Source organism: Pongo pygmaeus, chromosome 9, assembly GCF_028885625.2.
Source record: "Pongo pygmaeus isolate AG05252 chromosome 9, NHGRI_mPonPyg2-v2.0_pri, whole genome shotgun sequence".
In the NCBI taxonomy this organism is placed as follows: domain Eukaryota; kingdom Metazoa; phylum Chordata; class Mammalia; order Primates; family Hominidae; genus Pongo; species Pongo pygmaeus.
This window is the reverse complement of record NC_072382.2, coordinates 132693104-132765192: the sequence shown is the minus strand read 5'-3', so window position 1 is coordinate 132765192 and position 72089 is coordinate 132693104. Positions and strand designations below refer to the sequence as shown.

The 72089-nt window shown below is 42.9% G+C and overlaps 1 protein-coding gene across 2 annotated transcripts; it reads left to right on the top strand.

The window, feature by feature from the left end:
• Positions 1-14720: 14720 nt before the first annotated feature.
• On the top strand, positions 14721-56346 carry SNX19 (sorting nexin 19). Of its 2 annotated transcripts, XM_054438703.2 has the most exons (11): positions 14721-16986; positions 19475-19613; positions 20887-20987; positions 21124-21243; positions 23187-23317; positions 24603-24699; positions 25191-25371; positions 27901-28030; positions 51419-51603; positions 52516-52603; positions 53671-56346. In XM_054438703.2, the coding sequence occupies exons 1-11, from the start codon at positions 15313-15315 to the stop codon at positions 53801-53803; spliced, it is 2979 nt and encodes a 992-aa protein (XP_054294678.1). In that variant the 5' UTR covers positions 14721-15312; the 3' UTR covers positions 53804-56346. The 2 variants fall into 2 exon arrangements, with proteins under 2 accessions (XP_054294678.1, XP_054294680.1); XM_054438705.2 differs by lacking the exons at positions 14721-16986; positions 19475-19613 and adding an exon at positions 19668-19795.
• Positions 56347-72089: the final 15743 nt, after the last annotated feature.

Genomic DNA, 72089 nt, shown 5'->3' with positions numbered 1-72089 from the left:
GGTGATCAATGAAGTTTTAGCTAAGGTACATCTCATCATGGGTCCACACTGTAGTTATTTCTGCAGTTTGGGAATGCATACTTGGAATGCACATCTCAGCAACTGTCAGGATCCCTGGGAAAATAGTAAAACAAAAGCAATACCACATCCCTTGAAGGGTTTCAGAGATTGGTGCCACTTCAAGGACTTGAGTTTGGGGGCTGGGGGGTGATGTTCACCACATTCCCACTCTTCTATTTGGAAAGTTGAAACAGACAGACCCTGGAGAATGCAGTGGGTTATTATAAACTCAGCCAGGTGCTGATTCCAATTGCACCTGCTATTCCAGATGTTATGTCATTGCTTGAAAAAACTGACATAAACCCTGACACCTGGTATACAGTTATTAAGCTGGAAAATGTTTTTTTTCTCCATACTTGTTACTAAAGACCACTAGCAGCCATTTACTTTCAACTTGCGATACACCTTCACTGTCTCATTTCAGGAGTGTATCAGCTCTCCAGTCCTATGTCATAATTTAGTCCACAGAGATCTTGATCACTTTTCCTTTCACCAAGACATTGCACAGGTCCCTTACATTGATGGTGTGATTATATTATGTTGATTGGATCTAGTAAGTTAGAAGTGGCAGCTACTGTGGAGTAATTGCTAAGACACATTTGTATGTCAGAGGATGAGAAATAAATCTGATAAAAATTCAGATGTCTTCCCTATCCTTGAAATTTCTAGGAGTCTAGTTGTGTAACACATGTCAAAATATCCCTAAATGTCTTATGCACAATGCCTAGTGACCCTCCAGATTTAGAAGAAAAAATATTTATCATATAGGTGTGTAACTCCAATCCATTTATTGAATCACCCAAACAGCTGCTATTTCTTAGTGGGGCCTAGAACGAGAGAAGGCTCTGTGACAGGTCCAAGCTGACATGAAAGCTGCCCTGCAAGTTAGGCCCAGTGATCCATCAGATCCAATGGTGTTTGGGGAGTCAGTGTCAGATAAAGATGTTATTTGGAGTCTTTGGCTGGCATATCACAATGTTGACTCAGGATTTTAGATTAAAGGTGTATCACAGTGTAGACTTGGGATTTTAAAGCAAAGCCCTGCCATCATATGCACACGAGTCTCCTTTTGAGGAACAGTGTTTGGCTTGAAACTGGTTTTTAGTAGAGACTGAATGCTCAGCCACGTTCACCTGCAATCTGTGTTGCCCATTATGAGCTGAGTATTATCCAGATGAACATGCCATAAAGCTGGGTGTACACAGTGGTACTCCATTACCAAACTGAAGTGGTATAAACATAATTGGGCCTAAGTAGACCCTGAAGTTGAAGGTAAAAGTAAGTTACATGAAGAAGTGGCCCAAATGCCTATGGTTTCTCTCCTGCCACACTGCCTTCTCTCTCCCAGCCTGTACTTACGGCCTCATGGGGAGTTACCCATAATCACTTGATGGAGGAAGAGAAAACTCAGGCTTGGTTTACAGGTGATTCTGCCTGATACACAAGCACCATGCAGAATGGACAACTGCAGTACTAGAGCCCCTTTCTGAGACACCCCTGAAAATAGTGGTGAGGGGAAATCTTTTCATGGAGCAGAACTCAAGCTGTGCACCTAGTTGTTCATTTTGCTTGGAAGGTATATTAGTCAGAGTTTTCCAGAAAGACAGAACCAACAAGATATATATATATATAGTTGACACCCAAAATTAACCATCACAGAAGGAAAGTGTCCAGACGTGATTATATATGAATAGGATGAAATCCATATGTATACACACATATATATGTACGTATTACGTATATACCCATATATGTGAGGGGCTTTATTTGGGGAACTGGCTTATGTGATTATGGAAACTGAGAAGTTTCATGAGAATTCATCTGCAAGCTGGAGACCCTGGGACTCTGATAGCATGCCTCAATCCAAGTCCAAGAACCTCAGAACACAGGAAAGCCCATGGTATAGCTCTCAGTCCTAGGAGAATGAAGGCCTGAGAACCTGGGAGGTGAGGGGTGCTGGTGTAAGTCCTAGAGTTCAAAGTCCAGAGAGCCTGGAGTTCTGATGTCCAAGGACAGGAGAAGAAAAGTGCACCCCAGCTCTAGCAGAGAGAAGAAACCATCGATTTGTTCTATTGGAGCCCCCAGCTGATTGGATGGTACCAGCCCACATTGAGAGAGGACCTTCCCCACTCAGCTCACCGACTCACGTGCCAGTCTTCTCTGAGAACACCACCATGCACACACCCAGAAATCATGCATTACCAGTTCTCTACATAGTCCTTCATCCAGTCAAGTTGACAACCAAAATTAACCATCCCAGAAGGAAAGTGCCCAGTCGTGCGATTATATACCAACTCACGGGTTGTGGCCAATGGTGAGGCTAGATGGTCAGGGGCTTGGGTGGACCATGATTGGAAAGTTGGTGACAAAGAGGTGTGGGAAGAGGCATCAAAAATTGGGCTTCTTTAAAATTAAGAACTTTTGTTCTTCAAAAGATAATGTAAAGCAAGCCACAGGCTGGGAGAAGGTACTGGTAAAGCACTTGCGTCTGTAATATAAAAAGAACTTTTTCAACTCAATAGTAATTTTAAAAATTCAATAAAAACAGGTAAAAGATTGTAACACACATTTCATCAAAAATATATATACAGGTATCAATAATCACATTGTAAGATGTTCAGCATTGTTATTCATTAGGCTAATGCAAATAAAAACAAAATTGCATATTAGAATGTTTGAAATAAAAAAGACCATATAAAGAAAGTCCCATACCAAGTGTATGAAAGGCTGTAGAGTAACTGGGACCCTCATATACTCCTGGAGGGAATATAAAATGGTATAATTACTTTAGAAAACAGGTTATCAGCCTCTTAGATAGTTCAACATATGCCTATCACACAACCCTATCATATTACTGATAGGTACAGGTTAAGTATCCCTTATTCAAAATGCTGGATACCAGAAGTGTTTCAGATTTTGAATTTTTTTGAATGTTTGAATAATATTTGCATATACATAATAAGAAATCTTTGGAATAGGACTCAAATCTAAATATAAAATTCATTTATGTTTCATATACACCTTATACACATAGCCTAATTTTACGCAATATTTTCAATAATTATAAACAAAAACAAAATTTTGACTGTGTTCTGACTAAGACCTGTCACATGAGGTCACATATGGAATTTTCCACTTGTGGCATCATGTCAGTGCTTTGAAAGTTTTGGATTTGGGAGTATTTCAGATTTTGAATTTTTGAGTTAGGAATGCTTAACCTCTATTTTCCCAAGAGTAATGAAAGGACATCTCCACAGGCTTGCACAGAAATGCTCACACCAGCTTTATTTGTAATAAACAAGAACAAAAAAGTGAGACAATATTCATCAACAGGTAAAGAATAAACTCATTATCATACATCCATACTATGGAATACTACTCAGCTATAAAAAAATAAACTACTGATTCATACAACAATGTGGATGCACCTCAAAATAATTATGCATGCTGAGTGAGAGAAGTCAGACACAAAAAGTTACATTATATGTGATTTCATTTATGTAAAATTCTGAAAAAGACAAATTAGTCTAAAGTGACAGGAAGCAAATCAGTGGTTGCCTGGGAAAGGCGGCAGGGTGATGCTGGGAGAGCAGGAGGAAAGTTGAAGATGATGGATGTGTTAGTTACCTCTATTGTGGTGATAGTTTCGTTGGCATATATTTATGTCAAAACTTATCAAAGTGTGCACTTTAAGTATTTGCAATTTATCTTATGTCAATTATACTTCAATAGAGCTGTTAAAATATTTAAATATAAGAAAATAACTGAACCAGGGAAATGCTTCTGATGTTTCCCATTCAGAATAATATTTTGAGGTAGGGAAATGCCTTCCTATAATTGCTACTTGAAATCATGAACGAATATTGAATATTGTTAAACGTTTCTACCACATCTACTGAGACAACGTGTAGATTTTCTCATTTAACGTAGGGGCTGATGATTACAGAGTTTTCCGTTTTGTGGTTTTTGAGAGAGTCTCTGTCGCCCAGGCTGGAGCTCAGTGATGTGATCTCGGCTCACTGCAGCCTCTGCCTCCTGGGTTCAAGCCATTCTCCCACCTCAGCCTCCCAAGTAGTTGGGATTACAGGAGCCAGTCACCACACCTGGCTAATTTTTATATTTTTGGTTGAGACGGGGTTTCATCATGTTCCCCAGCCTGGTCTCAAACTCCTGAGCTAAAGCCATCTGCCTGCCTCGGCCTCCTAAAGTGCTGGGATTACCGGCATGAGCCACCGTGCCTGGCCAATTACAGAGTTTTTAATATTAAACCACCCTTGTGTTATTATTTTTTTTTTTTGACATGGAGTCTCGCTCTGTCTCCCAGGCTGGAGTGCAGTGGTGTGATCTCGGCTCACTGCAAGCTCCGCCTCCTGGGTTCACACCATTCTCCTGCCTCAGCCTCCCGAGTAGCTGGGACTACAGGCGCCCGCCACCACACCCAGATAATTTTTTCTATTTTTAGTAGAGACGGGTTTTCACCTAAGTACCCTGCTGGATTTAGTTGGCTAATACTTCGTCTAAGAAATGTTTGCATCTAGCTGGACGTGGTGGCTCACACATGTAATCCCAGCACTTCAGGAGGCTGAGGTGGGAGAATTGCTTGAGGCCAGGAGTTTGAGGCCAGCCTGGGCAACATGGCGAGATCCCCTTCATCTCTACAAAAAATTTAAAAATTAGTCCCTGGGCATGATGGTTTGTGCCTGTAGCCCCAGCTACTGAGGAGGTTGGGGTGGGAGGATCCCTTGAGCCTAGGAGGTTGAGGAGGCAGCAGCGAGCTGAGATCCCGCCACTGCAATACAGCCTAGGTGACAGAGCAAGATTCTGTCTCAAAAAAAAAAAAAAGAAAAGAAAAGAAAAAAGAAAGAAAGAAAAGTTTACATCTAAAAGTTGATGAGAGAGGTCAACCTATGCATTTTCTTTCTTTTTCTGTCTTGTCTAGTCTTGATTTCAAGGTTACACTATATCCGTGAGTTGCAAAATATGTACTTTTAAAAAATCTTAAGGAGTTTATATAAGATTATATAAATTTGGAATGACCTATTCTATTTGGAATAGGTTGGGAGAATTGGCCTACAAAATTATCTGGTATTTACTTTGAGAGAAACCTTAAAATGTTACTTAATTTCTCAATAGGTGTAGATTTATTCAAACATCCTATTTCTTCTTAGATTATTTTGTAATTTATATTTTTCTAAAACTTTTTCCATTTTGTTTTAGAGTTTAAATTTGCTGTCATTAAGTTATTCCTTTAACTCTACTACATACATAATTTGTCTTCTTTATCAGGCTCCATATTATTTACTATTTATCTCTTTTTCATTCCCAATCAATTTTACTTAAATTTTTTTCTTTTTTACTGGTCTTTTAAAACAATCAACTTTTGGCCTTTTGATCTACTTTATATTATTGATGCTTCCTGAATCTATGTTTTCATCCAGTTTTAGAACATTATCTGCCAAAATCTCTTTAAATTTTTATCCTTCTCCATTCTCTTTATTATCTTCCTGAAACTCTTGATCATATAAATATTAGAATTTTTATTTTAGCATTCATTTCTCTTCATTTTTCTTTCATATATTCAACTCCCTAGTTCTCTATGCCATAGTCTAAGTAATTTCTTTCAACAAATACTGTAGGTCATTAATTTTTTCTTTGGCTATATATAATCAACTATTTAACACATACATTAAGTATTTTATTTCAGTAGTCCTATTTTTCATTTATAAAAGTTTCATTTGGCTATGTTTTGAAACTGTATGGGCATCTTTGACAATCTTATTGTTAGAACATACTTGTATTTCATTCATTTTGAGCTCATATATGGATCTTCTATCTTAAGCAGCAGACAATATTCATATCCACAGTCCTTGTGTTCTCAATCTGTTGTTTATTTTTTCTGATTCTCACTCATGTTAGCCTTCCTTCTCGTATTGATGGTCTTGGATTTAGACTTCATAGTACGCTATATTAAATGTGTGCTTATTTCATGGTCTTACCATGAGAATATTTTCTTCCAGAATGGATTTGCTTCTGTGTCTTCCAGAAGCTTGGAAATGCCACTGACCTGGAACTTCTTCAAACCTCTTCAAGGATTGTGGCTCAAAGTGGAGTCAGGGGCTCAGTTTCACCTCCTCCTGCTGGAACAAGGCTCAGAACCTGAATTACAGATCTGATAAGGGCATCTGTCCCTGGGGCCACCCTGTTCCTTACATCTGCTCTCTACTGACAGTTCTACCCTCATCTCAGAGTTGTTTTCTGTTTCAATTTGCTCTTATTTAATAGTTTTGTTTTTAGAGTGGGATGGGATAGTGTACCTTGGACTTCTCACCTATTTTGTGTCCTCATTTGAGCCCATTAACTCATCAAAAACTGTTTCCTATTCAGTGTCTGGTTGTTCTGCAGAGGGAGGGGCTATTTGAGCATTTAATATTGTATACAGCCAGATGAGGAAGTTAAGCATGGATCTCCTTAACTTGTAGTTCAGTGCTGTTTCCACCTTTGAATGAAATGAAAAAAAAAATTGGGAACTATCAAAATTATTATCTTCCTTTTTAGTATCCTCATAATCAAAATATGACCATTCACATAACCCACAGATAGAAAAGAGGTAGTATGAACTGAACCCTGTCCCTTCAAAACTCTTACGTTGAAGCCATAACCCTCAGTATACCTCAGAATGTGGCTCTATTTGGAGATAGGATGTAAAGACGTAATTAGGATTAAATAAGGTCTTATGGGTAGGCCCTAATCGAATATGACTGTGTCCCTATAAGAAGAGGAAGAGTCACCAGGGATGCGTGTGCACAGAGGGAAGACACTGAAAAGGTGGCCTTCTGCTAGGCAAGAAGGGAGGCCTCAGGAGAAACCAAATCTGCCAACACCTTGATCTTAGACTTCCAGCCTCCAGATCTGTGAGGAATACATTTGTGTTTAGTTTAAACCACCCAGCCTGTAGTAGTTTGTTCTGAGCCCTAGCAAACAAGCATGGGAGCTTACTCAGTAGTTCTCATGTCTCCTTTATTCCTAGTAAGACCTGTTACTCTTGTCTTTTTTCTTTTTTTTTTTTTGACCTTTTTTTATTATTTATTTATTTATTTTTGAGACGGACTCTCACTCTGTCGCTATGCTGGAGTGCAGTGGCACCATCTCAGCTCACTGCAACTTCTACCACCTGGGTTCAAGCAATTATCCTGTCTCAGCTTCCCGAGTAGCTAGGACTGCAGGTGCGCCACCACACCCAGCTAATTTTTGTATTTTTAGTAGAGACCGGGTTTCACCATATTGGCCAGGATGGTCTCGATCTCTTGACCTCGTGATCCACCCACCTCGGTCTCCCAAAGTGCTGGGATTACAGGCATGACCCACCGTGCCCGGCCTGTTACTCTTGTCTTTATGGGAAATTCAACCCATCCTTTAAGGCCAGCTCAAAAGTCATCTCTTCTGTGCATCTGTTCCTAATTTTCTGCCTTCCCATATTTTGACATATTTTGATTATAGCACTTTTTACTTTGTGTCAATATCCATCTCTTGCATTAGATTGTGAATTCTTTAAGAAGATAAACTATATAAAGACCATGTTTGAATTCCCAATATCTGGCCTAATCCTCATGGGGTGAATGGATAGACACATGAGTGACGAATGAACAAGTGAGATGCAGTTTCTCCTTAAGATGCCATACTTTCTGCTGCCCTCTGGTGGCTATTTTTCTCCCTCACTGCGCCTAAGGCAGGATGTGGAGATGCTCCTGGCAATATTCTAGTTCTTCATGGATGCTTTTAGATGATTATTTCCCAAATTACGCACAATTTCCTTCTTTTATTTTGGTATCACCATACTTTCTTTACTCCTTGTATTAGTCTGTTCTCATATTGCTATAAAGAACTACCTGAGACTGGGTAATTTAAGAAGAAAAGAGATTTAATTGACTCACAGTTTGGCATGGCTGGAGAGGCCTCAGGGAACTTAAAATCATGGCAGAAGGCAAAGGGGAAGGAAGCATGTCTTCACAAGACAGCAAGAGAGAGAGAGAAAAGGGGGAGGCGCTACACACTTTTAAACAACCAGATCCCACAAGAACTCTATCACGAAACAGCGCTAGGGTGATGGTGCTAAACCATTAGAAACCACCCCCATGATCCAATCACCTCCCACCAGGCCCCACCTCCAACACTCAGGATCACAGTGCTACGTGAGATTTGGGTGGGGACACAGACCCAAACCATATCACTCCTCGTATTACATCACCTTCCAACTTCCTGGTCATTCTTCTCACTTACTGAGAACATTTGTACCAAGATCCTGGTCCTCTCTACCCTAACATTAGTGACTTCCTTGCCCATGTAGATCATCCTTCTCCAAAACATAGACTCAAAATGTCTCCTTCAACCCTAGCCCTAGGTTATCCAGACCCTACTTCAGAAACTCATCTGGCCACACCTAGATTTTATTATCACAAAAACATTTTCATCTTTAGGCACATAGGCTCTGTAGTAGGTCACATAATGCCCCCTTCCACCAAAATATGTTCACATCTGGACCCCCAGAACCTGTGGGTATGTTGTTTTACTTGGTAAAAGAAACAAAAGATAAGACTAAGTTAAGGGTCTTGAGATGGGAAGATTCTCTTAGATAACTGGGGAGGGCTCAAAGTAATCACAGGGCCCTTTTAAGAAGGCAGACCATCCTGACCAACATGGTGAAATCCCGTCTCTACTAAAAATACAAAAATTAGCTGGGTGTGGTGGCACCCGCCTGTAATCCCAGCTACTTGGGAGGCTGAGGCAGGAGAATCACTTGAACCCAGGAGGTGGAGGTTGCAGTGAGCCAAGATCGCCCCACTGCACTCCAGCCTGGGTGACAGAGAGAGACTCCATCAAAAAAAGAAAAAAAAAAAAAAGGCAAAGCAGGAGAGTCGAGGTGGGAGAAAGAGATGTGACCACAGATGCAGAGGTTGGAGCATGTGGTGCCATAAGCCAAAGATCACAGGCAGCCTGTAGAAGCTGCAAAGGACAAAAAAGAGATTTTCCCTTAGAGCCTCCAACAGGAACAAGCCCCCTCAATCCACTTTAGACTCCTGACTTTCAGAACTGTAAGAGAATAAACATGTTTGCTGCAAGCTGCTAAGTTGATGGTCATTTGGTAGAGCAGCCATAAGAACAAACACAGGCTCTGATGGACCAGTCTTGAGCCACAGGCCTTTTTCTTCTGGCTCTTACTCACTTGCTCCCAATATAGCTCATCCTCTCCTCACAGCTGTTTGTCTCTGTCTGGGCTTCGTTTTCCTTCCAGATACCTAGACACCATGATTGTCCACTGTAACCACTCTCTTCCCAGGATGTGAAGGTCCTAATCTTTTTTCCTTTCACTTCATCTACCTTGATACCTCCTGCTTGCTTCTCTTTTATACCGAGGATACTTGATATGGCTTGGCTGGGTCCCCACCCAAATCTCATCTTGAATTCCCCCATGTTGTGGGAGGGACCCAGTGGGAGGCAATTGAATCATGGAGGTAAGTTTTCTCCATGCTGTTCTCGCGATAGTGAATAGGTCTCACAAGATCTGATGGTTTTATAAAGAAGAGTTCCCCTCCACAAGTTCATTTCTCTTTTTGCCAGCTGCCATCCATGGAAGACATGCTCCTCCTTGCCTTCCGCCATGATTGTGAGGCTTTCCCAGCCACATGGAACTGTAAGTCCAATTAAACCTCTTTCTTCTGTAAATTGCCCAGTCTCGGGCATGTCTTTATTAGCAGCATGAAAAGGAACTAATACAGTAAATTGGTACCAGTAGAGTGGGGCTGCTGAAAAGATACCTGAAAATGTGGAAGCAGCTTTGGGACTGGGTAACAGGCAGAGGTTGGAACAGTTTGGAGGGCTCAGAAAAAGGCAGGGAAATGTGGGAAAGTTTGGAACTCCCTAGAGACTTGTAGAAAGGCTTTGACCAAAATGCTGACAATGATATGGACAATGAAATCCAGACTGAGGTGGTCTCAGATGGAGATGAGGAACTTATTGGGAACTGGAGCAAAGGTGACTCTTGTTATGTTTTAACAAAGAGACTGGTGACATTTTGTCCCTGTTCTAGAGATTTTGGAACTTTCAACTCGAGAGAGATGATTTAGGATATCCAGCAGAAAAAAATTTCTAAGTAGCAAAGCATTCAAGAAGTGACTTGGGTGCTGTTAAAAGCATTCAGTTTTATAAGGGAAGCATAGCATAAAAGTTTGGAAGATGTGCAGCCTGACAATGCAATAGAAAAGAAAATCTCATTTTCTGAGGAGAAATTCAAGCCCACTGCAGAAATTTGCATAAGTAACAAGGAGCTGAATGTTAATCCCCAAGACAATGGGGAAAATGTCTCCAGGGCATGTCAGAGACCTTTGCGGCAGCCCATCCCATCACAGGCCTAGAGGTCTAGAAGGAAAATATAGTTTCGTAGGCCAGGTCCAGGGTCCCAGTGCTGTGTGTAGTCCAGGGACTTGGTGCCCTTCATCCCGGCTGCTCCAGCCATGGCTGAAAGGGCCCAACGTAGAGTTTAGGCTGTGGCTTCAGAGGGTGCAAGCCTCAAGGCTTGGCAGCTTCCACATGATGTTGAGCCTGTGGGTGCACAAAAGTCAAGAACTATGGTTTGGAAAACTCCATCTAGCTTTCAAAGGATGTATGGAAATGCCTAGATGCCTGGGCAGAAGTTTGCTTCAGGGGCTTGGCCCTCATGAAGAACCTCTGCTAGGTCAGTGAGGAAGGGAAAGGTGGGGTGAAAGCCCCCACACAGAGTCCCTACTTGGGCACCACTTAGTGGATCTGTGAGAAGAGGGCCACTGTCCTCCAGACTGCAGAATGGTAGATTGACCAACAGCTTGCACTATTCACCTTGAAAAGCCAGACACTCAATGCCAGCTCGTGCAAGTAGCTGGGAGAGAGGCTCTATCCTGCAAAGCCACAGGAGTGGAGCTGCCCAAGACCATGGGAACCCACTTTTTGAGTCAATTTTGGAGTGTTAAGATTTGACTGCCCCGCTGGATTTCGGACTTTCATGGGGCCTGTGGCCCCTTTGTTTTGGCCATTTATCTCATTTGAAATGGCTGTATTTACCCAATGCCTGTACCCCCATAGTATCTAGGAAGTAACTAACTTGCTTTTGATTTTGGAAGCTCATTGGCAGAAGGGACTTGCCTTGTCTTGGATGAGACTTTGGACTGTGGAATTCTGAGATAATGCTGAAATGAGTTAAGACTGAGGGATTGTTGGGAAGGAATGATTGGTTTTGAAATGTGAGGATATGAAATTTGGGAGGGGCCGGGGTGGAATGCTATGGTTTGGCTCTGTGTCCCCACCCAAATCTCATGGTGAATTATAACTTCCACAATTCCCATGTGTCATGGGAGGAACCTGATAGGGGATAATTGAATCATGGGGGGCAAGTCTTTCCCATTGTTCTCATGATAGTGAAGAAGTCTCATGAGACCGATGGTTTTATAAAGAAGAGTTCTCCCACACAAGTTCCTTTCTCTTTTTGCCTGCTGCCATTCATGGAAGATGTGAATTGCTCCTCCTTGCCTTCTGCCATAATTGTGAGTCTTCTCCAGTCATGTGGAACTGCAAGTCCAATTAAGCCTCTTTCTTTTGTAAATTGCCCAGTCTCCAGTGTGTCTTTATCAGCAGCATGAAAATGGACTAACACAATACTAAACACCTCCAGAGAAAATAACTCAACCATATGTATTGGTGCCATTACAAATAGGTCCCTCAGCCCCGCTTTCTCTTTTTTTTTTTTCAGATGGAGTCTTGCACTGTTGCCCAGGCTGCTGGAGTGCAATGGCACAATCTCGGATCACTGCAACCTCCGCCTCCTGGATTCATGCGATTCTCCTGCCTCAGCCCTCCGAGTAGCTGGGATTACAGGTGCACACCAGCACACCTGGCTAATTTTTTTGTATTTTTAGTAAAGACAGGGTTTCACTATGTTAGCCATACTGGTCTTGAACTCCTGACCTCGTGATCTGCCTGCCTCAGCTTCCCAATGTGCTGGGATTACAGGCATGAGCCACTGCGCCCAGCCCCACTTTATCTTTTTACCTGACCTTCAATAGCTCCCTTTCTACATCCCACAGCAATAATTCCATACCATCGCCTCTTCTCACTCACTTGCCCCATCACTGAGCTTCTCTTTAGGAAGCCTCCTGGTCTTCCATTTTGAGAGAAAATTGAAGTGGGGTGCGGGCTGGCTCCGGCAGATCCTATGTCATGGGCCCCCTTGCTCTCATGATCTGTGCCTGTTTCTTATGAGCAGGCCTCTGCGTGAAAGACCTTCCCCGTTTGCCCCTTGCTCTCGCTACCCTACATTTCCTAAAATACACTCAATTCTTTTTCATTTCCCAACTTAAGGGGAAACTGTCTATGAGCCACTCCCTTCCACAGCTGACCACCCCCTTTGCATTTTGATTTTATTGTATGCACTTCTATTACATCAGAACACATCACATTACACACGTGATCATGTTTCATTACATTTATATATTTATATGTCTCTCCTTTAACTAGACTGAGAGTCCCCTGAGGAGAATTATTATATCTTATTTGTCTTGTTTTCTCCAACACTCTAGCACTAGGCCTTTAATGTTTTGAGAAATAGGGAAAAGGAAAGAAGGAAGGATGTCTCCAGATGGTGAGTGGTGTGGCCAAGTCTCCGCACCCCACATACACACACCAGGGCACATCAGTCCTGACTCTCACCTCCTCCCAGTGATTAATCTGTTTGGAGACCAAGGCCTGCCCAGACCCCCAGGCAGGAGCTCACACCCGTCCAAATGACAAGTGCATGGGCATGTCCGTCAAACCCGCTTCAGAATCAGGAAGGCACTCTTGGCTACCTTGATGCTCCAGACCATCTGGTCAGGTGGCATAGCGCCCACTTGCAAGGTCACTTCCTTACTGCCCTGAACACTCCAGATTATGCTGCCAAGTAAACTTTCTCTTTGAACTGCCACAGGAAGTCTTCAGCACCGTCGTTAGTCCCTTCATCATTCACATTTCTGTTTTAGCTCCCAACTAGGTGGCAGGGACATTTCTCCAGAGCATTGTTGCCATTTTCTAAGTGCTCCTGAGGGCATTAGAATGGTCTGGGAAGGTAGAGAGGGGCAGAGCCCACTTCTCGGGTTCCTTTTCTGTGGGAAGGCAGGCAGCAGTGAAAAGGTATGGACCATGAAACCATGGATTCACATTCTGCCATCTCAGGGGAGTGCCCAGTCTGCTTAGTGGACACTGATCCTAAATCAAACCATTTGCTTTAGAAGTGATTAATCATAAACTACGGATCACATCTAGATGATGGCTTCTTTTGTATTCAAAGGAAGTCTCTGCCCCAACAGCAGCAATGGACGAGATGGGAAGCTGCAACGCACTTCTTGTTGGCAGAGTTCTGGGTTGGGATTTGTTTGAAGATTCCTTTAAACATCTAGGTAGTAGTCCTTGATGATGAAAGACTGCTTACAGCACAGAGAAGGTGGACGAAGGGCAACCACGAGCAGCTCTGTGCAAATGATGCGCATCCTATGCCTAAATGGAAAGGAGACCCACACTGCGGGCACAGCTCCTAGGGCCCAAGGTGGATATGGAAGCTGGCTTCACGCAAAACTGACTCTAACATTTTTTACACCTGGTCTGTGCTTCCGATATTTTGTCTTCCTATAGGTTCCTGTGTAGACAAGTGAAGTCAAATTTGCTAAAACCAAAAACAATCCAACATAGAGCATATTCCAAAGCAAATATATTACAGGATTATCTGAAAGGACACCTCTATCTCTGCTTTCCTTTCCTATGTTTTTGGGGATGATAAGGCGAGAAGAGATAGAGGTGAATAGAAACCCTCATCCTTGAAGACTCAGCATAAAGGCACCTTTTCTGTGAGCTTCTCCTTAACCATTGCAACCCACAGTGATCTTTCCTTCCCCTGAATTCCTATAAGATTTTGTATTTTACTATATCGCACGCTGACTGGCTTATTAGATAGCCAATCGCGTTCAAAGCGCTGGCCTCCCAAGTTAGCAGGAGGTCCTGGAGGACAAGAGCTGCTTCTATTCGTCCACCCTGCGTCTCGCATTGAAGACAGCAGATGCACAAAATATTTGACTGTTTGTGTAATGCCACCAGCAGATAACCCGCAATCACAAATTTGATTTTGTGATACAGTATATGAAATGTAAAACATAAATCTATCTCTGTATTGTTTTATGCCTTATATTCTGCAATTCCTGACAACAAATGAGGTAGGCTGTGTACTGGGGACGCGGGGTACCGGCTCTAGGGGAAACCGGGTAAATGTGAAGACACATCAGGCCAATGAAACTATGTCTCCATGAAATTAAAATGAACCGGATTATTGACAGCGTGCCTAAGCAGTAACGGACAGGCTTCATTTAATAACCAGAACTAGGACGCGTTTTAAAGCGTCTGGAAGTCTGGGTCTTGGCGGTGATTGCTGCGGCAGCTCTGTTTTGCGGCACTTCGGGAATCTGCGCCAGCTCTTGGCGAGCACGCGCCCAGTGCGCGCTCAGGCGCAGGCTCAGAGACTACCGCGCGCAGGTGCCGTCGGGGCGGCTCCTCGCCAGCAGAGGGCGCCGGGCAGCGCCGCTCCTCGGGGCGCGCGCGACCGCTCTCCCAGCATGCCTCGCTCCCGTCGACGTCGACCCGGAAGCTGTCGCCGGCGGCCGGCCGGCGGTCAGCCTTAACACAGGCCGGGCTGCGGAGCGCAGTCGCCCAGGTTTACGGCGGCAGCGGGCCGAGGCCCCCGGAGAGGACCGCGATGAGTCCACTTCAGGTCGGGGCTGAGTGTGGGCGCGCGGTTCCCGGCGGCGTGTGACCCAGTCTCCGCTAGCCGCTGCCCTCTGCGTGTGTAAGTGTCCGTGGGCCCCAGGGTCCTGCACCGCCCGCCCCGAGGCCCTGCAGCGCCAGCTCCGAGGCCCCGAAGAGGCCTTCCGCCTGGGGCAATATGAAGGCCGCAGAGTGTTCCTCCAAAGCCACACCTCAGCTGGAAGGGGCGAGTTCGAGGGCTCTGTTAGTGGTAGCCATGGGGAGACGCGGAGCTGCAGCTGTCGCTCTGCAGTGCCTGTAGGACTTTGAGGGCCCGGAGCCCCGGTTCCCTGAACAGCACCCAGATCGCCCCATATCTGAGACACAGTTCATGCGCCCCTTCCCTAACTCTGAAGTAAAATCTTGAGGGCTGTCATCTGGGGAAGCCACCTTGTCCGTTCAGCCATGAACACAGAAACAGTGCCACCATTCCAGGAAACTCCAGCTGGATCCAGCTGTCACCTCAATAACCTGTTGAGTAGCCGGAAGCTGATGGCTCTGGGGGTCTTGCTTGGCTGGCTCCTGGTCATACACCTTCTGGTCAACGTGTGGCTGCTGTGCCTTCTGTCCGCATTGCTAGTGGTGCTGGGAGGATGGCTGGGCTCAAGCGTTGCTGGAGCGGCTTCAGGTCGACTGCACCTGGAACGCTTCATCCCATTGGCCACCTGTCCTCCATGCCCTGAAGCAGAAAGGCAGCTGGAACAGGAGATCAACCGCACCATCCAGATGATTATTCGAGATTTTGTGTTATCCTGGTACTGTTCCGTGAGCCAGGAGCCAGCCTTTGAGGAGGAAATGGAGGCAGCCATGAAAGGGTTGGTCCAGGAGCTTCGGAGAAGGATGAGCATGATGGACACTCATGCTCTTGCCCAGAGTGTTCTGACTCTCTGCGGTTGTCACCTGCAGAGCTACATTCAGGCAAAGGAGGCCACTGCAGGGAAGAATGGTCCAGTTGAGCCTTCCCACCTCTGGGAGGCTTACTGCCGGGCTACTGCCCCACATCCTGCTGTGCACAGCCCCAGTGCTGAAGTCACCTATACACGTGGCGTTGTGAATTTGTTGCTTCAAGGGCTGGTGCCCAAGCCCCACTTGGAGACTCGTACCGGACGCCATGTAGTGGTCGAACTCATCACATGCAATGTAATCTTACCACTGATCAGCAGGCTGTCAGATCCTGACTGGATCCACCTTGTACTCGTGGGTATCTTTTCCAAGGCCAGAGATCCAGCACCCTGCCCAACCAGTGCTCCCGAACAGCCCTCAGTGCCCACATCTCTGCCACTGATTGCTGAGGTAGAGCAGCTTCCAGAAGGGAGAGCTTCTCCAGTAGCAGCCCCAGTATTCCTAAGTTACAGTGAGCCAGAGGGTCCTGCAGGCCCCTATCCAGAGGTTGAAGAAGGCCACGAAGCTGTAGAGGGAGATTTGGGTGGGATGTATGAAGAAAGAAAAGTAGGAAACAACTCATCTCATTTCCTACAGCCAAATCTTCGAGGTCCCCTGTTCTTATGTGAAGACTCAGAGCTGGAGTCTCCACTGTCTGAACTGGGCAAAGAAACCATCATGCTCATGACTCCAGGCAACTTTCTCTCTGACGGGATTCAGGATGCCCTGTGTGCCCTAGAGGGTTCCCAGGTTCTGGAACCCAAAGATGGTGAGGCATCTGAAGGAGCAGAGGCTGAGGAGGGTCCAGGGACAGAAACAGAGACAGGCCTGCCAGTCTCCACACTGAATTCCTGCCCAGAGATCCACATCGACACAGCAGACGAGGAGATAGAACAAGGAGATGTTACCGCCTCTGTTACAGCTTTGCTGGAGGGGCCAGAAAAGACCTGCCCCTCACGGCCCTCATGCTTAGAGAAGGATCTCACTAATGATGTGAGCTCCCTTGATCCTACTCTGCCACCAGTTCTGCTTTCCTCCTCTCCACCTGGTCCTCTCAGCTCAGCCACCTTCAGCTTTGAGCCCCTAAGCAGTCCCGACGGTCCAGTTATCATCCAGAACCTTCGTATCACTGGCACCATTACAGCCCGAGAGCACAGTGGCGCTGGATTTCACCCATACACACTCTATACTGTGAAGGTAACAGGGTTAAAGCTGTGGGTGCTCACCCGGGCTAGGAGTGGGTTTGAAAAGCAGTCAGTGAAGCAGATGTTCTCGGGGGAGGGATGCTGTTAGTTTGAAGTGGTTCTTTCAGTAGGCATCCATCTCTGAATGGTCTGAAGCTAATGTGTAAGGCAGAGTAGCATTTATCCTGTACTCACACAAACAAATCCTGGAACCTCAGGGCTGCTAGAATGCTGAGGGTTATATTTTCAGTGGTTCCCAAACTTGGCTGCACCTCAAAATCACTTGAGCTGCCTTTCAAATATACAGATTCTGACAGACTCTGATGGATTCTGTATGAGAATTTCTAAGGAGGGGTCCCTGGATTCTCTATTTTATTTATTTTATATTTCAAATAGAACTCTCCAGATAACATGGAGTCAGCCTGTCCTAAGGCCATCTTGGGGGAATTGCCTCTCTAATCCAACCAACCCTCTTCATGTTATCTCTTGTCAAGTTGTTCCCAAGTCTGGTTACACACCTCCAAGAGTCAAAAACTTGCTATCTTCTGAGATAGACATAGGTAAATAACCTACCTTCCTAAAACAAAGTACAAAATGTACCAGTATTTTGAAAAATAAATTAGCAGGGAAGAAGTTTAGAAAGAAAGTTCTTGGACAAGATCCTACCCATTGGATTTTACTTGCCTTCCACTTGAATTTCTCTCATTTGAGTCCACTAGCTACCACCAGGGACAGCCTGCTTGCTACACTCCTCCAAACCCCCAATCCAACTAAGAGGGAAAAGGCCTTCCTTGATCTGCTCAATACAGCTGCATCATGACATAGCATTTTAGAAAGTAACATTATGACATTTTCAAGTAAGACAGAATGGAAGTAATTAGAAATGCATATGTGTGAACACACAGACACACACTCCTTATAGGCAAATTGTAGAAGTACAGATGTCTGGTCATAAAATAACTGAGGCTAGCCTCAAACGACTGGTATAATTTTATTAACATTTTCCTGCCTTTTTGTTCTAATTCTGGATGTCCCTGTGCCATGCACCTTTCTCACATTTAAGTTTTGGCTTCTGGTTATTTCATCTTTTTTTAATGACTGTTCGTATACTGACATTAAACAGCAGGTTTTTTCCCTCCTCAGCAGAAAAATTAAGTTGATGGATAGAATGTTTAAGTTCACAGTCTTTCTCCCATTATTTGTTCTTTTTTGTTGTTGGCTAGATTTTGACATCTGCTACTGCTTCAATTAAGCATTAGAAAAGAGTAAAGTAAAAAATTAGGACAAAGTAATACAGCCAATTATGAGTAGTTTGAAATTGGGTTTAGATTTTTATATGGACATATAACTGATTTTAAATTGTATATCAATATTATTATACTTTCTGATAGTAAATAGTTTTCAGTTTATGTGATAGAAGTAACCATAACGGTGTTGAAAATTGGCCCTCGAGGAGCAGCATATTCCACAGAAAGCCTCATAGTTTCAAATGCTCCAGGCTTGAGAGCCCTACCCTGAATGCCACCTGTCGATCTTACTTGGTCTTTCCTTCTCAGTGCTGTTCTGAGGGACTGCTTTGCTCACATCAGCTCATAATGAATACCTTGTCTCCAGAAAATTGTAAAGCACCAGCCACAAGTCCCACCAAAAAGGAGGTAGTTTTTTCCATCTCTTGCCCACAGTATACCTCAACCAAAAAATAATAGCCTATTCCTAATGAGAAGGCACACATATATACTTCTCCCACGTTTCATTGTGTCTTAACTACCCTGTGAAGAAGTGTGCCCACATGCTGAGTTGCAGATTCCATGCTATCCGTGGTATTCACTCTTTGGGGAACATGAGGTGTAAGTCGTCTTTTCCGCATACCAGCCCTCTAAGCTTAGGAAGACAGTGGACTTTGACCCCTCATCACATCTCCAATTTTCATGTGACTTCTGTGATACAGATGATACGTACTTAGGAAAAATTCAGTTTAGCTCTAAGAATAACAGTTAGGAAAATCTGCCTGAAACAAAACAAATACCCTTTAATTTATTCCAGATAAACAAATGATTTTTCTCTGCTGTTTGGATTACTTGTTCTTCCCTTAACTAATATAAATAATCACGGGAGAGTACAATGGAAAAATGGTTTGCCCCTTATAATGTTTAGCCCTGTAATTTAAAGGTGATAGAGGCAGTATCATTTTTATGGATGTTATGCCTTCTATTCAAATATTCATTTGAAAAATAGTTATGTGGCCATTTTTATAAGTAAAGAAAGTATCTGGGAGAGGGAGCTTTCAGATGAAAGTAGTAGTGTGGAGGAGTGAAACTCATTTCTGACTTTCTGAGCAATTAGATATAGGAGGTTCTGGAACAGAATAGGAACATACTCCCTCCCTTTGTTCTTAGTTTCGTACTCTTGCTATGTGGCCATTGACCAAGTAGTCAGTAAAGCCAAAATAGAAGATTGCTGAAACCCGGCTGATTCAGTCAATCAATTTGTGCATTGAACAGTACGAGACAGCCCTTGACGGTGAAAAGAGCAGCGGCCTGCAGCAGCTGGCCTACCACACTGTGAATCGTCGCTATCGGGAGTTCTTGAATCTGCAGACCCGTCTGGAGGAGAAACCAGATCTACGAAAGTTCATCAAAAGTCAGGAGTTTCCCCAACCCCTACTGCCCGCTTGCTTCCCACGTCGAGCCACCCTGATTGGCCTGTTGGTTTATGGGAGGGATTGGGGAGGAGAATGCCATTTCAAGGTTCTCTGCTCCCTGGGTTTGCTTCAGGAGCTTTGAAGTTTAGTGCTAGACAGCAGCAATCACATTCTTTCAGAGGTAGTCCTTTACTGCCAACTACTTTGTTCTGGAGCCCCATCTAGTTTAAGATTAAAAAATAAGTGTTCACATTTCCACCTGTGCCTGTAAGTTAGTGTGAGGAGTTAAATTAACTTTTCCAGATTCATAGATTGATGGTTCTTAAATATTAAAATATTACACAGCAGTTGTTGCCACCTTCTTTCCTTTAACACCCAGATCTTTTGTGTGCTGTTTGACAACTCTCAGGCATGGGGGACTTTTTTTTTTTTTTTTTTTTTTTGAGATGGAGTCTCGCTCTGTTGCCCAGGCTGGAGTGCAATGGCGTAATCTCGGCTCACTGCAACCTCTGCCTCCCAGGTTCAGGTGATTCTCCTGCCTCAGCCCCCAGAGTAGCTAGGATTACAGGCGCCCGCCACCATGCCTGGCTAATTTTTGTATTTTTAGTAGAGATGGGGTTTCACCATGTTGGTCAGGCTGGTCTTGAACTCCTGACCTCAAGCAATCCACCCACCTCGGCCTCCTAAAGTGCTGGGATTACAGACGTGAGCTACCACGCCCAACCAAATTTTTTTTAATGTAATAAAATTTCACTCTTAAGAATTAGTAACTGGTTACTTTGTTTTTTAAAAATGGTGATGATTACCCAAATAAACAGTTTAATAAGTTTGGGCATAAATTATGTATTTTCTTTCTTAACACAATAGCTAATACTGAGCCAAGCTTGAAAATACGTGCCAGGTTCTCTCCTAAGCACTTTACACGTGTTAGCTCTTTTAATGCTCCCATCAGCTTATGAGATAGGTGCCCTCATTATCCTCATCTTATAGAAGAGAAACAGAGTCAGAAAGATAACACAAATGGCCTAAGATCATTATTATAGTAGGGATTGAGCCCAAATTTAAACCTGGGTCTCTGGACTTTAGAGCCCTCTCTTGTAACAATTTAGTGTTGTATGGATCATATGGATCATATGTATATTTGGAAGTCCTGAAATTGGTTTTTTTAATCCAAGGAAATATATTCAATAGTTCTGTTTTCTTTATGTGTTTTATATGGAATAGCTCTCTGTGAATGTTAAATGAGTGAATATTTTGATTTTTTTTTTGAAGATGTGAAGGGTCCTAAAAAGCTCTTTCCAGATCTTCCATTTGGAAACATGGACAGTGACAGAGTAGAAGCCCGTAAGAGCCTCCTAGAATCATTCCTAAAGGTCAGCATCCTTCTCTTTTGGCCTTGTTCTCATTTTAACCTGGGTGTCTAACCCCAGAACACCCAAGCCAAGGTGGAGAGATTTGGGGACTGGAATTTCTCTTTAAAATTTGTGTGTGTGTGTTTTACTTTTGCAGCAACTCTGTGCCATTCCGGAGATCGCTAACAGTGAGGAGGTGCAGGAGTTCCTTGCTCTGAACACAGATGCTCGTATTGCCTTTGTCAAGAAACCATTTATGGTATCTAGAATAGACAAGGTACCAGCAGGGCCACTGTGCTCAGCTTTAGTTTTGATCTATAAATGGGGAGGATTCATCAGAATGGAGGCAGTGCTTGAAAAATAAGAGCAGTATGGTGTGGGAAGGGGCAGCACAGAGGCTTCAATAGAACATGGGCTTAAATTGTCAAGACCTGTTGCCAAATATTGGTTGAATCATCAGCTTGCTGAATCACAGGGAACAGCTGCTGGGAAACAGTACCCCAACACTCTTAAGTATACACATATCTCCTGGGGGTATTATTATATTGTTGCACTGTTGGAGGCATGTAAAGATTGATCTGTGTCTTCACAGATAGCTGGCGTGAGGGGTGGTCTTTCAGAGGGTAAAGTTCATTTCCAGTTTTGGGTCACCCAGGAAAGAGAGTCTAAGGCAGGACCTGAGGCTGGATTTAGAGTGGTGTCATGGTTCTCTGCTAGAGAACAGAGTATGGAGAGAATTGTATCTTTTTCAAGAGGTTATCTCAGCACCTGTGGAGATGGTGGAAGAAGGACATTTGTGTAACATGTCAGAGCTTGTAAGCAGTGATTACCAACTGATATGAGCATCTCTGGGGCAGATGTCTGAGGCTTATGTTTATCAAAAGTGATATGTGTTTTATAGAGCTGGGAAACACTGACGCATTGGTGGAAGAGGAGCCTCCTTCTTCTCATCTAGTCTTGGAGCAACAAATAAAATAGAATTTCATGTAGTAGGTGTTAGGGGATATCCGCTGCTATGGAAAAAACTACAAACTAAAAAGGGATCAACTGGGTAAATGCCCAGACTTCCATGCAGATGTCGTTCGTCCATTATTTCCACATCTACTTACTGGATGCCTGTTTTGAGCCAGGCACTCTGCTAGTTGCTGTTCATACATCAGTGAATGAGACAGATGAGGACCTCCCCACCCTCACAGACTACAGTTCTGTGATCCTGGAAAACAAGTTGTATTTTCTAAGCTGCATTATCTAAATTCATGCATCCTCAGTGTTGTTTCCCTGGTTTGTTCTCCCCCAGTCTTTACTGTAGTCTGCTGACCACTCTCTTCAGCCTTGTCTTGGCTATGCTGGCTTACTCCTTATGGAGGAATACCACAAGAATGAGTCAAAGAAGGCATGGTGCTGCTCTGAGCCAGCAGTGTTCATTAGCAAGAAGCACCAGAGGAAGAGTAAATGTTTCATTCTGTTTCTTTGATAGTTTAAGGTTTTGTTTGTACATTGTCCTTTTTCGCAAATATCTGTATGTCATTTTGCCATTCTGAAGAAATAGAGGTTATTCTTAATCTTCAGTGAGGATTATTTTATTTGATCTTTATGAGTAGATAAGTTACAACAACTCAACTCCAGATATCTTAGTTTTGACCTGAGTGATTTTTGTTATTCTTTCTGTACCTAAAGAAGAGACATTGTTTGAATTGACTAGAAAAACTGATTGTTTGCTCTGTGTAAGTTACTCTAAGCATGTTAATATTACCTATGCCCCTAAACTGTATTTTTATTTTTGATCATCTTCTTCACTCTTCCTTTCTGTTTATACTCCTACCTATGTACTTCCACTGATGCACTTCTTGACGAAGGTGTTATCGATTCAGAAACTAGAAATCACTTTTTTACATAAAAAGAAAGAAATTGAAAAATACATCACCAGCCCGCAGAACTCTTAGGTTTTTATTTCTCTCACTATTGGTTTTGGCTTCTTTTCCCATGGCATTGTTTGTTTTACTCCTCAAGGAAAAAGATTTTTATGGCCATGGAAAAAAGGAAAGATAGTTGTCACTAAGTCATTAGCTGGTATTCGACCTTCCTACTGGATAAGGCTTTGCTAGATAGCCTGGCCCCTCTCCTCGTCCTGTTGCATAAAGTGCTGTGAGGCAACTGCTTGCTTGGCGGTTTCCAACTGTGGATGTGGATGGACTGACCCTGCACCTCTGATCCCTGCAGATGGTGGTGAGTGCCATTGTGGACACCTTGAAGACAGCGTTTCCTCGCTCTGAACCCCAGAGCCCCACAGAGGAGCTGAGTGAGGCCGAGACCGAAAGCAAGTCCCAGACAGAAGGCAAGAAGGCTAGCAAGTGAGAAGCCCTCAGTTACCCAGGGACCTTTCCCCAGTTCTCAAATTGATCCCCCATCCTTAGCCAATGCTCACCCTATTCTCAAGCCCTAGAGGGTTGAGACCCACCTAGAGGAGGTGGGTCGGACATACCAGTTTTTAGGCAAACCTAGACCCCAGGCTCCTCAGTGCTCCACCCGGAGGAGCCTGCGGTGCTGCAGAGGCAGCACTGCTGAATGTTTGCTTTTGCCATGGGAACCTGGGGCCCAACTGACCAGGGATGTTTGACTAAGAGGAATATTCTCTTTTGACTAGGATATTCTCTCTTCTATTTTCCTGGAAAATTGAGATGTTTCTTTCCTACTAAGAATTAAGGCTTATAACTGAACTCTGTTTGCCATCATTTCTGGAAATCTTGGCTCAGAAGTTGCATATATTAGCAATAAACAGGAAAGGGCTAGAATGGAAACCTGCAGGGCCTATTTTAGTAACTGGTTGACTAATGCTACTCTCTCCTGCACTAGGGCCCTAGCTGTTCCCTGGTAGCATTCAAAGCCAACATGTGGCAAGCAAGGGCACCACATGTACCCTTACTGGAAATTTCATCTATATCTGGGTCCTTATGAAGAAAGAGAGAGCATCTGTGTGTGTGTATGTGTGTTTGTGTGTGTGTGTGTATGTATGTGTGTATGTGTGACTGTCTGTCTCTGTGCTTATGTTTCGTGGGCCAGCAATAACAGACTAACAGCACCTAACCTTTTCTTAACTGGGCCCATAATATTGAAGGATGACCATGATACCTGTGCTTATGAGTCTCTGTCCCTTGAAACATTGATGTTATCACTTGCAGTTCCTTCTCTTTTTTTATTTGGAACACAAGGGGAATAAATGGATGTCCAAAAAGGATACACCGTGAATAGCAATAATAAAAACTTGCTCTATGCCACCTGTCTGTTTAATCTTCAGCAAATTTTTAATGAGTGCCTAGTATGTGTTAGCTAATCTATCCTGTGGGAATATAACCATAATACACACTGATGCCAGTTTTACTTAGCAGAAGCCATTTCACAAGTGCACTGTAGACATAGCTTAGTGTATGCGTTACATTATCTATTAAGAATTGCCAGAATATACATTGTTTGGGGGATTGCAGGGCCGAGTCTTTCCTGGCAGCTCTGACCACAGTAAGCTCCCCAGAATAAGTATGGATATTCTTGTTGTGATTTATTATCAATACTTGCCAGCCCTTACTGTGGGGCTCAAGGCCATAAATTACATCCTGTTTCTGCTCTTTGTTTCTGTACCAGGTCCAGGCTGAGGTTCTCATCCAGTAAAATTTCTCCAGCACTAAGTGTGACTGAAGCACAAGACAAGATTCTTTATTGTCTCCAGGAAGGCAATGTGGTAAGAACCAAAACCCAGAGAATGTGAGGCAAAAATATCTGAGATGTTGGTCCTGCAGTTACAGGCAGTTGAGATATTCTCTAAAGTCAGAAATGTCCTGCTAAATGACTTAATCAACATTTGGATCTCCAACTTTTATGCTAAAAGTATTTTCTCTAAGTGGTTTGGAATTCCTATCAGTTCTGGGTTGGCAGGTTGGCTTCTCAACCATGGTGGGTTTCGGATAATGGATGACAAGATAAGAAAGAAAGCTGGTTCCTGGAAAAAAAAATGGATGACCAAAAATGTGTGCAGAAATGATAATCCCAGGGCAGGCCTGTTTTACTTGCAACTTGGGTAAAAAATAAAAGCTTTCCTAAAGTAGTCATAGCATCAGCTGGGTTTTATACCCCAGGTACTTACACAGGGGAGAGGCAGGGAAACCTAGAGTGCTGCATTTGCTCCCCTACTGTCAGCATTCCATATGTGATATGCCACTGGCTATTTTTTAGGAGTCTGAGACTCTATCCATGTCTGGGATGGAATCTTTTATTGAAAAACAGACAAAGTTACTGGAAATGCAGCCAACAAAAGCCCCAGGAAAAGATCCTGAACAACCTCCCAAAGGACGTGTGGACAGTTGCGTGTCAGATGCAGCTGTGCCAGCCCAAGACCCCGGCAACAGCGATCCAGGTGAGTGACGAGGTCTCTGCTCCCATGGAGAAGGGAGCCAGGGTGGCACCCACTTGGGACTTGGGATAGTTGGAGTTTGTAACTTTGATTTCTGTCCCATTCAGCTGAGCATGCCATGCGTTGAACTCCATTGTTGGAGGTGCTGTGTTGGGGCACAGAGATGAGTGGGACATAGTTGCCACAGCGGAATCAAGCAGCAGAACAGGGCACAAACACAGGGAGTTCTAATCCAGCAGGATGAGATCATGCTGATAATATTGATAGCTCATTGAACTTATTTTTGGCATGCTTTGGCGTATCAGACTCTTGCATTTCTTTAGAAACTTTCTTCCCTTAGTGTCTCAGTTTCCTGGTTTCCTTCATGCCTTTCTGGTGGCTTCTTAGTCCACTTTGTTGGCTCCATGATCCACCTGCCGGCGCTTGATTTTTGGCTCACTGTTCTTACTCTACACACTCTTCCAGGGTGACCCCAGCTGTACTGTTGGCTTCAGCTCTAACACGTGTGTGGTGATGCCTTAAATATTGAATATTGTGTATCTTCACCTGGATATACCATAGGGCAACTGAAATGTAATGTGTTCAAGATGGAAATTGTCTTTTTTCCCCAGATCTATTCTTTTTATCTTTATTTACTGCCATGGCAGATGATACCACCTAGTTACCCAACATAAAGTAGGGAGGGAGAAGAGGTGAAAGCTCTCCTTCCTCCTTATATGCATTGGAGGCAGAGCAATTTTGCCTTCCAGGAGAAGAAGAGCAGATGTGTACTCTGTAGAAGAAAAATTCAAAGCCCTAGATATTAATCAGTATGTGTACTGAACAATAACTTAAAATAAGTATACCAGTTCCATCAAGATAAAGCCCTCTGTTGAGAATAAAAGATCACAAAATCTTGGATTCAAAACTGGGGAAAAAGCTGATTTCACTATTCTTTCTGAGGTGCCCATGAACAAATCACCTGACATCTGTCCTGAGGGCCTCAATTTAAGTCTGTGAAAAATGGGGTTGACAGCCCCATCCCTTCACACATATCTCACAGTTAACTAAATGAAGTGATATGACAGTGAAAGCATCAGAGAACTGTCAAGAGACTGTAAAGATGGCGGGGGGCAGGGACAGTGTGGTAAGAATATCATTCTAGGCAAAGTCCAGCCTGTACATGTTGAACATCATATCTCTAGAGGGATGGTTTAAGCCTGAAACCCTTCTTCTATCTCTGAGAGACTCAAAATGCTCATATGATTATAAAAAAAAAATCTACCATTTTCTTTAAGAGGACTGACTTGGTGGTACCTTGTTTGCTTGCTTATTTTTCACTGCTGTAACTAATTGTTACCACGTGGTGGCAGCTCCAAGCAAATGCTAAACCTGAGAGAATCATACAATTGAGGACTAAGGCTCAGGATGATGCTGTCTCCCAAGGAATGCAATATCCCATCTTTGAGAAGATGATTAGAAATCAAACAACATATCAGCTCCCAATCCTTGCAATACAAACAGAAAAGAAAATATGTATTATATGGGGTTAAGAGGGAAGTATGATTCAGTTCTAGTAGATCTGTCCAAATCAGAAGTCATTCATGTTCAAGGAGAGCTTGGGCAAGGTGACCCAGAGAATATCCATTTGTGCTACACTAACAGAGTCATTGTTGATATTACTTATAATATTAATCACAGCAGTGGCACCAGATATCTCACATCCATTCTGTAACATCACATACTTGGAGGCAAATCAGAAGTGACATTGGAACCCCAGGACAGGTTTAAACAACACATGCTTCCTTCCACAAAATACATTTGTTCAGGAAACCTTAGTTTAGCATGGGTATAAGCTCATTTGTGGCCCTTACAGTCTTTGAAACAGGAAAGAATGTAGTAATTGTTATAGCGTTTTACCAGAGGTGTGGTGTTCTTCCTGGAACCACATGTTATCTCAAAATCAGACTGAAGCCTCCTGAATCCTAACCCCACAGCTCTGTGTAATGGAGGTTTTTCAGGAAAGTGAATGCCAACTCTTTCCCCACTTCTGCCACAGTGTTTCCATAATGCTTTGTGGGGGCGAGTGGAATGCAAGGTTGGAAAGAGAGGAGGCCTTGCCGGTTACACTTAGTCACTAGTTGTGATTTTCTTTGGAACAGAAAGTATTCAGCATCCTGGGGAAATACAGAAGAAATAGAAACTAAGTAGGCAAAATAAGTGCATGTGTATATATATATATATACATATATATATATGTTTAGAAGATATATATAATTAGAAGATATATATATATATCTTTTAAAAACATAGAAACATTTATTAGGTTACAATATCAGGAACATTAATAAAAATTGTAAAGAAATGCTGAGCCTGTCACTGAACCTTGTAGATATGAGTTAAACATCTTTTGATTTGAGTGTAGAGGGATTGCAAAAATACCAGGTGATTGGCATGAAGGTAGAGAGACACAGGTGCCACCCAGTACCTTGAAAGATGTTCCTCAAGTATGGGTCTCTTCTGAGTTACTCTTGATGCCATTTTATCCCTCAGGAACAGAGACAGAGTTAGCTGACACAGCCCTGGATCTGCTCCTCTTGCTACTAACAGAGCAGTGGAAATGGCTGTGTACCGAAAACATGCAGAAGTTTCTTCGTCTTATCTTTGGGACCCTAGTTCAAAGGTAAGACTGCTGAATTCTCCCTCACATCAGAATCTCAAATTGCAGAGAAGGTGGATGCGATGCTGAATAGTGTCCAGGGAATCTGCAGCCATAAGAGAAGATAGATTCTCTGTTACAGGGGTTATAGGGATGAAAAATGCCTTGAGAGTATCAGAACGCTTTTATTAACTACCTTGTTGTCTACAATTTGAAAGTATCTGGTTCTGTAAGACTTCTGGCATAATGTACTGAGTTGCAGACACTGTGTGTGATCCTAAAATACTTAGCTGAACTCTTCCTCCTCTCAATTTTCCACCCAGTTCTATCCTCCAGCCCTGCACCTCTCACTTGGTTATGGTGGACATTTGTCTCAACTGACATTATGTCATCACTGTGATGATAAACAGTGGGAAAGAAAAGGAGAAAACAGATCAGTGCTCTTGAAATAAAGATTGTTTTCTCTGAGAGGGGCATAAATATTCACAGCTGAAGTACTTACTGACACAGGATGGTAAAGAATAGAGGGAAATTTGGATTTGCAAGTTGGCTTTTCTAATCCAGTCTTTGTAATCCTCACACCATTTGATCTCCTGAAAGATTTGTACACAGGTGGAGTTTTTAGCTGCTGACTTTCTAACTATGGAACTGATGTAAGCTTTGCTAACCTGAAGTAGGCCAGAAACACTCTCTCTGAGCCAGGCAGACACACGTAGTGCTTGGGTTTTGGCTACTCTTGTTTTGAACTCCCTCTTATGAGACATCCTGGCACATCCCAAAGTAAGAGGAAGCCAAATGCTGACCTTCTCTTAGCATGAGGCTCATGCTAACAGGTCACTCAAAAAATACATCCTTATAAAAAAGAATTATGTATCTATTGTTTACCAAGTGGAAAAGTGATTCACAGCAAGCAATTGAATCTCCCTTTTGTAAGTTCCATGGCAGTTCCATGGCATCAGGGAGCTTTAATAACATTGAATCCTACAGAGGCCAAGTGAAAGAAGACGACGCACGTCTATATTTGCTAAGCGCGTGTCTACGCCAGCACCCAATCTCCACTTACATGGATTTTTTATAGTGCTCAAGGGAGGTAGGTAGCCTCATTTTACACAATGAGAAAATAGAGCTTGGCAAAGTCAACTAACATGCCCAAGGTCATCATTAGTAGCACGCTTAGAATTTTTAACCAGATTTGTACAACTTCAAAGCCAATGTGGTTTCTTCATGTATCTTGTAGCCTTAAGACTGATCTCCAAGTGAAACCTACATATAAAATGCGGACTGGTCTTTGTCCCTTTAAGCTTTTCCCCTTGTTCCTACTCAGTATTCAGCCCTGCCACTAGAGTGCCTTTTTCTGAAAAACAAATCTGAACATATATTCTGCACTTAAAATCTTTCAGTAGTATCCTATTATCTACAAAAGTGGTTTTTCCAATATGTGTCCTAGAGTTCTAGGGTTCTGCAGAGTGCTTCTGAAGCCAACTTAGAAGCTCAGGGAAAACTGAGTGGACCATGACCCAACCAAAGAAGTTCCACTTTGATCAGTTTAATATGCTGGGGCTCTAGGTAAGGTTTTGTTTGAAAAGGGGCTCCACTCTGTTTAAAATATGCATTTATTTCTTTATATTAAAATTCCCCCTCCTTTCTTACTTGGCATGATCTGGTTTCAGTCTTATTTTTCATTTTCCACCATGTAAACGTCCGTCATTGCCCGAATATTCTGTGGTCTTTTACCCGCAGGCCTTTGCTCATCTTCCTGTATCCGCCTTCGAATGCTCTTTTTCCACCTGTTATTTCCCTGTTCCTTCCCGTGTTCCTAACTTTGCTCATCTTCCTGTATCTGCCTTCGAATGCTCTTTCTCCGCCTGTTATTTCCCTGTTCCTTCCCGTGTTCCTAATTTTGCTCATCTTCCTGTATCTGCCTTCGAATGCTCTTTCTCCCCGTTATTTCCCTGTTCCTTCCCGTGTTCCTAACTTTGCTCATCTTCCTGTATCTGCCTTCGAATGCTCTTTCTCCACCTGTTATTTCCCTGTTCCTTCCCGTGTTCCTAACTTTGCTCATCTTCCTGTATCTGCCTTCGAATGCTCTTTCTCCACCTGTTACTTCCCTGTTCCTTCCCGTGTTCCTAACTTTGCTCATCTTCCTGTATCTGCCTTCGAATGCTCTTTCTCCACCTGTTATTTCCCTGTTCCTTCCCTGTGTTCCTAACTTTGCTCATCTTCCTGTATCTACCTTCGAATGCTCTTTCTCCACCTGTTATTTCCATGTTCCTTCCCGTATTCCTAACTTTGCTCATCTTCCTGTATCTGCCTTCGAATGCTCTTTCTCCACCTGTTATTTCCCTGTTCCTTCCCGTGTTCCTAACTTTGCTCATCTTCCTGTATCTGCCTTCGAATGCTCTTTCTCCACCTGTTATTTCCCTGTTCCTTCCCGTGTTCCTAACTTTGCTCATCTTCCTGTATCTGCCTTCGAATGCTCTTTCTCTACCTGTTATTTCCCTGTTCCTTCCCGTCTTCCTAACTTTGCTCACCTTCCTGTATCTGCCTTCGAATGCTCTTTCTCTACCTGTTATTTCCCTGTTCCTTCCCGTGTTCCTAACTTTCCCTCTTCTTGTCTGCTTGGCCTACTGCAAAACATTTTTCATATATTAAGCACAAAATGTCATTTATTCTGTGAAACCTTCTGTAGCATCTGCTCTCTTTCCCCCAGAATTAAGTAGTCTTCTTCTCTAACTTGCAAAGTTTTGATAATAATACTTACCACAGTGTGTTTATATAAATGATCTGCCCAAAATATCAGTGTTACCAAGCTTGAGAAACCCTGTGTAGACTATTAGTTCTTTAAGGACCGGAACTAGCTTTGTCTCTCCAGCAGCTTATACAGGGCCTGGACATAGTAGGTACTCATTAAATATTTAATAAAGAAACAAACATTTCCCTTCCCAGTACCTTTACACTTGAAAGTATAGTCTCTTTAGTTTTATTCTGTCACCTCTGGATGTCACTAATTAGGCCTTCATTTCTCTTCTTCTTTTTTTGGACTTCCCTTTGCTAATCTTCTAAGTGGTTTAAAAAAACAAAATGAGAATATCCCAAAACTAGCTAGTATGTGATCATTAATGACCCCTTCTCCTTGAGGTCATTTACATGACAGATTGGTTTCAGAACATGAGAAATTATTCAGTATGAGGATAAAAGTGTAGATGAGTTAGGAGAAATTCAAAAAAGATTGAGATCCTTATATAAAACGGGTAGGAAAAAGTTTGCCTGAAGTTTGAATAACTCAGAATATTCAACAGTTTGGGCTAGTCCAGATAAATGAGAAATACCTATATTCTGGGAGTTAGAGAATGATCACAGAAGTACTATTTCATGTAGCGAGGGCGCTGGGAGATCTAAGGCAGAAAAGTTAAATACGAGGGAAGCAAGCTCCAGGTGCATGGCAGATATGGAAAAGACAGGGCTCATTTTAGAGTTCAGAGCAGAGGCTGTGAGACTTCTTTCTTTTTCATTTTTCATATATTGAGGATAAAATGTCAACATATGAAATATCAGTGAGATGGGATTTCATTCTGTCGCCCAGGCTGGAGTGCAGTGGCACTCACTGCAATCGTAGCTCACTGTAACCTCCTGGGCTCAAGCCATCCTCCCACCTCAGCTTCCCAGGAAGCTAGGACTACAGGAACACACCACCATGCTTGGCTAATTTTTTTAATTTTTTGGTTGAGATGGGGTCTCACTATGTTGCCCAGGCAGGTTCCTCACCTTTCCATTCCTATCCCTGACACTCCCCAACTACAATCACAACTCCAGTGAGCTGGGTAAAGTCTGGTGAATGAAGACTAGCAAAACCCAAATGTAGCTCATGCCATAAAGGAAATGAGGGAGAGGGCTTACAGCTGAATTTCCGTTGACTTTCTCCTCTTTTCACATTCTGACTTTTTGTTTTTTTGTTTTGTCTTATTCTGTTTTATGGAAAAGCATCACTATTGTGATGGGAAAAGTGGGAAAACTCTGAATATATTTGGTGAATTTGAATGAAGCCACTGTGAATATTGTGCAAGAACAGAATTTTGTGGCTAGTTGCTTTTGAAAAACTTGTTGTAACTATGGTCTGTTATCTTTGGTTCATTGTACATATTTCCAGGTGAAGATGTTTTATACATGTTCAGTTATCTCATATCCCTTCCTGTCAACAAGTTCTTATATCTAAGAATCCAACTTTATCCTTAGCCCATTTGGTTTTGTATTAGCTGCAATAAAAATAGGACCACATCTGGTTAGCAGTCTCCTCACCCAAGCTTCCACAGACTAGCATTAAATGAAGAATCTCATACTTCTCTGTTTGAGGCCATTCATGTATCCCTACAAATCATTTTTCCCATCTTTTTAAGGACATTTTTGGCCCTCGTCTGAAGTACCTTATAGCTGGTTTCACAGTTTTCCTGAAACTTCCTTAAGATAGGAAGCTAGAAGTCATGATATCTAAAGAAAGAACCGATTCTTCCACCAGAGCTTCCAAAGATCTGGCACTGGTGGCCCATGGTCTCATACCTGCAAGCACCGTGTGCATTATAGACATGGAGCTAACTCATTTTAGCAATCAGAGTGTAAACGTTGATAATCTCATCAGCATCAGCATATTTGCTGTCCAGCAAATGTTTATCGAGAGTTTACTTAGTGCAAATACTGTACCGAATACTACATGCACGTGCTGTTCAAAAGCCGCAGTTACTTTTGCACCAACCTAATACCATTTAATTCCTCCAAAAGTCCTGCGAAAGCGATATTATGACCCTCATTTTAAAGACAAGGAAACTAAGATTTATAAAGAATGTGGGTTATCTAGTCAAAATCACAGGGTTAATAAATATCACAAGCAGAATTTGAACCCATGTTTTTGTGATTAATAGCTGTGATGATTGTCTAAATTTCAGGATCAGATCTTTGCCCTGCAATTCAGCAGGATAAAAGCCAACCCAAAAATCTTTGTCTCCAAGTACTGGAGATTATCAGGCAGTTTGTAGAATCCAAACTGCATCTCCATATCTACACACTTGCAGCTAACCTAAGGGCACTGCTACAGTCTAAAGGCAGCCCATGTTACTGTCCCTGGGACAGTTGCAGGTTTTAATTTTAAAAAGTGGTGTATGCATTGCTACATGCTTCAGCTTTATTTGCTTTGGTAAGCCAATATGCTGGAAACTTGACATCTCCAGAGCTGCAGCACCTCTCCACTGTACCCCCTGCATCTCCCACAAGAGGCATGATATGAGGTCCCGTTGTCTCCCATCCCCATGACTGCTGCCTAGGAGGCTACATGTTTGCCCTCCCTGAAACCACGGGTAGCTGAACCATATGCTTTTGCAGGGTGCTTGGGTTCTCTTCCTTTAAGTTCCATGCTTAAAAGAGCAGGATAGTTGGTGTTGGTGCCACACGTGGTACTGCCACTTCTCTAGTTATTTAGAACACACTGCAGTTTGACCATCGGGGATGCTATAGTCACCAGATTTGAGTGCATCTCCTCCTTAAAATGTCCTCATTTTCCAACCTCCAGTATTATTATCCCCAAGCAGGCAAGTTTATTCCTCTGCTTCCAACTTTGTGTACCCATCTTGCAACTTTAAAAGACCTATGTACATTACTGCCTTGGATGCCATAGACTTCTGTCAAATTGTAAGCACACTCTCTATCCTGCAAAGGAAAAAAAAAAAAAAAAGGCGTAAGTTCGACCTCATAACTCCTCCTTCTAAGCCAAAGTTGGAAGAGCTCTGATCTGAGCCAGGCTTATAAATCTCCCTTGATTGTTGATGATGTGGAGAGAAGTGGGAGGGGAGCTGAAGAGAAGTTAGATGCCCAAAAAAGGCATTGTTAAGTCAAAGGGAAGTCTTGCATGCATGTGCGCCTAACCTCATGTGTCAGCTTCTGTGCTGGGAACATCCAATTATGTAACAAGAAGCACTCCTTATTTGGAATGAGAGACAAAGGGAGGGGAAGGGGAGAGCGGGTAGCAGTCTGAGCCAAGGAGCAAATCCGGCTTGTGCAAACTCTGCTCATGCCCGAAAACAGAAGAAACTTGAAAATATCTCTGCAAACATCAGAATCAGATTTAGCAAATTGGGCAAGTACTCAGAGTTAGACTGGGCTGGAGGGAAAGAGGAGAGATACACTGTGCTCCACTGATGGTAGGGGGTTAGGAGCAGGAAGATCCAGCCAAGGTAAGGGGTAGGATTGGTATGGAGCCCTGATGGAAAGTGAAGGAATGAGAAGAAGCTGGACCGGCGCCCTGCCTGAACACCCAGAGCAATGCCATGATAAAAATAGGAACCACGCCAGCAGCAGAATGCGTGAATGCCACGTCCGCGGCGCTGCCCTCCCCATGGCCCCGACGATGGCATCAGACCTGTGTCAAAAGGGCAGCAGACACATTCCTGGCATCTGCGTCAGGATTTCTCAGTTAAAGAGGGAGTGTGTGTATGTGTGTGTGTGTGTGTAAGATAGAGACAGAGAGTGTGTCTGTGTGTGTTGGGGACGTGGGAATGGAATGGCTTGGCAGAAAGCTGGGGGAAAGGTTCTGGCAGAGGAGAGTGTGAAGTGTGTAAAGTTAGGGAGTATATAGAGAGGAAGAATGAAAGAAAGGATGTGCAGGTTTAAGGAGTCCAACAAGCAGGGGACCCAGGAGAAACTTGATGGCAAGCTCTGGACCTTACACCAGACCTTGGAATCACTTTCTTAGAGAAGATGTCTCTCTGTAAACCGTCCCTAGGAAAGGTCAGGAGAGTTGTGGCAGAATCTGGGAGCACTGGAGAGTGCTGTGCTGCAAGGCGCAATGTCCATCTCCCCTAAGGACAGTTGGGAAAGGTTGACCATGAACGCTCTTGCTTCCGCTATTCTCTTAGAACGCTCCAGAATCAAGGTGCTTTCTGAGTGGAACTCTACTTCAAGGGCCTCTTTCTTGGTGGGCATGTCTAACTAGCAGGTGGATAACAGTTCTTTGTGACATTGGTTATTTCTTAAGAGAACTTCCAGGTCTGCCACCAAAAGGGCACAAGTAATTGCAATGGGAAAGGAACTGACGTTTATTACAATATTAACACCAGGAAAGCAGCTATGTACTGTTTATATTAGTGTTCAGTTCTATGAGATAGACATATAGTTCTACATTTCATAAGTGAAGAAAATTACATTCAGGTAAAATAACGTTCCCAAAATCATAAAAGTCGTAACAACCACACCTTAAGATTCCACTTAAGTCATCCTGGCCTCAGAGCTCATGTGTTTCCCACTGCTCTGCCCTGCCTCGCCTCCGTGCAAGCTTTCCTGCAAAGCAGTGGCCACTAGAACTGGGTTCACCTAAAAGTTCCCTTGCCGTATTCCCATCTAGCCTCTCTTGCTTTCCATCCGGCTGGTCTCAGGGACACATGCATCTGATGGTAGCATGTAAATTACTTTTGTCTGCATATTCTGATTTTATTTTTAAAGCACTTCTGAGCCAGAGATTGTCTCTTAGCCATCTCTATTTACATCCTATTCACAATCAGGAAAAGATTATCAACGTTAAGACTCAGAGTTTCTCAGGAAGCATAGATTACAATTTTTTCCTTTGCTGTGTAACTTTTTCTTCCAGTTCAGCTCTGATGCCTGGCTATGTCTTATACCCGATCTCTTCCTATGGATAGTTTTTCTAGAAATACGCATACTTTTGCAAGACCCCCAAATACAAAATTAACTCAAGCTCAGTCTTCGGAATTCTCGGTTATTTTCTGGCTCTCCAATCATTGGCTTGGGCTGTTTTTAGAGATGCTGAAATTAATTTTTCTCATTGATGACTTTGCTCAGATTGTACTGTGGCTCCTTGGGAAGGAGTACTACTTGTCTCAGGCCTCTTCCATTAGGCCATGCCAAAGGGAAGCTCTTGACTGCTATATACTGGGCCAGGATGGGCCCTAGCAGTTATGAGTGGTCTGCCTGTCATATTTCTTGGGTGTCATTTATTCTACACCCATCTTAGGATGAAGACATCATGCCTTTTGTGTCATGTAGTGACAGTCTCTACTGGAATATATCTTTGAGATTGTAGCAGGTGGATGGCAGCTGACAGCCGTGTGCCTGTGCATTGCATTTGCATTTCTGTGTGTGTGTGCTCTTGAAGTCTCATATACTCAAATAGAGGTACAAAATTGCTCATTGTAAAAGTTAACAAAAAACAGAATATCATGAGGTATTTAAGCCTCAGAGCCTTTTTTTCCAAGTCAGGTTCTTGGTGTCTCTTGCCCATCTGTGACTGCAAACAGGAACCTAAGATTTTGACATTTTGGTGACAGCTTTAGAAGGTATGTCAGCATCCTGAGGGCAGGGACTGTGTGTTATTTACCATTATATCTTCAACACCCAGCCCCATACATAGAAGGCACCTAATACATTTGTGTCAAATAAATGAACACAGAAGATCACACGTCATTCTACTGGAGGCAGTCCCTCTGCTTATCAATATTAAGAATCTTAGGGGTTCCCCAATAGTGCTGGGGGACCAGAAGCAAAATGAAACTGAATCTTTCATTCCCTCCACACAGGGCATACCCAGATCTTCAGTTAATTGGGGAATTCTGATTCCCAGAGCCATGGTACGGCCTAAGCAAAGAGGTTTGGGGGCCCTTCAGGCCATCTCCCATTCTAATGGCTCTCTCCTTTCCAAAGAGTGCAGCGCCCCTCCCCAACCTGGGCCTCCCAGTATGAAGCCCCACCAAGCCTGCCCTCTCTGGAAGCATCTCCTGCTGTTGTACTTTCTCCACCTCTTTCCTTCCACATGGAAAGCGAGAACTTGGACTTTGAAGTCAGATCTGAATTCATATCTTGCTTTGAGGCTATGTGACTTAGAACAAACCACTTAACTTCCTTTGCCTGTTACTGTCGAAATGGGAATCATAGCCTAGTGCACAAAGTTTTTTGGGGGGATAAGAGATAATTTAGAGGTAAATGTTAGGGAGGCTTTATAGAGGAAGGTATAATAGCTAGATCTTGTGAGATAGGTGTCATTTAGACTGGTTTAGGCTAAATAATATTCTAGACACTAAGACATTTTTAAAATAGGAGGAGGGGCATTCTACTTTCAAATAGAAAGCAATCTGGAATATTTTTAGCCAGCTTCTTTCTGAATGTGTGTTGCTTTTGTTGTTTCAAATAGGTGACAAAAAGCCTACCAAACTCCTGCTGCATGGCGTGGGCACAGGAATTCTCCCTGTGGGCACCAGGTGGCGCTGCAGGTTAAACAATGCCATTCACTGTCCTTTGAGGAAGACCTGTTTGTTTTGCAGTTATGGGTCCCCTGCCCTGATGTTGATACAGCAGTATTGAAGCCATTCCCTGGTTGCTCCACGGTTTAGAGGCCACTTATCTGCCTACTGCTTAGTGCCAGTGACTTTTAGATAAGCCCTGTTTCTTTCATCTTTCACCCTTCTTCCTTCTGCTGTAATGCGTCTTCAGCATATGCTTGCTTCTCTGAGTGGTGTGGATGACCAGAAGTTGCCCCTTTGAGTGGATCCCACCCACTAAAAATTCAGTGCTGGAGCTGATTCATTCAGAACAGAGTGAGCAGAACAGAGTCTGTGGTGATGAGACCAGCTAGACATCTGAATTGTAAGAATTTTGTCAATATTCTCTATAAACTACTTGGACCTATATTCAGGGTCTCCTGTGATCCTAAAATCTTATACATTATGTATTCACTAAGTTGGAGATTGTCAGTGCTGAATAGCCTCGATGTTAGGAATCTTATCAACCTGTTACATAATCAAGGACATTCCCTATTGCTTTCGGCCATGGATGGAGACCATTTGGCTCTCTCCCATTAACCTGGTTTTGGAGAAGCAACCATATGTTAATCCTTACTTTTGATCTTTACCTCTGTCCTTGCAGGCTTCTCCAAGTGCCCTTTGGAGAAGTAGAGCTATTTGGTACTGGAGCAGGGAGAGAGTTGGGTAAATTGGTGGGAAATACACTTTAGCTCTAATATAATGCTGGCTCCGAAAGATTTCTCGGGGAGAATTCAGCCTTCCTGGGAGGGAGGCTGGTGTGCAAATACAGCATCAAGATAAGTTCCTCAACACCTGCCTCCTCTCTCCCCCAAGTTTCCTTTTTGTTTTTTTCCAGTTTTATTTATTACTCCTCTGTGTTTTCTACCCATAGTCAGTGCTCCCAAAGTTCCTGTTCTGTGGAGATTCTGGAGTTGCCACTTCGGTGTCCCTACATCCTTCATATCAGGATAGATGGCCTTCTACTTGGAAAGGCTTTACAATTCAGCCTGTAGACAGGAAACTGGAAATACTTTTGGGCTCTTGTACGTCAAGGTGATGGTGTTAATGGTAGTCACTTTTCCTTCTCCTCTACAACCCTCTCAGTGTTTTTTCTCTTTGTTTATCTTGGGCATCTGCTTCTCATATATGCATTCTTTATTCTCCTCAAGGCTGGTCTTTTCCAGCCTCCTCTAGCCATTTTCACAGCATAATTTGAAGTCCTACCATGTCTGCTGATTTAAATAAATGCCTAATAATTTTCTTCCAAATCATGGCTGAGCACACTCAAAATCTGTTATCTGTAATATTTGCAGAAATTTGGAGGTCAGCCCCTTCTGCGAGCACATAATTACTTATCACTTCTGCCTCTTGCAACCCTTCCCTTCCCATCCTCCTTTCCTGTGGTGGGGGTTCTATGTGCAGAGCAGAACAGGGAGATCTCCCTGTGAGGTAAAGCCCCCGTGAACAATAGGGACTCTGGTTGTCAAGACAACCACTAAATTACTGCCTTCGTCTCTCTTTTGTGTCTTGCCTTTCTTCCTGGTGCTTCAGCACTAAGGGTTTTGCTCCCTCTCCCTGCCCTTTCCCCTCCACGGACTCAATTTTCTTCTGAATGGGTGGCCATTTTAATTACCTTCCCCCTTCCCCACCCCACCTCTCTGCCCTTGCCCTTGCTGCTGAGAAAGGCAGGGTCAGGATAACTACCTGGGGACTGAGAATGAGCCAGGCTTGCTGTTCACATGGGGACAAGGAAAGAAGAGACAGAGACATTTTGGATCCTATAGTCTCTGCAGTGAAAGTTTTATTGTTTGGTATATGGAGGTCTGGTTTTAGGAAGGATTCAGAAATAGAGTTTTCATATTATCCAGAACCCCCTGAGGCCTCTTCCCAATTTTCTTAACTACTCAGTACCAAATGCTTTACCGGTTTCAGCATTTACTTCCCTGAGCCTGCCAGGAAGAGTAAGCTTTACAAGTGAGAAAACTGAGGCATGAAATGCAAAGCCTGCTCCAGATCCTGCCACCATTAGTTCCCTGAGCCTGGTTGAATTTTTAAAGAAGGTCTGAAGTAGTCTTTTTCTCTTTTACATGTGCAAACACACAAGCACTTTTAGAAATACTTTTTATTTTTCTTATTTCATCTTGATGATAACTTTGTGAAAAAGGCAAGGCAAGAATTTGCCCATTTTATAATGAAGAAAGCCAGAGCTCAGAGAGTTTGTTCAACTTTTATGTGGTTAAGCCAGGTTCAAACCTGTCTATCGCTCTTCAGTGTTATTTTTAAAGTCTGTCAGTCCTGATTTTCTCAGAACTGGATTATAGTATGTCGATAGCAACATAGTATGGGGCCAAAAAAAGGTTGACTTGAAAGACTTCAGAGGCACACTAGATTTGTGTATAGAAAACTTTCAGATTGGCTGGGCACAGTGGCTCATGCCTGTAATCCCAGCACTTTGGGAGGCCAAGGTGGGCGGATCATTTGAGGTCAGGAGTTTCAGACCAGCCTGACCAACATGGTGAAACCCCGCCTCTACTGAAAATACAAAAAAAATTTGCCGGGCATGGTGGCGCATGCCCTTAGTCCCAGCTACTCGGGAGGCTGAGGCAAGAGAATCACTTGAACCCAGGAGGTGGAGGTTTCAGTAAGCCGAGATTGCACCACTGCACTCCAGCCTGGGCAACAGAATGAGACTGTCTCAAAAAAAAAAAAAAAAGAAGAAAAAAGAAAAAAAGAAAAAACTTTCAGATTGAAATCTTAAACATGTCACAATACTCAAATATAGAAATTTTTAGAGCTTTCCCTTTACAATCAGTCTTATTTATCCTAAAAATACACAGTCCGCAAGTGTCTTTTTCTCATTCTACATTTGTTAGAAAGGTAACCTGACCTTTGCTTTTGGTCTTTCCTCCCCGATTCTGCTACCTTCCTCTCTTCTTTTCTTCTTACTAGTTTCAAATAATGGGTTGGAATCAATTCGATGCTGCTCCGTCCATCAGAGGCATTTCCCAAAATACAAGTGTGACTCATAGTCCTTATAACCCCCCTTTGCTTTTTGTTTGACTTTCAATCTCTTCTATCCTCTGGGCCTATTTCCCAGGAAAACTGACCAAACATAAGCTACTGGCAGCTGTCTCTCTCCTCTAAGATTTATAGTGTGAGATAAGAAGCATGGCTGACCCACTCCCTTGCCTTCCAGCTCTCTTCCCTTCCAGAGGAATGCATAGCCAGATGTGAATGCCCATTTCATGGATTATTCTTAGTTCTAGATCACCTGACTTATTACCTTGCATACCCGTTACAACATCAGCTCTATCGCTGGTGTATTAGCCCACAGTTTCATTTCATTATTAGCCTAAACAAAAGATTATTAGGAAAGTAAATCTGCCAGACGTGTATATAAACACATATGGAATGCCAAATACAAAGGATTTTTATATTGTCCATGATATTTTAAAATCTATAATTGTCTTCCTCCGTAAGCATGAATAATTAAGAGCTCAGTGTTTTTGCTGTTGTAAGTATTGGGATGTATGCTTTCTGCAGAACCTATTTTGAACTGTGTGCCATGCTTTAAGACCAGTGTTTGTCCCATATACAGCATGAATTCACTTAGTAACCAATATTTATTGATTGCCTTCTCTGTGGCAGGCACTTTGTTAAGTGATCAAAATACAAAAAAAAAAAAAAAAAAAAAAAGACCCAAAACCCCTACCATAGGAAGTGTGATATCCAATTGGAGGTGCAAACTTATAAATAGGAGTTGTAGTATAAAATCAGTGCTTTGAAAAGAACTCTATATGTGATTCAGAGAAGAGATTTATCAATTATGAGAGGTCCAGGGAAGGCTTATAGTAGATGACATCAGAGATGAGATGTAAAGAATGTGGGGAGTTGCCAGCAGACAGTGAGAGAGAGAGCGAGCATTCAAGGCAGAGCAGTAAAACAATAGAGTGTATTTGTGGTACTCAAAGAAGTTGAGTATGATTGATTAGGAATATATGATATGCAAGAATAATGGCCGATGATAACAGTGCAGAGTTTAAAGGGAGTCTGCTCATTCAGAGTCCTGTGAGTCATTCCAAGAACAAAACATTTGTCACTCATTTGATAGGAAACAATTTACAAAATATAAACAGATGATGACATGAGCAAATTTGCAATTGAGAAAAATCATTTAAATAGTGCTGTGAAGGATTAATTAATTGAAGGGGCCAAAGTTAGAAACAGGAAGACAAATTAGGGAGGGGTTTCACTGATAGAGAGAAAAGATGATGAGGCATTCAGCTAAGATCATTGCTATAGAGATGGTAAAGGGGTAATAGATTCATGAGATATTGAGGAGATAGGATCACCTATGTTTAGTGACTACTTAAATAATTATGTGGTGTTGCATTAGGGTTGAGAAAAAGACAAATCAGGAATGACTCACATAATTTTCCACCTTGCAGATTGAGAAACATAACTAAAAAGATGGGGTAATATCTTTCTGAACAGCATATCTGTGTTGTGGTTAAAATCCTGTTGCTTACTAAAGTAATAGATTAGTATCTACTCTGATTTATATAAAAATAAATGTTGACACCCAGAGAAGCCTGTACTATATCTGTAATAATTTTGAGATTCTTTTTAATAGAAAACTTAAGGCCCAGATTATATTTTCAACTTTTTTTCTATCTGTAAGTTTCTTTAGAAGAAAAACGAAAACATAGAATGAATAGCTAACTTTGTAGCTGGTACCAAAGCAAGGTTTTTAAATTTTCTGTGCCATGACATATGATTATTCACATGGTGTACTTCTGACCACAGACAGAATACAACTCAAAAATAGTAGAAAGAATGTATTTGTCAGCAGACCATCAACCCAGTGAAGAGTAAGACATTGACAAAAAAAATTCAGATAAAGTTAAAACTGGATATTGTGAAAAACAGCTGACACAGAAAGGAAAGCAGAGATAGATGAGAGTACTGGAATTCACAGGAGCATAACAGAATGAGATAAAAACTGTTTTACAGGCTGTAAGAACAGATTAACTTAAAATTCACACCAGAAGGTATCACTGAAAGTTTTGCAACAGGATTGATTCATTCAGTAAATATTTGATTATTTATTTGTGAATGACACTATTAAATGCTAAAGGAGATGTCAAAATGAATTACATAAGATTTCTGTCTTTTTTGGGGGGGTGGGGGGGCATTTACAAGAAGCTCAACCAATGCTTTGAGTAAATGAATAAACAAATTAAACACACATTTCCAATGAGGAAGAAAAAGAGTCAGCATCAAATGAAACCAGGGTAGTTAACTGCGATCAGATTCTAGGTGAACATATTTGAAAAATAGAAAGAGGGGACACATACTGAACAATGCAAAAATATTAGTAATAGAACTAATAAGAACAGGGTCCAGTAAGCTTCAACTCAGAAGGAGCTGAGGTTGTAGATAAATATTAAGGGAAAAGACTTAGGTGAAAAACACATACACATGTCACACGTTACTAACAAGAAAAAATATATATAGGTAATTGTTTGGGACAGATGCTGTAGTATTAACTGATTACATGGTGAAAGCATTTATTCATTCATTCAGCAGTGAATGAATGGGTCTATTATTTGCTAGGCTGTTTTCTGTTTTCTTTGTCAAGGAAAATGGCCTAGCAAAAAGAATTGAACAGACATGATTAAAGTAGAATTGGTGACCAAAATGGAAACGAAAATAATAATAGAGCATGTAACCTATTTTAAAGTTTGCACATTTAAACCTGTACATGGCCTGGATGAATTACATCCCATGAAACTTAACAAATTTATATTTAACATTAAAGACCTAAGGTCATTAAGAAACATTGCCATTTGTCCATATGGGTTAGAGATGCACAGTTATCTTGACTTTTTAAAAAATGGTTAAAGGTTCTTGACCCCAACATTTATCTCTGGAAATTTCTGAAGCAGATGATGAAATAGATGTTTGTGAACATTTGGGAAGGGCAATGGGGAACCCTAGGAACCATTGTGGGTTCAGAAGGAGTGTGCCCTGCCTGATTAGCATGCAGTTGTAGTTACATTGTATATGGATTCCAACAAGCTTTTGCCGTGATACCCATATGGACAGAATGGAATATGTTGTCTGCACTGTAGTACATTTAAGTAATTTGTGGCTAATCGAGCGTCTTTAGCCCAAGAGTATTAAATAATATCATAAACTGATGCCATCCTAGAGGGAAATTTCTAGTAATAGAGCACTGCTCTTCATCTTATCCTGATCAATTTTTTCATCAGAAAATTTGCAAGTAATTCTAATCTTAGAGGAGTAGTTAAAACTCTAGATGACAAAAATTAAGATTCAAAAACATTTAGAAAACTTAGAATGATAATCTAAAGCCAACAAGATGGAATTTGGTAGAAATAAATATTGTAAACTATAATTTAGATTTTTTTTTAATTGCACAAATACAGAAGGGCAAAACTATACTTAAGAGAGGGGCACACGATTTTTTTTTTTTTTTTAATGTACATGTGTGGACTTAGGATTTCAGTTGGCTGAAAACTCAATATGAGTCAGTGCTTTTGACGTGTGTGCCAAAAAGCTAACACAATCTTAGGCTATATAAGAAGTATAGTGTCTAAATCAAGGAAGGCATCAATCCCCTATATTCTTTGCTGGTCAGGTCACATCTCAGAGCTGTTTGGTTCTGGGCACATCATTTTAAAAGGAAAACAAAGCAGCACACCCAGAGGATGGAGCCAGGTTGAGGAGTGGTTCATTTCTCTCCTTTTTTCATCAGACATTTATTGAGTGTCTTTGAGGTTGGCAAAATCACGGATGTATCGGTTGTAGAAGAGACATAGGGGAGAAATAATAACTGAATTTAAAAATGCAAAATGTTGTCTTTTGGAAGAGATTTAACCTAATACCTGGTAACTCCAGAGAGTAGAACTAGGACCAATGACTAGAATTTATTAACACAAGGAGGCAGATTTGGGTTGGCAAGGTTTAAGAAGCATCTTCAACGAATTTAGATTATGCTTTTAAGGAATTAAGCCACTTGCCTGAGGTCACATTGCTAATTGGGTAGCAGAACTAAGATAAAAGCCCAAGTTTCTGGATTCACAGGACCCAACCCTTGTCTATGCCGTTATATTACAGAGGAGGTTTCTGCTTTGGGAGGAGACTGGATAAGATAACCTCTAAGTTTCCTTCCAACTCTCAAGTTGTATGTTCTTATAAGCCACTTGATGTAAAATATTTCCTTTTGGTGCCCAGTGCTTTCATATGTAGAGTTGGTGAGATTGGAAAAACCACTAAGGTTGAACAGATGATTTTTTGAAGTTCCTTCCTTAAGAATCCTTCCATTTTTTAATACATATTAATTTTATATCTGTGATGTGTACATTACTAATCAAAAACAAAAACTGTTTGTGGCTAGATATAAATGTATGGAACTCAGATTCTTACATTGTATTTAGGAGAATGTCAAGTCTTCCCTTGAAGTACATGATTCAAAGATGTGGATCCATGATTTAAAACATGAAAGCAAAAATCAGTGAAGAAATTGTGCAAACTCTGAGCCATTTTAGATTTCACAGTAGTCATTGGGAGAAAGAAGCAGTAGTTTCTTGCCCTTGGGGTTCATTTCCTCCTCATTCTTCCCCAGCACCGGGCAGGAAAGGATGGTGACCTAGATACACAGTCAGAGGGCAGCAGTGTTGAACTTTCTCAGACACAGCTGAGTAATTTGGGTCTGGATATTTACAGGACAGAAGCCTAGAGCTGAGAGCTGACAGAGGGAACTGTCTATAAACACAAGAGGGGCCATGGCAGGAAGACAGAGGTCTGGGAACAGCATCAGAGAGAAAAGAAGTGTAACTTTTATCAGGTGTGAAATTGGCAAAAACAGTTTGTTTAATGGAGAATGTCCTGAATCTACACCATCACCTCCAAGACCTCATTTCTCTCCCACCCTATAGATAGCTGCTACTGATTGGATGAGCCAGTACTCATACTTATGTACTAGGACTGGTAGTACAGAACACAGTGTTCATGGTTGAGGCCCCTGCAAACATTCTACAGGGTGCTTGGGTGGGTGGAGGTGGGGAGCATTTCCAGGAAGCTAAAAATGTGGCTTGGGCTTCTCCTACTTTCTCTCAGAACTCCTAATTCTTGACACTGTATGAGTGCTTTTCAAACTTTTTTTAAAACTTCAACCTACAGTAAAAAATGCATTGTATATTGCAGCCCACTATGAGTATACAACATAGGCACAGGCACATACACACATATGCATGCACGCATATCTGATATGTATGTATATATGTACATACATACGAAACAAGTGTCTCCAAACATGAGATGCCTTTTTATGTTATCACAAACAACAAAACAGATTATATGACCTCTAATGATGTCCAGCCCACAGGTGGAAAAACACTGCGCTACAACCATCAGGTTTAAAATGACTGTGAAAGTAGCCTGATACAGTTGTATCCAAAAGTCCCTAAGTCTAAGGCAGTAATTCTCAACAGGAGCAATTTTGTCCTCAGGAGACATGCCGCAATGTCAGGAGACATGCCGCAATGTCAGGAGACATGCCGCAATGTTAGGAGAGGAGACATGCCGCAATGTTAGGAGAGGAGACATGCCGCAATGTTAGGAGAGGAGACATGCCGCAATGTTAGGAGAGGAGACATGCCGCAATGTTAGGAGAGGAGACATGCCGCAATGTTAGGAGAGGAGACATGCCGCAATGTCAGGAGACATGCCGCAATGTCAGGAGACATGCCACAATGTTAGGAGAGGAGACATGCCGCAATGTCAGGAGACATGCCGCAATGTCAGGGGACATGCCGCAATGTCAGGGGACATGCCGCAATGCTAGGGGACATGTTTGGTTGGCAAAACTAGCATCTAGTTTGAGGGGACGAGGGGCAAGGATGTGGTGGAATGTTTTATAACGCACAGGAAAGCCCCTATGACAAAGATTTCGCAGTCCAAAATATCAGTAGTACCAACGTTGAAAACCCTGCTCTAAGCGTAATAAAATAAGTCAATACTTCTAATTTACTGAAGGTGTATTTAGGATGATAGAAGCTTTAACTTGGTCTTCCTTTTCTGTCTCTTTTCCTTTGAACTGTATTTGGTATCTTAAGATAAGGTTGGAGCATAATTGCCCTTGGATTGTCTGCAGAGATACAGCCAATAGATAAATAGGCTGGAAGGAATGGACCTGTTATTTTCCTTGTATTTAGACTGCACCAGGCATTTTTATTTAGAATATTGTTATGGGTCTTATGAATATTTTCTCTTTTATGATTTTAGTATCTTCTTCCCTTTCTCCTCTTCATTAAGCCATACTGATTCAAGACCCTTTCTCACTCAGCCATAGCTGCTGTCTTAGAAAAGAAATGAAGGGGATTTGGCTAATTGGATTAGACATGGTCTCTAAAGCCTTCTCCTCTTACTCATGAGATTTGATTCTGCTGTTTTGATGGGAAATGACCTTCTGCTAACCTTGAAGTGCCATCTTAAGCCCTAGTATTAAACTGTCTCCTTTTTAGTCATTGCTTCATTCCTCTATCTGTGGCTATTTCAGACCAGGTTCCCTTGAACGTGGAGTGGATGTGCAGTCCCAGCTACTGACAAGCCCTGATCTCCACATCCTCTCTTCTCCCCTGTCTGGCATAAGTGAAGCTCTTGAATGTCTTGGGGTCAAAATGTGGTTGTGGGGTAGGGTTTTTTGGCCATTTTACTGGCTATTTCTAGGCCCCCTAGTAAGGCTCTGAATCATTCAGAGATAGCTTGACACAAGAGACCTGGTTTGGGTTCTTTTTTCTTCTCTTCTTTGGGATGAAGGCAGGATAATAGAAAGAGATATCTCTAAATCAAATATCAGACCTGGAATAGTAGTGGAAAATAAAACCAGTGCTATCTGAGGCTATTCTCTACCATATTTATTTTAGCATATTTACTTCATGCATCTTGTATTACATAAACAATAGCATTTGTATTTAGTAAATGATTTATTATAAGCAATTTCTTTTTTTTTTTTTTTTTTTTTTGAGATGGAGTCTCCCTCTGTCACCCAGGCTGGAGTGCAGTGGCGTGATCTTGGCTCACTGCAGCCTCTGCCTCCTGGGTTCAAGCGAGTCTCCTGCCTCAGCCTCCCTGAGTAGCTGGGACTACAGGCGTGCGCCACCATGCCCAGCTAATTTTTTTTGTATTTTTAGTAGAGACAAGGCTTCACCATGTTGGCCAGGCTGGTCTAAACTCTTGACCTCAGGTGATCTGCCTGCCTCAGCCTCCCAAAGTGCTGGGATTACAGGTGTGAGCCACCATGCCCAGCCTATTATAAGTAATTTCTAATGAATAATAAGAGGAACGTGTGTGTATTTTGACCTTGATGCTTTAGCTTTCTGTCAGCCTAATAGTAAATGGTACCAGCAAAGTGCAGAAACTGATGCTGGAAAACCTCCTATGATGTATTAGACTTCAGACACATAAATTCCATCCCTTCCACTTAAAGAGAGCTCTATAGGGATACAAATCTCTTTTTAACCTTCCCACTCCTATGATAAGAATAGAAAGATGCAGTGTAGAAATAGTGAGATGAAGAGAGTTAATGGAGAGGAGTTGAGACTTCTGTCCCTTTTAACAATCCTACACCTAATGTCTTTGTCTGCCATGCTCTAGCCAGTTTCCAAATCAACCAAGCATGATTAGGGGAGTTAATAAAGTTAGATAATGAAATGGTGGTGTGTATGGAGCTTTACCTTAGAGAAGGATGATAGAACCAAAGGAAGGGAAGGTAGGGATGAAAGGGAGAGGAACGATATTTGGATGAAGAAATCTCCACCTTCTTCATTGCTCTCAAGAACCGGTGGCAGTTGGTTCCATCCAGGTGTTGGGCAAGGCAAAGTATACCAAATCCCTGAATACAGCCATTTACAACTTAAGAAAGGCATAGTGAGTCATAATAAAGTGTGTCTTAGAAATGGAATTACAGCTTAAGAAATTTAGAGACTGTATTGTGTGAGGGCAGTGGCAGTTGTGGTGGTGATTTTTTTGGTTTGCTCTTTATCATGTTTTCCTTCCAGATTGGCATGCTCATCATTTTTAACAAGACACCATCGCTCAGAAGTTCTGTGAACAAGAAAGATTTGTTGTACTTGGTCTTCTACACAGGCTGCCTGGGACTAGGAAATAAGGCCATGCTGAGCCCAAAGGCCTAGGATAAAGCCTCTGTTTGCTGACAGGGGGAAGGGTGGACAGAACGTAGGCAAGAGGAGAATCCAGGAAAAAGACAGCAAATGTTTAAACGATATGTGGTGCAAGTGTGTGGTTTGTGTCTTTTATCTTCAGAGTGTGGAGAAGAATAAGGAAAGCTGGCACTCTGCAGCTCCCAGGGACTAGAAGTCACTTTCCAAACTCTGTCCCTATGTAGGCCTGGAGGGAGTTTATTTCTGCCAGTCTGTGGAAGTCCTGTTTCTTACATTCCTGGGCCTGACTTTTTCCAGGGCCTCCTGTTGGCCAGTTCTGTGCCTTGTGTGTACAGTGCTTGACAGTGTCTTTGTCTCATCAGCAGCTGATCCTTACTCAGAGGTGTCAGTCCTTTTCGTCAGTGAGTTGTGCTTATTAGCTCCCACAAATTTATTTGACTCATAGACTCATCCTCATTATCAGGTGCTTATTTTTACTTTTCCTACTTTTATGTCTCTCCCCAGCATTTCCATTTAGAGTTTGAAAAGCTGTCTTATAGATTCGTATAAGTTTATAAATTTATATTTTGCCACATGATAAAATTCATTTTGCACCCCACACATGTACATGAGACACTTAATCACCATGCAAGAGAACAAGGAGGATATCCTTGTCATAATGCCATGTGAGGTCCTGTCCCCATCAGATAAATTAATGTTCATTCAAAAGAATGTAACTCTTGCTTTGTAAGACATGCCAGAAGATGGCTGAGGTACCCAGGGTTGCTGGCGTGTAACATGTTCAGTCTAGGAAGGATCATGTGGCTGAAGATTTTAGTTTGCAAGACTTTGCCCCTCTCCCTCAAGACAGTTAGATGAGACCCTAAGACACATCATTCTCCTCAGCAAAAATTGCAGAAGTATACATGGCTTGAGGTGAAGAAAGGAGACCTTGGGTCACTTAATCCCCTGCAGAGAAGCCGATCAGGTCATTGCAGCCACCTCCCTCTAGTGACCCTCTTATATAAGCAGGAACAGGAATTCTTGCTACTGGATCCCTTTCATCAGGCGTGTTAGGCTCGCTGAATGAAAAGCCCTATAAAAAGGAGATGCGGCCCTAATAATAACAAATACGATCGTGATGGCTATTTTGGACAAGAACAGCTTTGTGCCACTCTTGATCTCCATCGATGGCTGCCATTCTTGCCCTGCTATTACCTTACACACTTCCTATTCTTAGAATCAGTTGTGAGCCTTGGGCTTGGGGGATTGCAGCCCTCATGGCTGGAATGCCCAGCTTGAGTGGAATGCAGACTGTCTGGCAGAGTGGAGGTTAAATAAAGTTTGCCTTGGCAGCCCCCTCTGCTCTTGGATGAGTGACAAGTGACTCGAGTATAGGAGCGAGGAGTGATGGCATGAGCTGCCATGTGGTGCAGGATCAAACGAGTCTTCCGTGCATGAATAGAAGTGGTTGATTGTCCATCCATGACCAACACAGGTATGTCAGTCTTAAATGAGGTGGGTGAAGGGGAGGCCTCAACAGCCTTGAACCTCACTTCTGACCATATCACTTTGAAAAAAAATGCAGGAACAGATAAAGAATAACGTTGAACCACTTTCTAGGTTTCCAGCTGAACTCCAGATTTGGTATATCTTCCCCCTCATTTTTGACTCATTTTTGAAAGTAAGGTAAAGGGAAAATTTTGACTCATTTTTGAAAGTAAGACAAAGGGAAAATTTTTCATTGAAATAAGAACAGTTATCAGTCAGTCAACCATTTCTTGAGCACCAAGCACTGCGGGGAATTTTTTTAAAGTACAAGACACAGAACTCTTACAGCTTATAATTTAGTTGAAGAAGTAAAGCTATAAACACCTTTAAAAAGATTCATATTCCAAAGTAATTGTTCCAGAACTACCTGCCAAAGGAGGTCTATGGAGAAGGAGAGCACTTCCAGCTGTGATGGTCAAGGATTTCATGGAGGAAGTAGGGTTGAAACAGATCTTGCCAGAAGGGCAGACTTGAGACTTGCTCTTCAGGCAAGGCGAGAAGAGGCCCTTGTTAGTGAGAGAACTACAATGAACAAAGGGCAGATGTAGGAAATCCCCAAGACAGTCATGAGGACTTGAAGACCAGGGGATATGGCTGGGGAGGTAGAGAGAGGAATTTGTATAAAGATCGCTAAGTCCTTAGCTGTGAAGTCGGTGTGTACATGTTACCAAGAGGGTTATAATGCTTCCCGTCAGAGGAGAGCTAGAAAGATAATAGGTGCAGCCTTGCCAGAGGAGAGCTGGGACGGTCTAGGTGCAGGCCCGCCCAGAGACCGAGGCCCTTTTAGTGTTCTCTTCTGTAAAACTGCTTGTACAGTAGATGGCACATAGTGAACGCTCCATAAATAACGCGCTTCTTATTGTTACTGATCTTTAAATTCTGTTATCCCAGGCTGTTGAATTGGCTTGGTTTCCTTTGCAAGAGTCAGTGCTGACTTTGCCCTGTTCTGATTGCTCATGTAATTCATGGTATCTTAGTCTGTTTGGGCTGCTATAACAAAATACCATAAACTGAATGGCTTATAAACAACAGAAATGTATTTCTCACAGTTCTAAAGGCCGGGAGATTCAAGATCAAGGTACCAGGAGAATTGGTGTCTGGCAAGGGCCCTTTTCTTGGTTCATAGACAGCTGTCTTCTGCCTGTGTCCTCATATGGCAAAAGGGGTGAGAAGTCTTTCTCAGGTTTCTTTTATAAGGGCATTTACCTTTGCCCCTGTGACCTAATCACCTCCCCGAAGGCCCCACCTCCTACTGCCATCACCTTGAGGGTTAGGATTTTGACATACAAATCTGCAGGGGAACATAAACAGTCAGTCCGCTGCCTTGTTATTTCCTTTCCTTCAGCTTTATCTAAGCTTTCGTCTCTCTTCTACCACAGGTGGCTAGAGGTGCAGGTAGCTAATTTAACAAGTCCACAGCGCTGGGTGCAGTACCTCCGGCTTCTTCAGGAATCCATCTGGCCTGGTGGAGTTTTGCCTAAGTTTCCACGGCCCGTAAGGACCCAAGAGCAGAAACTGGCTGCTGAGAAACAGGCTTTGCAGAGCCTGATGGGAGTCCTCCCAGGTAATTGGACCAATGAGATCAATTATACCAATCACATTTCCCTTCCATTCTGCTTTGCCACCATTACCCCTGCACCTTTTCCTGCTTGTAAAAGGGCCCTGAATGTGGCTAGATTCAAAACTCTGTTGACCCATCATTTCCCAGGCTAATAGGAAAATGAACAGGGCTGCAATTCTTTTATCCGTTGCTCAGCTGATGCCAAGGGAATGGAAAGGAACTCTACGGCTGCACCCTAAATACTGGGTGACAGTCCTGCAGATATTTAGGTTAATAACTTTCTCTCTACCTGCTGGCAGGTCTAGGGAAGCTCTGCCTGCAGGGATAGGTCTCAGAGCCATTTCCAGGAGACGAAGACTTCAGATTCTCTGCCAATTCATAGCATTTTGGGACCAAGGAAGAAAAATCACATGTCTCGCAGAAGCTCCAACTTAATAAATTGCAGCCATTGAGTATGATACATGGCCTTTAGCAATAAGTGAAAACAAAATCTGAGAAGGTTGTTTTTCCTTGCATTGTGTTTTTAGAGGGCCAGGAAGGCAGTTTGTTGCCTATGGCTGTGATAACCAGGAAACAGTTGTGAACTTAGCTCTGGACAATCAGTTTTATTTACCCTTAATCATTGTAACTCTGTTTGCCAACCTAAACTGTTACATTGGAAGGAGTACCTGCATTTGAGTGACAGATTACAAAGTAATTTTTGAAGCCCATTCTTATGTAGACACCTAACTTGAGAAACATATTTTTCTCAGGTTTTTCCTGTTTTGTGAGGATTTTAGTTTGGCTGTATGGTTTAGAGGTATGCCCGAAATACCTAACCTATGTAAAAACGGCAGAGATCCTGGGGAGAGACTATCCTTAGAATCTAAAACTTCAGTGATAACACACAAATTCCATCTGTTTTTTCCTCCTCAGATCTCATAGTAGAAATTCTTAGGGTGAACAAATGCCAGCTGAGCTGGGGTCTAGTCTTGGAGTCACTACAACAACCCCTCATCAACAGGTAAGTGGAAAAATGTTATTCCAACATCAGCATAGTTAAAGCCACCTCTGGTCTCAGAGGTATCCAAGGTTTCTGAGTGAAAAGCCCACATTCCAAAGAATAGAATTGTAGTCTTTACTTGCTCTGGGCACTGACTACACAGTTTGATGTCCAGATCCACACACTAAGTAAAATCCACACCATCAGGCTTCTGAGCAAGTCGTCATGTGCTAGGAAATCGCTCTTGGACCAACCACCATTTGTGTTTGGAAGAACTGTATGCGGGCCCCCACATGAGCTGCTGAAAATGACCTCTTATCCTCCAGGCTTGTTCAGCGTACTTGCTCAGTGCTCTTTCCAACATCTGCCAGCCCCTGTGAATGCTCCAAGAGCGTATCCTGGCCTGTGTATCACAGACCATGTAAAGATGTTCACCATGAGCCCCTGGCCTTATAGCAAAGCTGTGATTCATGTCAAGACCAGGAGTTGTCTTTGCTTCATCTCAGGTAGACAAGATAGTAAGGTTGGAATTGCATAAAGGGACCAGAAATGCTGGGTGAAGAGTCCTAGAATAATCCAGAAGAGGTAGATTCCATCCCTTGGGCTGTTACTCTTCTGGAAGTATTGAGTAATCTTGCACTCAAACCCTACCCCAAAGTAGACTGTGTTTGTTAACTTCCTCAAGGATCTTGGCTTTCCTCACTGCCTGTAAGGCAGCCTATAAATTTAAGGTAATTAATTATGAGAAACAGCAGTAGTCAGGAGCTCTGAAAGTGTCTAGTAACCTGACATCTCAAGGATTTGTTATCACAGTTCTTCAGAGCAGTGCTAATGTAACTATGTAAAGAGAAATGGAATTTTATAAAACTTCGTCTTATATAAAACTAGTCTTAAATAAAAACTGTTCTTGCCTTTATTAGGGTCAGAGGCTTTATTAGTTCAAAAAACATTAATTTCATGGCAGAGGTTTCATCAAGCCATTGAAGTTTAGGATGTCAGTGATGGGGGAGGAGAAAATCAATGTCATAAACAGGATCTTGTGTTTCCTGACTGAGCCAGACCCTAAGTTTTTTGTCCATTTGTTTCAGGCATTTGATTTACTGCCTCGGGGACATCATCCTGGAATTCTTGGATCTCAGTGCCTCTGTTGAGGAGTCTGCTGCTACCACCTCTGCCTCAGATACCCCAGGAAACTCTAAGAGGATGGGTGTCTCCTCTTAGCTGGTTATTCACGCCTTCTTCCCAGGTCAGGGAAGTAGAGTTACTCGGCCACCAGAGACCAGTCAGGAAGCCCGCGCCCTCTTGAAGTAGGCTACAGCTAAGAAGGCCTAGGTTCTCAGTAGCTCACTTCTCTCCCACTTCTGCTCCATTTGTAGCAGGTGACGGGGGTCTGTGTGTCCCAGTTGCATGCACATTTATTTCCGTGTTCCTTTTGTGATGTTGGGATTGTTGCTGGTGAGTAGATCCTGTTTCCTTTGGGAAAAGAAGCTGTGAGGTAGAGGAATGAGCCCCTTTTGCTTCTCCTTTTGCCATCCTCCCTGAGATTGTTTGCCAGAATCCTGGCCCTGTGCACACATGTGCTTAATCGACCAGCACACAAGCTCTGGGTAGAACAGGAAAAAAACTGTGGCCAGATTTCCTTGGAGAAGAAAACAACCTTCTCAGCTCTCTGTTCCTACCCGGAAACTAAAAATTCATTCAGGGCCATTCTCAAAAACCAGACTCCTGGGTCTAATCTAGTTTCCCAACAGTTCCAGAAGAAGAAGGAGGGAAGACAATTTTTCAAGCAACTTCTTGCTCATGTGTTGCTGTTTCCCAACACGTCAGCCTTATGGAAGATGTCATGAGGCTGCTTCCCTGGGAGGCTACACTTTCCTTTCCAGAAGACTTCAAAGCTGACTGCCAAAGCTTCTGGTAAATCCACCCCACCCTTCACACCCTTTCCTGAAAGGCATTTGTACCACACATTTTATTTATTGGCTTTGCTCCCAACCCCCTGCCCTAGAGCAATTGAGTCTTTGAATTTTTGACCCTCTCTCTATCTTCAGCAAAATTGCATGACAAGCTGCATATTCAGCCTCAGTTTTTCCAACGAGAATGTAAAGCACTTGCCTCCTGTCTTAAGAATGCACAAAGAGTAGGACTAGCAAGCCTGGGGGATGAAATCTCCCTTCATAAGTCTTTGACAGAGAACTTTTATTATTCTGAACAGATAAGATTAGCAAACTTACAAGGAATAGCTTCTTATTTCCCATTCCTTACGGTTATAATCAGTCTTTTAACAACACCAGCATGAAGGCAAAGGTGTTTTGTCAGACTGCAACATCTATTAGAAAGGCAAAGCAATTGGGAATTGCTGGAGAAGGATAAATCAGGAGGAATTACTGGTAGAAAAGGATGCAGACAGTCACAGGGAAGTGCTGTATATTAAATGCATGTGAATAGCTGGCAAAAAGGTGTCAAGGATGTCACTGGGAGCCCTTTGGCTTCACACTCGCCTGTTAGCGCCTTGCTTTCGCTGAATTACCAGAGCCCACCACTTGGAGAAAGGTCTTGGAGTTAGACTGATGAGAAGGCAATGGGGTGTCAAAAACAAGTGTCAAAGTTCTCTTAGATTCTGAAGTCGGTGATGAGCACACAATTAAAGTGGTTTGTGGAAGAAAGTTATAAAATCTTTTTACTTTTTTGCCCCTCTGGAGACTTTTAACCCTAAATTGTGTCTGATGTATTCGGGAGGCTTAGGTGTGCAATTCTTGCCCAAAGGCAAGGAGATGAATGAGATGTCTCATGGCCCCTTCTAGCCTTAAAAGTTGGCCATTACTGTGACTTTATGGCTCCAAAGTTCTTGAAGCATCTCCAGCCCTAGACTTTGACAAGAAAAGGTAGCTCAGCATCTCTACCTTCCGTGAGTACCTGCAGCAGTCCAGCCAATGTATTAGAGCTGATCATTAAACTCCTTCAGTGAGGGCTAAGATCCTATTCTCGATGGGCATAGGGGGACAGCCTTGTTTTATGCCACTTTTCTCTCTCCATACCTTCCCCTCATGTGTACTTAGCCACCTGTGTTGCTTTGAATCTGCTGCCAGTTCTGGCTCAAATGTGGCACAAAATCAGTACATCAGACACACCATGAAATCCCTGTGGCTATAAATTCTAAGAAATCTTTTGACACTTCCAGCCCAAAGAACTTATTTTTATTTCATATTATATAAGAGTCCCCACCTCTACTCCATGTACCCCAAAAAGATAAGCTGTCCTCAGATCCTCCTTCTACCCAGGAGGGAAATAATGGATATTGCCAAGGGAACAATCCAAACTCATCTGGCTTTGAAAATGACCTGCCAAGTTTGGGTAGCAGGTTCAGACAACAAGAGAGTAAGAATTGGTAGAGAGCCACAGGTATCTGGAAAAGACACTCCCAGCTGACAGGGTGATAAAAGGCAGGGAAGAATTGGGCCTGTGCTAATCCAGGAAGGTTTTATTGTTCGCTTGTTTTTTGTATTTACTCGTGACTAAATTTTATTCATTTAAGTCAGAATTTTGATATTTGAAATAAGACTACTTTCCCTTTTCTTAATATCTATAAAAAAGATGAGGCAGGGATGCTGTGTTCTTTCTGTCAAATTCTAAATGTGATCTTTGCCATTGCTTATTTGAATTCAAGAAAGCTGTACTTTTTCATCACATATAACTCACAGTTTCATTTTTGCATTTTTGAATTAGACTTAATAAAACCTAAATGGAAAATAAATTCCTAAATCTGAGCCTAGGAGCATGTATAAATTTTATTTTATTTTTTTTTATTATTATTATACTTTAAGTTCTAGGGTACATGTGCACAACGTGCAGGTTTGTTGCATATGTATACATGTGCCATGTTGGTGTGCTGCACCCGTTAACTCGTCATTTACATTAGGTATTTCTCCTAATGCTATCCCTCCCCCCTCCCCCCACCCCACAACAGGCCCTGGTGTGTGATGTTCCCCTTCCTATGTCCAAGTGTTCTCATTGTTCAATTCCCACCTATGAGTGAGAGCAGGTATAAATTTTAAAATCAATACATGCTACTTCAATTTCCATTTTGGAAATTTCTAGTTTACAAGGTGATTTTCTTATTGTTGTAAAGAAACACATAATGTGAGATCTACCCTCTTAAGTGTACAGTACATTATTTATTTATTTATTTTGAGACGGTACATTATTAACTAGAAGCAGCACAGTGTTTTGTAGCAGACTGCTACAAGTTTTTCATCTTGCCTAACCAAAAGTTTATACCAATTGAACAGCAACTCATTTCCCCTCCCACCAGCCTCTGGCAATCACTATTCTACTTTCTGCTTCTGTGGGTTTGACTACTTTGAACGCCTCATATAAGTGGAATCATGCAGTGTTTGTCCTTCTTTGACTGGCTTATTTCACTTAGCGTAATGTCCTCCAGGTTCATCCATGTTACAGCATGTGACAGAATTTTCTTTTTACGGCTGAAAACATTCCATGGTATGGCTATCCCACATTTTCTTTGTTCATTCATTGAGGGACATTTAGGTTGGCTCCATGCCTCGATTATTGAGAATAATGCTGCAGTGAACATGGGAGTATGACTATTTCTTCGAGGCCCTGCTTTTAATTATTTTAGATAAATTCCCAGAAGTAGGATTGCTGGATCATATATTGTTCTGTTTTTAATTCTTTGAAGACCTTCATACTGTTTTCCATAGTGACTAGACCATTTTACATTCCCACCAACAATGTACAAGGGTTCCAGTTTCTCCACATCCTCTCCAACACTTGTAATGTTTTGTTTTTTCATAATGGCATCTTAAAAGGTATTAGGTGATATTAATATCTCGTGGTTTTGATTTGCATAGCCTAGAACATTTTTGAGTCTTCCTGTGTCCTACCCAGGTTATTCATTTCCAACTACTGCTCTTCCTTTGCTCATAGCACCCAACACCAGTTGTTAGGTCCTGGATGAAGTAAAAATATGTGTAACTATGGTCCCTGGCTGTATGAATCAGGATGCTCTGGACAAAAATTAAATTATGACGAAAATTTATTTCTTTCATAACATTAGTATGTGAGTAGGTAAGCCCAGAAGTTTGGTGATTCAGCAACTCTGAGACCTCTTAAGGGGCCTGAATTCTTTCCATCTTTCTTCCTTGCCATTCTAATTAGGTCAGCTGTGCTCTCAGACTGCCTGCCTTCCTGCTGCTGCAGTTTCAGGCATCACACCCAGAGATAACATTCATAAAAGAAGAGGAGCATCTCTTCTGTGTTTTTTTCTAAGGAATGAAGGAACCATTTCCCAGAGGTCCTTCAAGAGTCCTCTTCTAGGCCGGGCACAGCGGCTCACATCTGTAACCTCAACACTTTGGGAGGCCAAGGTTGGGGGATTGTTTGAGACCACGAGTTTAAGACCAGCCTGTAACATAGCAAGACCCTGTCTCTACAAAAAATATAAAAAATGAGCAGGGCGTGGTGGCTCTCGCCTGTGGTTCCACCTACTAGGGAGGCTGAGGCAGAAGGATCACTTGAGCCCAGGAATTTGAGGCTGCAGTGAGTATGATCACACCACTGCATTCTAGCCTAAGTGACAGAGTGAGACCCCAAATCAAAATAAAATAAAATAAAATAAAATAAAATAAAATAAAATAAAAAACCTCTTATGACTCATTGGCTAGAACCACCTACCTCATGCCAATCCACTGACACTGAGAATGGCGTTGTGATTGGCTTTCAATAGTATTTTCCCCCAGATATGAGGTCATCTTCCATGAAGGTCAGATATCTACAGAAATAATTGATGTTAGCAAGGAAGAAGCAGAGAATGGGTATTGATAGACAATGTCTGCTCTAGGGATGGGTCATTCTGCCAACATTCAGCAAATCCCCGGTCTACTCTCAAAATGCCTGGTACCAGCTAATAGTTAACATCTTCTGAGAGCATTACTTAAAGTCTTTACATATCTTCACTTATTTAACCCAGAAATCAACCCTTAAAGGTAGGTTCTGATGTAGTGGGTTGGTGCAAAAGTAATTGGAGTTTTGCCATTTTAATGCAATTACTTTTGCACCAATCTAATATATCCCCATTTTATAGGTGGGGAACATGAGGCACAGAGTGGTTATGTCTTACCCACAGTCATTTGCAAGGGAGTGGCAGAGCCTAGATACAAATTATGTCAGTCTGCCTCTGAGCCTACATGTATATCCACTATACTAAACTGCCCTTCTACCTTACAAAGCAGAACAAGACCAGGTTCTCACTTTTAAGGAGTCTACAGTCTAGTATAGGAGCCAGCAAACTTTCTCTGTAAAGGTCTGGAGACTAAATATTAGGTTTTGCAGCAGTATGGTCTCTGTTGTAACTACTCAGCTTTTCCATTGTAGTGTAAAAACAGTTGTAGACAATTCATAAACAAGTGTGGCTGTGTTCCAATAAAACTTGATTTACAAAAATAGGCAGCTGGCCGGGTTTGTCCCATGAGTCAGTTTGTGGACCTGTGGTCTAGTGAGTGAGAATACTGCTTACCAAATTTTAATGTGTGTGTGATTCACATGGGATCGGGTTAAAATGCAAATTTTGATTCAATAGGTCCGGAGTGAGGCCTAGTAAAAGTGTAAGTGCTATGCTCTAAAAATGTTGACAGCATGATTATCACACTCCTCTGCTGTTTGAGGGGCAGGGAGCATTTGGAGATGCCTTGTTTCAGGAACCCATTCAGCCAAGCTGTCCTGGCAAGCCATACCTCCCACAGCCCCGTCCACACCGGCTGTTTGTCCAATCCAACTTTGCACTGGAGCAAGATGTGTTTTCCCAGGATGAGGAAAGGGAGGTTAGCCCACACTGCTGGATGTGGAAGGGGATGGGAACCTGGGAAAGAATGGTAACTGGGGAGGAAGGGAAACCATGATACTTTTGTAGTCGAAGGCCTAACTGGGCGCGCTCTGCCATAACTTGGCCCCGCTGCTTCCTTTCCACTGGGAGTGCCAGAAATCACAGGACAGCAGTCGCTCACCCTGCCTTTGTAGACAAGAAAATGAAACCATCGAAGGGTGAATTGCAGCTAGCATATTGCCATCACTCTTTTATGGTATAAAGGATGAGAGAGGCGGTGAGGGAGACATTGCCCCAAACATGATGTCCACATCCTAAGACTTACCTGATGTTTCTTATTACACAAAGACAACATTGACTGGTTTAAGAGAAAAAAAAAAGGAAATCCAGAAGAATGTTTTAATTGTCAAGTGTGAAACAAGTGAAAATCATCAGAACCTTTTTCCTTCTGTCACTTGGTAGCAACAGTGTGTAAAGCCAAGGCCACCATGAAGCGGTGGGGGAAATTTGGGCACCCGCAGTCACCTTGGCAGACACACTATGCTATTTTCAGACTTGCAGAGCCTTTGCACTGCCTCCCTGTCATCCTCACCTGTCTCTGGTCTGAAAGTCCATTTTAACTCTGCTTTTTTGGAGGCAGAAACAAGCATGTGACAGGATGCAGAGAATTACTCCTGGCTTTGATGTCTCTTCAACAGCTTGATGAAACCTGGTTTCTCCACCTGTCTTCACACTCCAAGCCTTACCTGCAAGCGCTTCCATGAAAGCCCCCAGCACACCGTCTCTGGGATGTGGAAGCTTAGGAGGGAAGAATTAAAAAAACAAAACGAAGGTAACAGTAATCAAGATCCAAACTTAGAAGACATTTCTTGAAGTAACATTATCTGCTCCTTTTAACCCAATCCCTTTGTCACCAGTCAGTGTTTATTTAGGAAGTGTAAGCTAATTTTAATATTAAAGTGTTGTAGTGATTAAGAAGGTAAGTTTGTGAATAATGTATGAATCATCCACACTTTTGTCTTTTTTCCCACCTTATGTTCCATGTTACTGCTGCACCCTATTATAAGCAAAGGAGAGTTGGCTGTGATTACTTCCAGAAACTTTGATTAACCCATGAGAGTAAAGACCTAGCTAGATAAACACATAAGTCCCTGATTGCAGACAAAAGGACTCAAATGTCGACAGAAGCAATGACTTGTTAATCCTGTGTCGAACTGGATTTGGTGACTTGTGAGCATAGGTAATCAGCCCTTTTGCCCGCGCCCCTGGGTGAAGAATCATCCTGCTCCTGTAACTATCAAAAAGATTAACCATGAATGTTGATATGAAATATCTGCTTTTCATACCTTGACACTAAGGAGAATAGACCTTATTAAGGGAGGAAAAACACTTTTGGAGTTTACCTCCTTTACACATGCTGCTTGCATGGAATCCAAATTCAGTGAGCTGACGGCAGGCCAGTTCCTTGCCACTTTATGCAGTTGTATTTAAAGTTTACCCTCTGTTATCTATAAATGCAAGTGGCTTTTTCAAGAATAGCGAGGGCAGCTTTCATTAAGGGCTCATGCATCTCTAGGAGAATCACATGGGCTTAGTTGGCAGTAGAGCATTTTTTTGGGGACAGAATGTATTATAGATGGTTTAGGCAGGAGGTTAGATGAGAAACTTCCACAGAAATCTAGGGATTTTTTATTCTGCCCAAACCACCATGTTCCTTCCTGCTTTCATTTTTTTGTTCATGTCCTTCCTTCCACGTGGTAGATTATCTTCTCTCCTCCAGCTCAGCAAGTAGGCTACCTCTGCCCATAAGGACCAATTCAAGTTCCCTTTTCAAGAAGCACTGTCTGATTGCACCAGCCAAAAGTCTTCCCACTTTCTTTTCAGTTATTTACACTGCCTCTCTAGTCAATGTGCACGTATATGAAGTCCTCAATAAGAGATTATAATTCTTCAAGGGCAACGAACATATCTTTTATCTTTTTTAGTCCTATTATGTCCTTATGCCCCCCCCAACTATATGTATATACCTAGTGCACGATAGGTACAAAATAAATATTAACGTTTACTTAATTAAAGATTATGTTTATGTAAGAGGCAGAATTTGTGGATAAGTGTGGATGTTGATAGTGTTACTTTCATTTTGTTGATTCGTTTCTCCCGGCCTTCCACGTCCCAGAGATAGTGTGACTGTTACGGAAAGGCTTGCAGGTAAGGCTTGAAGGGTGAAGGTATGTGGAGAAAGCACCGTAAACCTCTTGGAGATTAACCACTTATTCCAGTGGAGGGCACTGGGTAATCTGTACCAGACCTGCCCCAGACAGCTTTGCACATCTTGCGTGTGGGTGGGAACCCAAAAAGTTTCCTTTTCAGTGGATCTGTTTGGATGAGGTAAAGAAATCTGTTGCTCAAATGTTTTCATCAGAGGCTACCCCCTGTTCAGGTGTGTACCCTGCATCCATGTGGGTTTGCGGATGGCATATGACATTTGCAGCACCAGAGCTCATTACCACAGATCAAAGGGAGGTAAGTGTGCATATGCGGATGCAGCGGGAATACCTGCGGTCTTTCTGCTGAAGAGCAGGGTTATGTACCTCCTTTTAGCAATCTGGAGAGGACTGAGGCAAGAGCTTGTATTGAAACACAAGCAAGCTCCATGTATGGTTTTGGACATGGAAGAAAGAGTACTGTTGGGGTGGAATGACCTAAGTTTTTAATAGGATTAGGATTTCTGTGGATTTTTCCCAAGTGATAGAAATTTTCTTCATCTAGCAGGGAGCCTCACCCAATTGCTTCTTTATGTTCATTTCTGAAACCCCTTTGTTAAAACTAAATAGCAACAGACAAGAAACTTACTTCAAAAAACTCTTCATATCTGTCATTTCTCCTGTTCTCATGGAACTTCAAAATTGCTTTTTCTTTATTCCTTTTTTTTTCTATATCAGCTCATCAGTCTTTGTGGGTGACTTGGCTACCCCACTAATCTAATTGCCTTTTTGATAGTTAAATCAATATGGACATCAACTTAAGGCTATATGTGAACCTTAAATGCATGATATTCCCTATACTTGATTCCACAATTGATATTCTGTGAGGAAAGTTGACCAGATATTCCCTTCTGTGAAGTGAGAATAACCACCGACCCTAAGAATAAACATTTTGACCAATTTTTTATATGTTGCAAACTATTCACACAACTAGAAAGTTTAGCCATTCACATCTCTTCCCCTGATTTTAAGTCCCAGATTCTGAGACTCAGAAAGTTTAGTGACTTGTTGAGCTTTCTGTGGAAAATCTATTGTAAAAACAGTTCAGACATTGGAAAATATAAAATAGCCCCTAGAGATCCCAATAAAGCTTCCTCTCCCCAAATCCCTCTACAAGTTTATCCTCCAAAAACTTTCTGAAAACTGATGAGAAAATACTGAGTAATTAATGCTCAAATGGGAAAGATGATAAGTAAAAGCAAAAACCTGTTAATGGCATCTGTTCATATAGTTCCATGTGCCTTTTTGCTTAACTGCACTGATAGGCAATGTAATGAAGAAGTTTCCTTTTAAAACATAAAATGTAATTAAACAGAGTTTATCTTAAATTGGCTGGACCCACACGGCTTGATTGAGACATACACAGCTGTCTTCATTTTGAAGCACCTACACTAGTCAAGCTTCTTTCTGACCTGCCCTTAGGGTTTGCCTGTTGGTCTGTCTTCCCTACTGGGCTGTTAATCCCTTAGAGGCAGATTGTCTTGTTTCCCAGAGTTTTTCCAGCATATACCATGGCAGACAGTTTTCTCCTATCTATTCTAACTCGTAACCCTCAGCTAGTGCCTCCACCCTCGGGTGCATGTGACAGGCATGTAACAGACTTTGCCTACAAGCAGTTGCTGATCCATAAATGAAGTTGGCAACTTTCTTGTGGCAGTGAGTAACATATTTCTTTCCTCCTGATAGGCTTGGAATCCTCATCCCCATCTGGCAATTTTCTTTCCATCTTTCCTACACTCACAATGGAGCCCACACCCCTCACAACCCCCTTGACTAAACCAGATGACAGCAAGAATGCCTAGTTCCAAGTGAGCAAGGGTGAAGCCTTAGGCCCTTGTCTCCTCCAGACCTCCTCTCTGCTGTAAAAGTATACTGGGCATGGGGTGTGGTTGGGGGTGGGGGGCGGAGGAGTACTTAACCTCAAACTGAGAAAAAGGGTGTCCTGAGCAAGTTTCATAGCGTAGCAGCTTCCATCTGAAATGTGAAGCTTTGAAGCCCTGTTGCTACAGTAACCAGCTAGCTCCTGACTCCAATGCCTGTCTAATCTAAGGTGGAAATGTCCCAGAAACAGACCCCAGGCTGGCAGCTCTTAACTATGACCCATCTCATAAGCACATATCCAGCTGTAGCCTCTTGGTTGCTGGGGTGAAGAGGCCTCTGTATCACCACAGGAAAAAAAATCTGATGAATTCCGGGCTCAAAAAGGGTGTTGCTTTTTTTTCCACTAACAGACTCTGCAACCCAGTCCCTGGTGAAAGGGCTCCACACCCACCCGTTTTGTGTGTATAATGCTGAGCTAAAGTGGGAAGGAGCAGTAACACCAAAGGAGGCTAATTCTCTTCCTGTCAGTAGGAGAGAGTCTCTGCCCCCAGTGTGTGAAAAGGGAAGGCATGAGAAGTGAAAAATCAGCCTTCTGGAAGCGCCTTCTTACCACAAGAAAACAGGTGATTCTTACTATCTTTGAGACTCATCCAGATTGTGTCTGTTTAACTCTTCAGGCAATATGAAGGCAGAGATGGAGCCATTTCAGAGAAGAGATTTTTTAAAAAATCATTTCGTTCTTTGGAATTGTCACAGGATTATGATGTGGGTTCTCATAAAAATTTTACTCACCCCAAACCCACCCAAAAGAAAGGCAGTGAAATGGGGAGGAACACACATTTGCCTGGCATCAGAAGAGCTGCCTTGTAGTTGTGGGTTCTAGTGATCTTGGACTAATCTCTTCACTTCCCTGGACCTCAGTTTCTTCCATACAAAGAAGTTGAACTGGATCATAGAAAAGATGCTGTCCAGCTTGGTAATATCAGATAGGGAGCAGAAGCTGTCTCTTAGCACATGGCCAGATTCCGGAACAACGATGATGGTCTCCATGTTTGTCCTAAAAATGCGTCTCATCTCAGTAGAGATTTTCTTCCACCTTATTTGGGTCTCAATTTAAGGAAGGAAGGAAGAAAGGAAAGAAACCTTGGGGTTCTCTTCTTGAAAGGAATATACTTCACTTTCTGTAGGCTTCTAGGATAAAAACTTCCTATCCTTCATTTTCCATCTTTAAACCTGCCAAAATCAAGTTGACTACAGATACCATACAGATATGAAAAAGAAGCCACATCCTTAAATTTTCATGAAGTCCAAGAGCCTGCTCACTGCCAGTTAGCCTTTCCCAAGATGGTGGTGGCACTGATCATCTAAGTCACACTTTTATGTTCATGTCCCAGAGCATTTCCCATCAGCCATCTCATTGCATCTTTTCATCATTCCTCTGAGGAATAGACTTCACACATGTATAGGACTTTCTATATCACAAAGTATTTCATATCCAATGTCTTATTTAGATCTTGACAATCACTGTTGAAGGTAATTTGGCAAGTTATTAATACTCATGTCCTCATTTTACTGAAGAGGAAACTGAAATGCAGAGAGCTTGTCTTTTGCCCAGGATCACTCACCCAGTTTATTGGGAGGCAGCAGCACAGGGATTAAGAACATGGGCTGTGCCAACAACCAACCAGGTAGAATCCCAGCTCTGTCAGTAGTTAGCTCTCTGGCCTTAGGAAAGTGATTTCACACCTCTGTGGCTTAGTTTCCTTGTCCATTAAATGCTCATAAGAATAGTGCTTTCCTCACAGAGATTGGGTGGGCAAGGGAGCTAAATGAGCTAATATATTTAAGAACAACCTCTAGCACACAGTGCATAATAAATGTCATTATTATTAGCAAAGCCAGGACCTGGGTCTTCCAGCTTCTAGCTGAGTGGCATTTCTGCTGCCCTACACCAGGACTATCCTTCGTATACAGGTGTGAACCTAAAGCCTTCAGTGTTTCAATGAAAAGTTCACCCAAGGTCTTTCTGTTCAGTAAGTCTGGAGCTAAGGGCTCCTGGCACTCTATTCAGTCCTTTCGCTGGTAAACCATGCTGCCCTCCGTTGCTCTGGGCAGAATGTCAGACTTTCTTATGTTTTTAAAATTAATATATCAAGCACTCTTATTTAATATTACTGACAGCCTGAAGGCAGACGCTCACACTCTTCTGGGGAAGAGGGTCTTCTAATCTGCCATCTTAAGGAGGTAAAAGGGCTTGATTGGGTAACTCATTGCAGTGGGCATGTATTTCTTACTGTCTCCTGGCCTTTTCTCATGCTGTTTGTCCGCTGGAATTACCACTAGTGCCAGGCCATTTGAATATTTCACCATTTGTCTTAGAGTTCTCTGAATACAAATCTTGTTTTTCATACCTTTATTATGTGCTTTTTAAGAATGAAGACTATGTTGTATGTTGGTTTGTACTCTCTCCTGCACATAAGAAATGCTTAGTAAATAGATATACACGTTTCTTGATTCATAATTGATTGACTGTTTGGTGAACTAATGGTCATCTCTAAGTGGTTAACAGTTGTCTGTTCCCACCTCTTAGTTGCAAGTTTCAGATGATCAAAGAATGCCTAGGTGGCATTCAACAGTATAGTGCCTCAGTAAAGGTAGAAGTTTTAGGAGTTGTATGTGCAAGAGTGGAAGAAGTTCTCCCTGCACCCACAGGAGGTCTTCTGCTACAAAGCCTCAGAACCTGGCCTCTGCCCTGTCAGCCTGCATGCTGTGTGCATGGAAAAACAGGCCTGAGCCAGGGCTTACTCTGTCACCCAAAGTCCACTCCATGTAGTGTGCCCAAAGCAAACATGACCTTGTTCTACAGTTAAAAACAAATGAAAGTCATCTGCCGGGGTCACTTGGTAATAAAGTCCTGCGACAGAAGGGGCTCTGCTTAAAGGGCAGCTCAGATCCCGGCATTAAAATAACCTAAATGGTGTCGTTTTCTGATCAAATTCCTTTCCCTGTCGGGTTTGTGATTTTTGAGCCTGAGAATGTCCCTCACGGCTCAGGTTTCTCTGCTGTCACACTGATCTCAGGCCTGGAATGCAAGCACTGGCCATTGAGGTCTGATGTAACTATGTCACCATCCCAAAATGGAGAGACATTATCTCATAGATGGTGCAGCAGGCGGGCATCAGTGTGCGGCTGGCAGGCACCGCTGAGAATGCAGTCCTGGGCATATTCTCAGTTCTCAGTGGACACAGGGTCCGATGCCCCAGGCTCCAAGCCGTGCTCCAGTAAGTTAGGGTCTTGCACATCTTCATAGGCAGGAGTAGGGACAGGAAGACACAGGCTGGGATGGAGATGAACTCACTCCTGGGCCAGTCAGGTTGGCTTTCAGAAAGGTGATTTCTGGTCACAAGGTCCTTGAGCACCTGCAGGACTTAGGCAGAGTGCGGAGAGCAGCCATTCACATGAGAAGACTCTACCCTGGAGGCAGCGCTAAGCAGCCATCCTTCCTTAACTGGGCCTCTAGGGCAGGTGGGGCCTAGTGGCCTGTGAGGTAAACAGCCCTTTCAGCACTTAGAGAATGAGACCTCAAGGGGAAACCTATTTCCTAGAGTAATAGCATCAAAGTCCTAAGCATGTTGATCATGAAATCTCATTTGAATTCAGAGGAGCACCTTCTTATCCAGCCTTGAGGAATCAGGCCACTTCCTTCCTCCTTGGTTAGTGTCTTCACACCCCTTATTTCCCATGGCTCTGCTGTGAGATGCTTTTGTTCCAACCAAGCCATTGCCAATTAGGCCATTCCCACTTCTGCCGACTCCCGCTGCTCACTCCTTCCTTGCCTGAACAGTCTGCCTCTCAGTTTGCCTGGTCCTTTCCTCAAGGTCCACGTTAAACTCCCCTTGCTCGCCCAGGCATCTCTGAGTGCCCGAGTACCCATCTCTGGAGCTCCTTCAGAACTAGTGTCTGCGCCATGCATTGGATGCTTGGCACACGCCTCCTTCCACCATCATCAGTACCTTCTCTTGTGTAGATGTGTGCATGTCCCTTAGGAGTGTCCTCTAGCACAGACTGTGTTTTATCTCTGGGTACTCCCAGGGCCTAGCAGTGAGCCTTGCACACAACACTGACTCTTGAGAATGCTCTTAAATTCTAAAGCCATCTTAGAATCAAAACCTAAGACCACATCCAGGAATACAGCCTCGTTCCCCCGGTCTCCCAGTGTCCTTACACACCAAGCACATGCCTGAATATGAGGCCTTCTCATTTGCTCTTTCCTCTACCCAGCATGGTTCACTCCCCTACTCCACTGTCTCTGCACAAATGCCACCTTCTCAGGCTTTCCAGACCACCCTGTCTAAAAAATAGCATTCCTTATCCCATAATCCCTATCCTGCTGATTTTTCTTCATAGCACTTACTATTGATTTATATTCTATTATTATACTGTATTACATTACACTACATTTAATTGTTTTAATTGACAAAATTGTATAGATTTATTGGGCACAACATAACATTTTGATATATGTTTACATTGTGGAATGACTAAATCAAGCTATTTAACATATGTCTTATCTCACATATGATTTTTGTGGTGAGAACACTTAAAATATACTCTGAGCAATTTTCAAATATACAATATATTGTTAACTGTAATCACCATGTTGTACAATAGATCTCTTGAACTTCTTCCTCCTATCTAACTGAAATTTTGCGTCCTTTGACCAACATCTCCCCCATCCTCCAACCCTTCAGCCTGTTAGCCACTATTTTACTCAGTGTTTCTATGAATTCAGCTCTTTAGAGTTGACATGTAAGTGAGACCACGTGGTATTTGTCTTTCTGTGCCTGGCTTACATCACTTCAGGTTACACTATATATGTTTAAATCTTTCATTGTGTGTGGTTCCCATAAGAATGCAAGCCCCATGAGGGCCAGGACCTTGCTTTATTCACAGCTCACCCTACAGCTCTGCCTTCAGCAGTGTGAGGAATATCGTAGGTGCTCACTATTTGTTGAATGAATGGATAGGTGAATGAATGAGCAAATGAATATTTTTCTGTAAAGCAAGGACCACTCTGTGATAATGTGACATGCAGCCCACCATGGGATGATATAAGGCTTCTTTTCACAGAACCGAAGAGCATTTGAACTATAAAAGTCCTTGAAAGTAGGTCACCGTCCCAATTGTACAGAGTAGGAAACTGAGTCCCAGAGAGGGAAAACAGATGGAAATGAACACTTGGAAAGCTAATATCTTTGATTTTTAATACTTCTTCCTAGAGTGTAGTCCGATGTAACAGTTCATCTGGCGAGATTCTGAGTTACCAATTTTTTATGGGTTTTGCGTTAGAATAATTTTATAATAATCAAAAGCAAATGAGAACAAGGCCAATAGCATAAAATTTCACTCCTTCACACTCCCAAGTGTTTTTCGAGGCATTACGGAAAAGGAAGCATCTATACTGGTTGGTCCAGCATCCCTTCAGTAGCTTAGATCTGCAGAAATACTGTTGGAACATCGTTTCTTTATTCTTCCCATCCTTTGTGTGTTAGGCCAAACCCTGAGGACTGTCTGCCTTGGAATAGAGAGGAAATCCAAGCATGTGCAAAGTTGAGCTGCACTTTCAGCCCCAGGTCTTCAGTGGGCCTTCTCCACAGGCATCTGTGAAATGCCAGCAGGGTCGTTGCAGGTGGAGGGATCCCACTCAGTGCACCCCTGGGAATGGCTCAGCCGTACTGTGGGTATAAGCATTAATCACACAACAGCCATTCTACATATTCCTTTTTTATTCTCCAGAGAGTGCCAGGAAAAGTCCTGCCCAATCAAAAGTCTTCTCTTGCAGCTGGGCGTTGAGGGTGATTGCCCCTCTCTCTCCTTGTAAGATTATGTTTGACAGCAGTGAAAACCAACAGTTTAACAGCAGTAATCTCTTGGCAGGACAGATTGATATGAGCCTTGTCCCAAAACAAAGTAATCCTTTCAGGGAAGTGTATTTCAAGTTGAGCTCACGTTCCCAAGATGCTGAGATTCTTATGTAGCTGACACCGGAGCCGAGGCTGAGCCCCAGCCAGGGATATCCAACGATTGCCAGTAACACCACGGAACTGAGTGAAGATTCAGGGGCTGAGTGTGTTCCTGAGTGCTTCAAACCGGGGGACCTGGAAACCAGAGGCTTCCTGGGGAAAGGCTGTCAACTCCAGCCTGCTCTTCCTAAATGGCCTTGTTAGTGACTTCAGCCCTGGCGGTGAGGCATGTGGGTCAGAATAACATTCCCTTTCTTTTCCCTTCACCTCTTTTTTCTCCACGGTTCCTTTTCATAACTTCTTTATTTGCTGCCTAGAGGAGCTTTCTGGACATTTTGTCTCCAGGGAGCATGACATGTCACCTGTGCCTCACCTCATATGCCTCTGATCTTCTACGCCAAGGTAGCGATAAAGGCTTGCTTTCTAGGCTGGGTTTTCCTGCGCAGGCCCCACTGAACCACTCAAACCTCAGAGGTGGAGGTGCCCAGCAGGCCCCATGGTCAGCTGGCGATAACGGAGTCATTTTCGCAGCCCAACTTCTGAAATTCCACAAGAGGGCGCCCAAGGTCTCCCAGGTCCGGCCACACCTGGTTGCCTTGAGGCCGGAAGGTGGCGCTGTTGCTTTAGCCATCGGGAAAGGCAAGGCTGGGGACACCGCATCCCTGGGTGCGGAGGGCGATGCCTAGAGGCGATGCTGTGCCTGTGGCGGCCAAACAGTGCCACCCACTCCGGGAAACAAAGCCAAGCGCCGGACGCTGGGTATGGGAGAGAAGAGCCACCCTGACTCACGGGAGGGCTCTAGGTGAGGAGCCAGCGTCCTCCAGCTCCGGTTCCCGCTGCACTGCTGCTTTGCCAGGAGGCCTCGAAGAAAGTCATTCATTCTTTCTGCCCCACAGCTTCCTAGGCCTTCCATGTGTTCAACGGAAATTCACAAATTCTCTAGTAGCAGGTGAGCTTCGGATTCAGGAATGAAAAAGACAAAGCCCTGTCCTGGGTGAATTCATTATGCATGGAAAGGGGAGGCAGGCGCATCATCACGAAGTAGCAGGTGAGCTTCGGATTCAGGAATGAAAAAGACAAAGCCCTGTCCTGGGTGAATTCATTATGCATGGAAAGGGGAGGCAGGCGCATCATCACGAAGTAGCAGGTGAGCTTCGGATTCAGGAATGAAAAAGACAAAGCCCTGTCCTGGGTGAATTCATTATGCATGGAAAGGGGAGGCAGGCGCATCATCACCAAGTCACCGTGTGAGGAGGGACGTGGAGGCACAGAGGTGCACACAGAAGGCCCCAGAAGAAGGACTTCCCCCAGCCTGGGGAAGCCGGGCAGGCGGGGGTGGGCCAGCGAAGCCTTCCTGGTGATTCTAGGCAGTCTTAAAAGGTGTTAGGAGTCGCCTTGGGAAAGATTAGGAAAAGGCAGTGTAGGCCAAGGGACGGCCGGAGCCGAGGCCGCGCGGCAGTGCTGGCATGTGGGTGGGCGGTGGTAAGGAAGGCGGTGGATGAGGATGCAGGGAGCAGATGGGCTGGGTTGCAGGCTGGGCCCCCGTGGCCCTCAACAGGTTTTGTGGTCAACATGCTTTGTGGAGTTACAACAAGCAATGGTGGCCCTAACACATATATTCATTTATAGCTCCATAAATCTGCATTCATAGAGATAAATGAGTAATCCCCAGGGTGAAGGAGAACTGGAAGAGACACTGGAGCCAGGTCCACCCTTGGCCAGGTTTTACCTAGACTTGGCGTCATCACTAGGCACTGGTTTTTTTCTCTCTCCTTCTTCTCTGACCAAGAAATACAACAAATTCGTTATAATATCGACTTGTCATGATCTGAAATTGAAGAGCAACCATATATGTGTTTGGCAAGATAAATACACACATTCTTTACATAAGATTAGTAGCCACCAGTTTCTAAAAGCATATATTGTCATTTATTTGTCAAAACAAAGGTACATGCCCACAAGTTATAGATGGGAAAGATGAGGCCCAGAGCTCGGGTGCATGGCTGAGGTCACCCAATTAGTGGATGGTGGTGCTGGCATGGTGCTGGCACTTCTGTCTGGGCTGCTTCACCTGGCCACACGCTCTCCACTCCATGCAGGCCGCACCTCTCTGGGGCCTAGAAGGGTTTATCACCCAGCTTAGTATCACTAGTACCCAGCACACTCACTTGGTCTGTGAAAGACACTGCACTGTGATCTGTAGGGTCTAAAGCTAAGGGTCCATGTCACATACAGAATGGCACTGTTCACAGAAAGGGAGGACAGATGCTGCACGGCTGGTCTCAGTGTTCATTCCGAACCCCTACACTCCAGCGTGAGTACCAAATGGTCATGAGCATTGATGGAGCACACAGTGTACCCTGAGTTCTAAAGACGCAGGACTGTGTCTGAGCTGCCATAACAGAATACCATATCAGGTAGCTGACAAAACAAACAAACAAACAAACAAACACACATTTCTCACAGTCCGGAGACCAAGGTTCAGTGTCAAATGATGGCCCGTTTCCTCATAGACCCTATCTTCTCACTGTAACCTCACATGTCAGAAGGGACAAACAAGC

Coding starts and splice junctions, on each gene's coding strand:
- SNX19 (XM_054438703.2), top strand. CDS start 15,313: ATGAACACAGAAACAGTGCCACCATTCCAGGAAACTCCAGCTGGATCC. Junction 23,318..24,602: donor GAAGGCAAGAAGGCTAGCAA/GTGAGAAGCCCT, acceptor TTTCTGTACCAG/GTCCAGGCTGAGGTTCTCAT. Junction 51,604..52,515: donor CCTGATGGGAGTCCTCCCAG/GTAATTGGACCA, acceptor TTTCCTCCTCAG/ATCTCATAGTAGAAATTCTT.